The following is a 71432-nucleotide window of genomic DNA, read 5'->3' as shown; positions in this document are numbered from 1 at the left end:
ATTATTGTCACTTCGGGGTTACCGGATCATAACACATAGTAGGTGACTATTGACTTGCAAAATAGGATCAAGAACTCACATATATTCATGAAAACATAATAGGTTCAGATCTAAAATCATGGCACTCGGGCCCTAGTAACAAGCATTAAGCATAGCAAAGTCATAGCAACATCAATCTCAGAACATAATGGATACTAGGGATCAAACCCTGACAAAACTAACTCAATTACATGATAAATCTCATCCAACCCATCATCGTCCAGCAAGCCTATGATGGAATTACTCACGCACAGCGATGAGCATCATGAAATTGGTGATGGAGGAAGGTTGATGATGATGGTGGCGACGGATTCCCCTCTCCGGAGCCCCGAACGGACTCCAGATCAGCCCTCCCGAGAGAGATTAGGGCTTGGCGGCGGCTTCGTATCGTAAAACATGATGAATCCTTCTCTCTCATTTTTTTCTCCCCGAATGTGAATATATATATATAGAGAGAGTTGGAGTTGAGGTCGGTGGAGTCTCATGGGGCCCACGAGACATGGGGCGCGCCCTAGGGGGGTGGGCGCGGCCCCCACCCTCATGGACTGGGTGTGGGCCCCCTGATGTTGATTCTTTCGTCGGTATTTTTTATAAATTCCAAAAATATTCTCCATGAAGTTTCAGGTCATTCCGAGAAATTTTGTTTCTGCACAAAAATAACACCATGGTAATTCTGCTAAAAACAGCGTCAGTCCGGGTTAGTTCCATTCAAATCATGCAAGTTAGAGTCCAAAACAAGGTGAAAAGTGTTTGGAAAAGTAGATACGATGAATAGGTATCAGGGGGCCCACCAGGTGGGCACAACCCACCTGGGCGCGCCAGGGAGCCCAGGCGCGCCCTGGTGGGTTGTGCTCACCCAGGCCCACCTCTGGTGCCCATCTTCTGGTATATAAGTCATTTTGACCTAGAAAAAATAAGGAGAGGATGATTTCGGTTGAAGCTACGTCGGTATTCCCCCAAAGAGGAAGGGATGATGCAACACAGCGGCGGTAGGTATTTCCCTCAGATGTGAAACCAAGGTTATCGAACCAGTAGAGAACCAAGCAACACAACATAAACATCACCTGCACACAAATAACAACTTCTCGCAACCCGACGTGTTAAAGGGGTTGTCAATCCCTTCCGGGGTACGACGCCTCAAGATAGGCAAACAGACGTGAGGTAATTTTGTAGTAGATTGATAGATTGAATGCCAAATAAAATAAATAAGAATAAATTGTAGCAAGGTGTTTTTGTATTTTTTGGTTTAGTAGATCTGAAAATAAATGCAAAGGAAAAGTAGATCGCAAAGGCAAATAATATGAGAAAGAGACCCGGGGGGCGTAGATTTCACTAGTGGCTTCTCTTGAGAAAAAATAGCAAATGGTGGGTAAACGAATTATTTTTGGGCAATTGATAAACCTTCTAATAATCATGACGATATCCAGGCAATGATCATTATATAGGCATCACGTCCAAGATCAGTAGGCCGACTCCTGCCTGTATCTACTACTATTACTCCACACATCGACCGCTATCCAGCATGCATCTAGTGTATTAAGTTCATGGAGAAACGGAGTAATGCAATAAGAATGATGACATGATGTAGACAAGATCTATTTATGTAGAAATAAACCCCATCGTTTTATCCTTAATAGCAACGATGCATATGTGTCGGTTCCCCTTCTGTCACTGGGATCAAGCACCGTAAGATCGAACCCACTACAAAGCACCTCTTCCCAATGCAAGATAAATAGATCAAGTTGGCCAAACAAAACCCAAATATTGGAGAATAAATATGAGGCTATAAGAAATCATGCATAAAAGAGATCAAAGAAACTCAAATACTTTCATGGATATAAAAAGATAGATCTGATCTTAAACTCAAAGTTCATCGGATCCCAACAAACACACCGCAAAAGAGTTACATCATATGGATCTCCAAGAGACCAGTGTATTGAGAATCAAGATAGAGGAGAGGAAGCCATCTAGCTACTAACTACGGACCCGAAGGACTACAAAGAACTACCCACGCATCATCGGAGAGGCACCAATGGAGGTGGTGAACCCCATCCGAGATGGTGTTTAGATTAGATCTGGTGGTTCTGGACTATGCGGCGGCTGGATCAATATTTCATCCACTCCCCTAGGGTTTCTGGAATATTGGGGTATTTATAGAGCAAAGAGGCGGTCCAGGGAGTACCCGAGGTGGGCACAACCCACCAGGGCGCGCCTGGGCCTCCTAGCGCGCCCTGGTGGGTTGTGCTCTCCTCGGAGCACCCCCAGGCACAGCCATGGCCCGTTATGTCCCTTTTGGTCCATAAAAAATCTCTGTAGAGTTTCGTGGCATTTGAATTCCATTTGATATTGATTTTCTGTGATGTAAAAAACATGAAAAAAAACAACAACTGGCACTTGGCACTATGTCAATAGGTTTGTACCAAAAAATGATATAAAATGACTATAAAACATCCAAGATTGATAAATATAACAGCATGGAACAATCAAAAATTATAGATACGTTGGAGACATATCAGAGGACTTTCAGGACGGAGCGCCGCCGTCTCGAGGCGGAACTTGGGCAGGAGCACTTTTGCCCTCCGGCGGAGTGATTCCGCCGGGGGAAGTTCCCTCCCGGAGGGGGAAATCATCGTCATCATCATCACCAACAACTCTCCCATCTTGCGGAGGGCAATCTCCATCAACATCTTCAACAGCACCATCTCATCTCAAACCCTAGTTCATCTCTTGTGTTCAATCTTCTTACCGGAACTATAGATTGGTGCTTGTGGGTGACTGGTAGTGTTGATTACATCTTGTAGTTGATTACTATATGGTTTATTTGGTGGAAGATTATATGTTCAGATCCAATATGCTATTTAATACCCCTTTGATCTTGAGCATGATTATCATTTGTGAGTAGTTACTTTTGTTCTTGAGGTCACAGGAGAAATCATGTTGCAAGTAATCATGTGAACTTGATATGTATTCGATATTTTGATAGTATGTATGTTGTGTTTCCCTTAGTTGTTTCATGTGAACGTCGACTACATGACACCTCACCATATTTGGGCCTAAGGGAATGCATTGTGGAGTAGCAATTAGATGATGGGTTGCGAGAGTGACAGAAGCTTAAACCCCAGTTTATGTGCTATTCCGTAAGGGACCGATTGGATCCAAAAGTTCAATGCTATGGTTAGAATTTATTCTTAATACTTTTTCTCGTAGTTGCGTATGCTTGCGGGAGGGTTGGTCATACGTAGGAGGTTTGTAAAAGTAAGAACAACACCTAAGCAACAGTCCACCCACATATCAAATTATCAAAGTAGCGAACACAAATCGAACCAACATGGGGAAAGTGACTAGATGAAATTCCCGTGTACCCTCAAGAGCGCTTTTCTTATCATAAGAGACCTTTTTGGCCTGTCCTTTGCCTCAAAAGGATTGGGCTACCTTGCTGCACTTTTGTTACTACTATCGTTACTTGCTCGTTACAAATTACCTTGCTATCAAACTACTCCGCTACTTATAATTTCAGCACTTGCAGACATTACCATGCTGAAAACCACTTGTCATTTCCTTCTGCTCCTTGTTGGGTTTTACACTCTTACTTATCGAAAAGAGATACAATTGATCCCCTATACTTGTGGGTCATTAATGCCCAAAACACTATACGAGCTGTGGACAGGAAGAGTACCCTCTCTACAGCACTTGAGAGTTTGGGGGAGCCCAGCTAAGGAGAAAGTGTTTAATCCAAATATTGTGAAGTTAGATCCCAAAACAATCAGCTGTCACTTCATTGGCTATCCTGGTAGATCAAAAGGTTGTCGTTTCTACTGTTCAGACAGATACACAAAGTTTGAAGAAGCAAGACATGCAGCCTTCTTAGAGGATGAAATGATGAGGGGGAGCATGGCAGCTCGGAAAACTGATCTTGAGGAGAAGAGGGTGCATGCAACTAATTCGATGATTCAAGAGCCATATTTCTCACTACCTACTATAACTACACCATCAATCCCTGAGGTTGCGGTGCAAGCACCTGTTGCAACTCCACCCATGACAACTATGGGAGAAGATCCGGAAGCTGTCCATCAGGAGCCGACTGAATCCGTTGTTGGGCATGAAAGGGGGGAGCAGCAACCACTTTTAGAAGATGTGCCGGAAGTTGAGACCCTTAGACAGTCTACAAGACACAAAAAGTCAGCTATTTCTACTGATTATAAAGTTTATAACACATAATAGTTCGTACGGAAAAAGATCCCACGTCATGTGAAGAAGCCATGAGAAGCCCTCACTCATCAACGTGGCTGGAGGCAATGGAAAACGAGATGAAGTCGATGAGTTCCAAAGATGTTTGGGACTTATAGAATATTCCTAAAGGAGCCAGAACAGTAGGCTATAAATGGGTCTACAAAACCAAGTATGACTCTAAAGGAAATGTAGAAAAGTATAAAGCACGACTTGTGGCAAAAGGATTTACACAAAGAGAAGGGATAGATTACAATGAGACATTTCCCCCAGTCTCATGTAAGGATTCCTTCAGAATCATAATGTCATTAGTTGCACATTTTGATTTAGAGTTACATAAAATGGATGTAAAGACGACATTTCTGAATGAGGATTTAAAAGAAAAGGTTTACATGAAACAACCCAAGGGTTTTAACATGGAAGGCAAGGAAGATATGGGATGCCGCCTGAAGAAATCCATTTATGGATTAAGACAAGCCTCTAGACAGTGGTATCTAAAGTTTAATGAAACAAATAAATTTTTTGGATTTAAAGATAATATTGAGGACAAATGCATTTATGCAAAGTTTAAAAATGGGAAATATATTTTCCTAATCTTGTATGTGGATGATATCTTGCTTGCTAGCAGTGATGTTAGTCTTCTACAAGAAACAAAGAAATTCTTGTCCTCAAATTTTGATATAACAGATCTTGGTGAAGCATCATATGTTTTGGGCATAGAAATTCACCGAGATAGGAAAAATGGAGTTTTAGGACTATCGCAGAAGGCATATTTAGAAAAGGTTCTTAAAAAGTATAATATGTGTGCGAGTAAAGCCACACCTGCTCCTATAGTCAAGGGCGAGAGTTTTGTGAAATTCCAATGTCCCAAGAACTAGTACGAGATCGATCAAATGAAAGCAGTACCATATGCTTCGGCTATTGGAAGCTTACGGTATGCACAAGTGTGCACTCGCCCCTGACTTAGCTTTTATCACCACCAAGACAATCCAGACATAGAGCACTGGAAGATGGTAAAGAAAGCTTTGCGTTATGCGCAAGGCACGAAGGACCTCATGCTAACATACAGAAGATCGGATTCCCTAGAGATAAGAGGGTATTCAGACGCAGATTTTGCGGGGGACAGAGATGATAGAAAATCCACGTCAAAATATGTGTTCACTCTCGCTGGAGGGGCTATTTCATGGAGAAGCTCCAAATAGTCAATAGTTGCATCGTCCATGATGTATGCAGAATTCATAGCATGTTATGAGGCCATGGGGCAGGCGATATGGTTAAAGAAATTTATACCCGACTTGAAAATGGTAGATTGCATTCACGAACCACTAAAGATGTATTGTGACAACCAACCCGCAGTATTCTATGCTCACAACAACAAGTCGAGTAATGTTGCCAAAACAATAGAGATAAGGTATTATGTTGTGAAAGATAAAATCCAGGATCGCACTATAAGTCTCGAGCATATAAGGACAAAGGATATGCTTGCGGATCCTCTCACGAAAGGCTTACCACCTAATGTGTTCAAGGAACACTTAGCCGGCATGGGTTTAAGGGAAAGCCTATGATTCCTGGATCATGAGAGGCCCAAAAGGAATGGATTTGTTTCAAAACAGAGAGGTATGTTGTAGCTATCTGATTCTATCAGCAATTGAGTTGTGATGATGAAACATGTTCTATGTACTGATCTGTGATGAAACGAGTAAAGTAAAAATACATGGTTAAAAGTAAGGTTGAGATCAAGGGGGAGAATGTTAGGTTAATCTCCTCCCGTGTGGGCCCAACGCCCCACTAGCCCCTTAGACCTACGCCCATTATAATAGGAGACATTTTATAATTAAATAGAGCATAAAAGGGGAACAAATCTGCTTGCAAGATCCTAGCAAAAGAGAGAATGCTTTATTAATATAAGGCCATTACTTTTATTTCCCATAACATGAAACTACTAAGATATATTTCATGCCATCAGTTGATGCATCCTCTGATCATATAGCATGTGAATCACCCAACTCTTGGAACCGCAATCACCTTGGCGTTTGCATAGTCACCATTGGGTGTGGCGGCCACGAAGATCCTAACGCGATTGCAACAGTAGTCACCAGTAACAACTGCATCTTGGGGAACGTAAATCGCATCGGTGGAAGGTCTCTCTTTCTCAATCACATCTTTTGCCTCCTTGCCCTTCCTGCCCAACAACTCTGGCCAGATCAACTTGCCCGCTGTTGTGCATGCACAGTAACAATGAATTATTACAATTTGGTTTAACCTTTGAACACAAACAGTATGGTTATGTAAGACTAAAAAAATAAAGTGATGGATTTATGCGAAAGTTGAAGCATGAACACAAGAACTCTTATGGCATTGGCCAGTGACAGGGGAGCTGCAGGTCCTTTCAACATGGTATGCCATGGTTGCTAAACTTTTTTCTGTTGTGTGGAAGATGACGGACGGGTACAATCGTATTTATATGCAAAACTTGTAATTAAGTGACTCGTTAATGCATTACAAATATTGTCTCATTCATCACAATACAACCATGCAATTTCCGTTGGCCAGACACACTTACTAAATCAAATTAAGAGAGTAAATATACATAATGGGTACAATGGTGTATTAAAATTACGGAGGATTGAGGTGACTAAAAATAGGATAATGCGAGCTGATTTAGTATTGAATTATAAAATTACTTGCAATTGTTATTCATGAATTTGAAAATTAGTTAATTTTTAGTAGCATCAATCCTTGGTTATTATTTAACACGTTTTATGCCCAGGATCTATTTGTTTATTTTCTTGATTTTTTTGGTGAATACGCTTAGCAGCGTATCATTTCATTGATATGTAGAAGGGCGAACACAAGTTACAGGGATGCTCCCTCACAGACGTACACAAGCCGGCGTCTGAGAGGTTGCAAGGTGGAGCAGGGGGAAGGAGGATGCTCAGCCTCGAGACACAAGGTTTAAGTTACAGGGATAATCGCAGCAAGCCCTCGGGCACCCGCCTTAGCCCAGAGGCGGGCATCGTCTTTAATCGAACGTATAAGGTCTTCAGTGGAGGGGCACCGGTTCTCGAAGATGACCGCGTTGCGGTGCTTCCAAATGGACCAAGCGGAGAGTGCCATGATGGAGTTGAGGCCCTTCCATAGGCAGCCCGGGGATTCATCAACGGCCTTGGACCACCATGTGAAGAAGGTGGTGTCACCATCCATCGGTGGGGTAATGAGTCGGCACCACGACAGGATTTCATGCCATGTGATCCTGGAGAAGACGCACCCAGCGAGCAGGTCGCTCTCTTGCGCGCATAAGGCGCACACCGTGTCGATGGTGAGGCCATGGCGCGCCCGCCTCTCAGCCGTCCAGCACCTGTCGAGGGAGGCAAGCCAGAGAAAGATTTTGTTGTTCATGGGCGCCCAATTCTTCCAAAGAAGACGCCACCATGGGGATGAAGTGGAACCGTGGAAGAGAGCTTTGTAGCACGAGCTAGCGGAGTAGACGCCATTGGAAGTCCATCGCCATATGATGCGGTCTGGCTCGGAGGTGAGGGTAGTGGCTTACAATGCACGCCAAACACTGACATACTCGAGCACCTCCTGGGGTCCGAGGCTACCATGGATGTCGGCAATCCAGGATTGATGTGCGAGGCCCGCGCAAACCGTAGTGTGGCAGCGCCAGCGGCAAGGAACTAGCCGGAGGAGGGAGGGAGAAAGCTCATTGATCGACTGCCCGCCGAGCCAGTGGTCGGTCCAGAATAAGCATGTCGTGCCATTCCCGAGCTGCCAGGAAGTGGAGGCGTGGAAGAACTGGGCGGTGACCTCGTCGCTGGGGAGATGAAGGTGGTGCCATGGGCGAGAGGGATCGGTGGCCCTGAGCCAGAGCCAACGGCAATGCAGGGAGATGCCCACACGATGCAGGTCACGCACGCCAAGACCGCCAAGCTCGAGAGGGCGACAGACGCGGGGCCAGTTGACCAGGCAGCTGCCAGTGCGGGCATCCTTGCGCCCATGCCAAAGGAAGTCGCGGATGACGTGCGTGATCTTCCGAAGAATCGTTGGGGTGATAGCGATTGCCATAAGGATGTGGACGGGCATGGCGGAGAGCACATGCCGGACCAGAGCCAGCCGTTCGCCGCGGGAAAGAAGCGTCGCCTTCCAAGTTGCGAGCTTCCGCACGAGTTTATCCATCAGGGGGAGCAAGGCAGAGGCTGGCATCTTATGGATAGATAGAGGAAGGCCCAAGTAGATGATGGGGAATGAGGTGACCATGCAGGCCAGCGTGGAGGCGACGGCCAGGTTCACGTCGTCATCGCACCGGATCGGGGTGGCCGAGCACTTAAGGAAGTTGGTGTGGAGCCTGGAGGCCTCGCCAAAGATCTGAAGGAGTGCCCGGATGGTGGCGAACTCGGTGGTGGTCGGGTGGCAGAAGATCACGACGTCATTGACAAAGAGAGAAATGCTCGATGTCGCGTGTCGAGCTGTGAGTCGATGCAACATGCCAGCATTGAGCGCATGCTGCATAAGGGAGTAGAGAGTGTCGATCACAATGGCAAAAAGGAGGGGGAGACAGGGTCGCCCTGCCGCAGGCCACACGCGTGATCGACTGGCGGTCCGGGGTTGCCGTTGATGAGGACGCGTGTGGTCGCCGTGGAGACGAGGATGCTGATCCACTCACACCACCGGCGCCCAAAACCAAGGTGGCAGAGAACTTGGAGAAGGAAGGCCCAGGAAATGGTGTCGAAGGCCTTGGCGATGTCAAGCTTAAGCATGATTCCGGGGCCTTGAGATTATGCAGTAAGCGCGCAGTTTGCTGCACCAAGAGGAAATTGTCATGCACGCTGCGCCCGGCAATGAACGCGCTTTGGTTGACCGAGACAAGCTGGCCCATCTGGGGCGCCAAGCGGAGATAGAGAACTTTCGCAAAGGCTTGCCCATGATGTGAATCAGACTGATGGTTCTATAATCAGAGAGCGTTGCGGCATCGGGCTTCTTGGGGAGTAAGGTGATCAGGGCTTCATTAAGCTTGTGGAATCCGCGACCATTCATAGCATAGAGCTTGTCGAATGCAGCACAAATGTCGACCTTGATAACCGGCTAGCAGGAGCGCAAGAACTCAGCCGTGAACCCATCGGGGCCAGGCGCCTTTCCTGTGGGCAGCAGCTTGAAGGCGCGCCAGATTTCGTCCTCGGTAAAAGGCCGCTCGAGATCCATGAGGTCAAAGTGGCGATGATCGACACCATCGAGGTCGATGGAGTGATCACGGTGAGTGGAAGAGCTTGGGATAGACGTGAAGTGCTCAAAGGCTGCCTTGGACATGGCCGCCTCGTCAGAGACGGTCTCAAAGCCGACCTTGATGCTCACCATATGGTTCTTTTGGGCGCGGTGGGCAGTGTGGATCTTGAAGAATGCGGAATTGGTGTCTCCCTCCCTGAGCCAGCCGAGGCGCACAGGCTGGTGAAGGATGGAGTGCTGCAGAGACGCGATGCCGAGGTAGGCACGTTTAAGCTCATGGCGCAGCCAACCTTCGGCAGTCGAGAGGGACCTGGTGTCCTGCGCGACGTCTAGGCAGTAGATGATCTCGCGCGCGATCTGCAACTGCAAAGAGATGTTGCCCATGGTGTGCGTCCCCCAGCTCTGGAGACGGCAAGCGGTGGCTTTCAACCTGCTGAATGAGCGCCGAAATGGGTCTGGGTCTGGCGGGATAGAGCACCAAGCCTCCTGAACCATGGAGATGAAGCCATCAAGTTTCGGCTAGAATCGTTCGAAGTGGAATCTGCGCTTACCCAGGCTCCGGGGAGCACAATCGATCAGCAGGGGGCAATGTTCCGAGGTGGCAGTGGCCATGCAGCGAAGGAGGTGGTGAGGGTGCAAGGTCTCCCAGGAAGGGGTGCAGAGAACTCGATCGTTACGGACAAGCGTGGGGATGGCCTGCTCGTTAGACCATGTGTATCGTCTCCCGTGTAGGTAGATGTCACGGAGGCCATGATCGGCAATGAATCTCCAGAATCGGCCAGAGGTGCGCTGGTTGATGTTGCCATTGCTCTTATCAGCGCTCGAGGTGACCAGGTTGAAATCGCCGCCAATGAGCCATGGACCAGCAATGATGTCCCGCGGCTCGTGGAGCTCAGACACGAAGGCGAGCTTGTCGGCCACGGCCTGTGGCCCGTAAACAGACGTGAGCCACCAGGGGGTGGAATCAGGACCACGAGAGACGGTGGCCGAGATGTGGTAGACCCCAACGATGGGGTTAGCGAGGGAGACGCGGTCGCTGCGCCAGGCCAAGAGAACACCGCCACGGGTGTCAGTGGCCGGGAGAAAAAAGAAATCCACAAAGGAAGCACCCAGGGTTTCCATCAAAGCCGACGACGAAACGGAACTGAGCTTAGTTTCAGAGAGACACACAATACATGGGTCTGCCGAAGAGACAACCGAACGGACGGCAGTGCGCTTGGCACGGCAGTTAAGCTCGCGCACGTTCCAAAACTCTATGAGAAGTTTGTGATCCATAAAAACAGGGGGCGTTGGGCAGGGAGGCATGGCCACCTCAGACCTTGATGAGGCGAGGCGTGGCCGGAGTCAGGCTATCCAGTAGGCCGGGGGGACGCACCAACCGAGGAAGTCCGCGAACGCCAGAACGATGTCGCCGGCGAGCGGCTTAGCAAAGAGCTTGTGGTATCTGCCAAGGATCGCATTAGAAACGGGCTCATCCTCGCCGAGGAGCCCAAGGCACCGCAGCAGAACACGTTTCGCCTTCGTCTTCGAATCAAGGCCTTGATCATTCTTGGCGAGTCGTCCACTGCGGCGCGGCGTGAAGTTCGGGGGCACTTCACCACGCTTGCGACGAGTAGATGGCGTGTCGAGGATGGGGGTGGAACGCATCCTGATAGAGTTCAGGTAACCCAGCACGTGATCCAGAACGGGGCAAGATGCTAGACCGTTCGACGTGAAGGGAGGGAGCTGGGAGGGTAGCTGCATGGACGCAGAGGGAGGCGGGCAATCAGCGCGTTCGAGTGGGCCCGAGCCATGCATGGGAGAGGGTTGGTCAGCATGGGTGGGTGCGGGTCCCGCTAGATTCGTCGGGCTGGCACCCCAGAGTTGTCGGACAGCGCCTCGGGAAGCCCCGCGACAGGGGGATCAGGCATGGGGTCGCGCACCGTACTAGCTGCAGGAGAAAGCGCAGCTTCTAATTGGCATGATGGGGTCAGGGCAGCAGATGTTGCAAGAGGATCAAGCATTGGGTGTGGCATCTCGCTGCCAAAAGCATGCATGGGTTTGCCGAGAGGGTCCATAGGGCGGGAGGAAGGAATGGAATCCAATGCACGCAACCCACAAGAGACTGGGGGCGGGCATGCATCACGGTTGGGCGGCGGGCCCAGACTGGCGGGGCGGTCGAGAAGGCGTGGGGTGCCGACCAATGGCGGGACGCGGGGGGGCAAAGGGGATGGGGCTGTGGTTTGAATAACAGCCAATTGCAGGCCCACGGGGGTGCCCAGGTCAACAGCCAGGTCGGACAGCCTTTGACGGGCAGGGGGTCTGCGGAAAGCAGCACAGACGGCGGGGTGGGCTCCGAGGACACCATGCGAGCCACGGAAAGGTGGCGCGGCACGCCTTCGACGGTGCTGGCCGCCGGAGTTTTGGCCGGCACGGCCACATGGCCGGCAAGCACCAGAAGGCGGCGGGAAATCCTGACGGCAAGGCCAGGCATCGGGGCAGGGCGGCGAGGGCGCACGTAACCATCATCGGGCCCAGCAGGCGGAGGCGAAACGGGCAGCCGGAAATCGGCAGAGCGATGCACGTGAATGGACACTAGAAAACGCAGCATCTCCATGGCGAAGCGATCGACGAGGTTGTTGGGGAACGTAGCAGAAATTCAAAATTTTCTACGCATCACCAAGATCAATCTATGGAGTAATCTAGCAACAAGGGGAAGGAGAGTGCATCTACATACCCTTGTAGATCACTAAGCGGAAGCGTTCAAGTGAACGGGGTTGATGGAGTCGTACTCGTCGTGATCCAAATCACCGATGATCCTAGTGCCGAACGGACGGCACCTCCGTGTTCAACACACGTACAGCCCGGTGACGTCTCCTACGCCTTGATCCAGCAAGGGGAGAAGGAGAGGTTGGGGAAGACTCCATCCAGCAGCAGCACGACGGCGTGGTGGTGGTGGAGGAGCGCGGGACTCCAGCAGGGCTTCGCCAAGCACTACGAGAGACGAGGAGGGAGAGGGGTAGGGCTGCGCCAACAGGGAGAGCAAATCACATGTGTTGGGCAGCCCCAAACCTCAAGTATATATAGGGGGAGGGGAGGGGCTGAGCCCCCACCTAGGGTTCCCTCCCTAGGGGTGGCGGCAGCCCCCAGATCCCATCTGGGAGGCGGCTAAGGGGGAGAGAGGGGGCGCACCTAGGGTGGGCCTTAGGGCCCATCTGCGCCTAGGGTTTGCCCCCTCTCCTCTTGAGGACGCCTTGGGCCTTGGTGGGAGGCGCCCCAGCCCACCTAGGGGGTGGTCCCTTCCCACTATTGGCCCATGTAAGCCTCCGGGGCTGGTGGCCCCACCTGGTGGACCCTCGGACCCCTCCGGTGGTCCCGGTACACTACCGGTGATGCCCGGAACACTTCCGGTGGCCAAAACCATACTTCCTATATATCAATCTTTACCTCCGGACCATTCCGGAACTCCTCGTGACGTCCGGGATCTCATCCGAGACTCCGAACAACATTCGGTAACCGCGTACATACTTTCCCTATAACCCTAGCGTCATCGAACCTTAAGTGTGTAGACCCTACGGGTTCGGGAACCATGCAGACATGACCGAGACAACTCTCCGGCCAATAACCAATAGCAGGATCTGGATAGCCATGTTGGCTCCCACATGTTCCACGATGATCTCATCGGACGAACCACGATGTCAAGGACTTAATCAATCCCGTATACAATTCCCTTTGTCTAGCGGTACGATACTTGCCCGAGATTCGATCATCGGTATCCCGATACCTTGTTCAATCTCGTTACCGGCAAGTCTCTTTACTCATTCTGTAACACATCATCCCGTGATCAACTCCTTGGTCACACTGTGCACATTATGATGTCCTACCGAGTGGGCCCAGAGATACCTCTCCGTTTACACGGAGTGACAAATCCCAGTCTCGATTCGTGCCAACCCAGCAGACACTTTCAGAGATACCTGTAGTGTACCTTTATAGCCACCCAGTTACGTTGTGACGTTTGGCACACCCAAAGCACTCCTACGGTATCCGGGAGTTGCACAATCTCATGGTCTAAGGAAATGATACTTGACATTAGAAAAGCTTTAGCATACGAACTACACGATCTTTGTGCTAGGCTTAGGATTGGGTCTAGTCCATCACATCATTCTCCTAATGATGTGATCCCGTTATCAACGACATCCAATGTCCATGGTCAGGAAACCGTAACCATCTATTGATCAACGACCTAGTCAACTAGAGGCTTACTAGGGACATGGTGTTGTCTATGTATCCACACATGTATCTGAGTTTCCTATCAATACAATTCTAGCATGGATAATAAACGATTATCATGAACAAGGAAATATAATAATAACCAATTTATTATTGCCTCTAGGGCATATTTCCAACAGTCTCCCACTTGCACTAGAGTCAATAATCCAGTTCACATCGATATGTGATTAACACTCAAGGTCACATCACCATGTGACTACACCCAAAGAGTTCTGGGTTTGATCATGTTATGCTTGTGAGAGAGGTTTCACTCAACGGGTCTGCAGCATTCAGATCCGTATGTACTTCGCAAATTTCTATGTCATCTTGTAGATGCAACTACTATGCTACATTTGGAGCTATTCCAAATTATTGCTCCATTATACGTATCCGGTATCTCTACTCAGAGCTATCCGGATAGGTGTTAAGCTTGCATCGACGTAACTCTTTATGTCGAACTCTTTATCACCTCCATAACCGAGAAACATTTCATTATTCCTCTAAGGATAATTTTTGACCGCTATCTAGTGATCCAGTCCTAGATCACCTTTGTACCCTCTTGCCAGACATGTGGCAAGGCACACATCAGGTGCGGTACTCAGCATGGCATACCGTATAGAGCCTATGACAAGAGTATAGGGGACGACCTTCGTCCTTCCTCTTTCTTCTGTCGTGGTCAACTTCACACCTTACAACTTAGGTAAGAACCCCTTCTTTGACTGATCTATTTTGAACTCCTTCAAAAACATGTCAAGGTGTGTGTTCTTTGAAAGTATCATCAGGCGTTTTGATCTATCTCTATAGATCTTGATGCCCAATATGTAAGCAGCTTTATCCAGGTCTTCCTTTGAAAATCACTCTTCAAACAACCGTTTATGCTTTCCAGAAATTCTACATTATTTCAGATCAACAATATGTCATCCACATATACTTATCAGAAATATTGTAGTGCTCCCACTCACTTTCTTGTAAATACAAGTTTCTAGCAAACATTGTATAAACCTAAAAGCTTTGATCACTCCATCAAAACATATATTCCGATCCGAGATGCCTGCTCTAGTCCATAGAAGGATTGCTGGAGCTTTGCATACTTGTTAGCATCTTTCAGGGTTGACAAAACCTTTCGGTTGTATCACATACAACCTTTCCTCAAGAAAATCGTCGTGGAAACAATGTTTTGACATCCTATCTGCAAGATTTCATAAATAATGCAGTAATCGCTAATATAATTCCAACAGACTCTTAGCTTCGCCACGAGTGAGAAAGTCTCATCGTAGTCAACTCTTGAACTTGTCGGAAAACATCTTAACGACAAGTCGAGCTTTCTTAATGGTGATACTTACCATCATTGTCCGTCTTCCTTTTAAAATCCATATGTACCTAACAGCCTTACGACCATCAAGTAGTTCTTCCAAAGTCTACACTTTGTTTTCATATATGGATCCTCTCTCGGATTATATGGCCTCGAGCCATTTTGGAATCCAGGCCCACCATCGCTTCTCCATAGCTCGTAGGTTCATTGTTGTCTAGCAACATGACTTCCAAGACAGGATTACGTACCATTCTGAAGTAGTACGCATCCTTGTCATCCCACGAGGTTTGGTAGTGACTTGATCTGAAGTTTCATGATCACTATCATAAGCTTCCACTTCAATTGGTGTAGGTGCCGCAGGAACAACTCCGTGTGCCCTGCCACACACTAGTTGAAGAGACGGTTCATTAACCTCATCAAGTCTCCACCATCCTCCCACTCAATTCTTTCGAGAGAAACTTTTCCTCGGGAAAGGACCCGATTCTAGAAATAATCCCTTATTGCTTTCGGATCTGAGACAGGAGGTACACCCAACTATTTTGGGTGTCCTATGAAGATGCATTTATCCGCTTTGGGTTCGAGCTTGTCAGCCTAAAACTTTTCACATAAGCGTCGCAGCCCCAATCCTTTTAACAAATGACAGCTTAGGTTTCTCTAAACCATAGTTCATACGGTGTCATCTCATCGGAATTACGTGGTGCCCTATTTAAAGTGAATGTGGTTGTCTCTAATGCCTGACCCATAAACTATCGTGGTAATTCGATAAGAGACATCATGGTATGCATCATATCCAATAGGGTGCAGTTATGATGTTCGGACACACCATCATACTATGGTGTTTCAGGCTGTATTAGTTGTGAAACAATTTCCACAGTGTCTTAATTCTGTGCCAAACTCGTAATTCAGATATTCATCTCTATGATCATATCATAGATATTTTATCCTCTTGTCACGACGATCTCTCACCTTCACCCTGAAATTACTTGAACCTTTCAATAATCCAGACTCGTGATTCATCAAGTAAATATACTCAACATCTACTCAAATCATCTATGAAGTAAGAACATAACGATATCCACTACACGCCTCAGCACTCATTGGACTGCACACATCAAAATGTATTACTTCCAACAAGTTGCTTTCTAGTTCCATTTTACTGAAAACAAGGCTTTCAGTCATCTTGCCCATGTGGTATGATTTGCATGTCTCAAGTGATTCAAAATCAAGTGAGTCCAAATGGTCCATTTGCATGGAGTTTCTTCATGCATATACACCAATAGACATGGTTCGCATGTCTCAAACTTTTCAAAAACGAGTGAGCCCAAAGATCCATCAACATGGAGCTTCTTCATGCGTTTTATACCGATATGACTTACGTGGCAGTACCACAAGTAGGTGGTACTATCATTACTATCTTATATCTTTTGGCATGAACATGTGTATCACTACGATCGAGATTCAATAAACCATTCATTTTAGGTGCAAGACCATTGAAGGTATTATTCAAATAAACAGAGTAACCATTATTCTCCTTAAATGAATAACCGTATTGCGATAGACATAATCCAATCATGTCTATGCTCAATGCAAACACCAATCTCGATGGTAGAGGGAGCGTGCAATGCTTGATCACATCAAGCTTGGGAAAAACTTCCAACACATATCGCCAGCTCACCTTTAGCTAGTCTCCGTTTACTCCGCAGCCTTTTATTTTGAGTTTACTAACACTTAGCAACCGAACCGGTATCCAATACCATGGTGCTACTAGGAGTACTAGTAAAGTACACATTAACACAATGTATATCCAATATACTTCTATCGACCTTGCCAGCCTTCTCATCTACCAAGTATCTAGCGTAATTCTGCTCCAGTGGCTGTTCCCCTTATTACAGAAGCACTTAGTCTCGGGTTTGGGTTCAACCTTGGGTTTCTTCACTAAAGCAGCAGCTGATTTGCCGTTTCATGAAGTATCCCTTCTTGCCCTTGCCCTTCTTGAAACTAGTGGTTCAACCATCAACAATTGATGCTCCTTCTTGATTTCTACTTTTATGGTGTCAAACATCGCGAATATCTCAAGGATCATCATATATGTCCCTGATATATTGTAGTTCATCACGAAGCTCTAGCAGCTTGGTGGTAATGAGTTCGTAGAAACATCACTATCTCATCTGGAAGATCAACTCCCACTCGATTCAAATGATTGTTGTACTCAGACAATCTGAGCACAAGCTCAACAATTGAGCTTTTCTCCCTTAGTTTGCAGGCTAAGAAAATCGTCGGAGGTCTTATACCTCTTGACGTGGGCACGAGCCTGAAATCCCAATTTCAGCCCTCGAAACATCTCATATGTTTTGCGACGTTTCAAAACGTCTTCGGTGCCTCAACTCTAAACCGTTTAACTGAACTATCACGTAGTTATCAAAATGTGTATGTCAGATGTTCGCAACATCCACAGACGACGTTTGAGGTTCAGCACACTGAGCAGTGCATTAAGGACACAAGACTTCTATGAAGCAATGAGGACAATCCTCAGTTTACGGACCTAGTCCGCATAATTGCTACTATCAACTTTCAACTAAATTTTCTCCAGGAACATATCTAAAAAGTAGTACTGAAGCGCGAGCCACGACATAATTTGCGAAGACCTTTTGACTATGTTCAGGATAATTAAGTTCATCTTATGAACTCCCACTCAGATAGACATCCCTCTAGTCATCTAAGTGATTACATGATCCGAGTCAACTAGGCCGTGTCCGATCATCACGTGAGACGGACTAGTCAACATCGGTGAACATCTTCATGTTGACCGTATCTTCTATACGACTCATGCTCGACCTTTCGGTCTTCTGTGTTCCGAGGCCATGTCTGTACATGCTAGGCTCGTCAAGTCAACCTAAGTATTTGCATGTGTAAATCTGTCTTACACCCGTTGTATGTGAACGTTGGAATCTATCACACCCGATCATCACGTGGTGCTTCGAAACAAGGAACTGTCGCAACGGTGCACAGTTAGGGGGAACACTTTCTTGAAATTATTATGAGGGATCATCTTATTTACTACCGTCGTTCTAAGTAAACAAGATGCAAAAACATGATAAACATCACATGCAATCAAATAATAGTGACATGATATGGCCAATATCATATAGCTCCTTTGATCTCCATCTTGGGGCTCCATGATCATCTTGTCACCGGCATGACACCATGATCTCCATCATCATGATCTCCATCATCGTGTCTCCATGAACTTGCTCGCCAACTATTACTTCTACTACTATGGCTAACACGTTTAGCAATAAAGTAAAGTAATTTACATGGCGTTTCTCAATGACACACAGGTCATACAAAAATAAAGACAACTCCTATGGCTCCTGCCGGTTGTCATACTCATCGACATGCAAGTCGTGATTCCTATTACAAGAACATGATCTCATACATCACATATATATCATTCATCACATCATTTGGCCATATCACATCACAAAACACTTGCTGCAAAAACAAGTTAGACGTCCTCTAATTGTTGTTGCAAGTTTTTATGTGGCTGCTATAGGTTTCTAGCAAGAACGTTTCTTACCTACGCCAAGACCACAACGTGAATTGCCAATTTCTATTTACCCTTCATAAGGACCCTGTTCATTGAATCCGATCCGACTAAAGTGGGAGAGACAAACACCTGCCAGCCACCTTATGCAACTAGTGCATGTCAGTCGGTGGAACCAGTCTCACGTAAGCGTACGTGTAAGGTTGGTCCGGGCCGCTTCATCCCACGATGCCGCCGAATCAAGATAAGACTAGTAACGGCAAGATAATTGACAATATCGATGCCCACAACTACTTTGTGTTCTACTCGTGCATAGTAACTACGCATAGACCTAGCTCATGATGCCACTGTTGGGGAACGTAGCAGAAATTCAAAATTTTCTACGCATCACCAAGATCAATCTATGGAGTAATCTAGCAACGAGGGGAAGGAGAGTGCATCTACATACCCTTGTAGATCGCTAAGCGGAAGCGTTCAAGTGAACGGGGTTGATGGAGTCGTACTCGTCGTGATCCAAATCACCGATGATCCTAGTGCCGAACGGACGGCACCTCCGTGTTCAACACACGTACAGCCCGGTGACGTCTCCTACGCCTTGATCCAGCAAGGTGAGAAGGAGAGGTTGGGGAAGACTCCATCCAGCAGCAGCACGACGGCATGGTGGTGGTGGAGGAGCGCGGGACTCCAGCAGGGCTTCGCCAAGCACTACGAGAGACGAGGAGGGAGAGGGGTAGGGTTGCGCCAACAGGGAGAGCAAATCACATGTGTTGGGCAGCCCCAAACCTCAAGTATATATAGGGGGAGGGGAGGGGCTGCGCCCCCACATAGGGTTCCCTCCCTAGGGGTGGCGGCAGCCCCCAGATCCCATCTGGGAGGCGGCCAAGGGGGAGAGAGAGGGGGGCGCACCTAGGGTGGGCCTTAGGGCCCATCTGCGCCTAGGGTTTGCCCCCTCTCCTCTTGAGGACGCCTTGGGCCTTGGTGGGAGGCGCCCCGGCCCACCTAGGGGGTGGTCCCTTCCCACTATTGGCCCATGTAAGCCTCCGGGGCTGGTGGCCCCACCTGGTGGACCCCCGGACCCCTCCGGTGGTCCCGGTACACTACCGGTGATGCCCGGAACACTTCCGGTGGCCAAAACCATACTTCCTATATATCAATCTTTACCTCCGGACCATTCCGTAACTCCTCGTGACGTCCGGGATCTCATCCGAGACTCCGAACAACATTCGGTAACCGCGTACGTACTTTCCCTATAACCCTAGCGTCATCGAACCTTAAGTGTGTAGACCCTACGGGTTCGGGAACCATGCAGACATGACCGAGACAACTCTCCGGCCAATAACCAACAACGGGATCTGGATACCCATGTTGGCTCCCACATGTTCCACGATGATCTCATCGGACGAACCACGATGTCAAGGACTTAATCAATCCCGTATACAATTCCCTTTGTCTAGCGGTACGATACTTGCCCGAGATTCGATCGTCGGTATCCCGATACCTTGTTCAATCTCGTTACCGGAAAGTCTCTTTACTTGTTCCGTAACACATCATCCCGTGATCAACTCCTTGGTCACACTGTGCACATTATGATGATGTCCTACCGAGTGGGCCCAGAGATACCTCTCCGTTTACACGGAGTGACAAATCCCAGTCTCGATTCGTGCCAACCCAACAGACACTTTTGGAGATACCTGTAGTGTACCTTTATAGCCACCCAGTTACGTTGTGACGTTTGGCACACCCAAAGCACTCCTACAGTATCCGGGAGTTGCACAATCTCATGGTCTAAGGAAATGATACTTGCCATTAGAAAAGCTTTAGCATACGAACTACACGATCTTTGTGCTAGGCTTAGGATTGGGTCTAGTCCATCACATCATTCTCCTAATGATGTGATCCCGTTATCAACGACATCCAATGTCCATGGTCAGGAAACCGTAACCATCTATTGATCAACAAGCTAGTCAACTAGAGGCTTACTAGGGACATGGTGTTGTCTATGTATCCACACATGTATCTGAGTTTCCTATCAATACAATTCTAGCATGGATAATAAATGATTATCATGAACAAGGAAATATAATAATAACCAATTTATTATTGCCTCTAGGGCATATTTCCAACAGAGGTCGGGGTTGGCATTGGCGTGCTCGTCGGTCTCGGCAAGCAGCAGCTCGGTGGAGCGCGTGATCCTGTCAGGATCAGTCGTCCAAGCCGACAGGCGAAAGACAGACATGTCGCTGTCGTCCAGCGTCTCCGGAGCGAGCTGGTTGACGAGGCAGAAGGGGGAAAGCAGCTGGATGGCGGAGAAGATGTCCCAGCCATGGTCGGGGATGCATGTGATCTCGATGTCGACAGCGATGCGGAGGGAGATCGGCTCAGCACCGGCTAGACGGCTCCACGGATGCATGATGAGCCGAAACCTGGTCGTGCGCACGGTGGCGGCGACAGCAGTGGCACGGGAGGCCATGTTTCAGAAGCGCAGGAGGAACTCGTCGTCCCGACGGCGATGTACTGAGAAAACCGAAGGGTCGAGTCGGAGACGCTCACAGAGAGCACGCGACACGTCTGCAGCGGAGACACCCGAGCGACAGCCGGCCATGATGGCGACCAGGGCAAGATCCAGAGCGCGCTCAGCAGCATCCAGGCGTGCAGAGCGCGGCAGGAAGCAAACTGCGCCTGGAGGGCGCAAGTCAGGGTGCCCGGACATCGGCGACGGCGCGGCGGGCGCGGCGGTGGATGCAGAACCACGGGGCGCGGGAACCGCCGAGGAAGAGGGGGAGGAAGATGGTGTGGCAGCAGCGAAGGAGGAGGAGGAGGCCGTGGCAGCCGAGGACAGGCGCAGCCCCGACCCGGAGGACGTGGTGGGCATGGACCTACGACACTTGGGGCCAAGGAACCCGTCGAGCGCGGGGAAGAAGGGCGCGGGTGCTTGGCCGCGGGCGCGCCGGAAGGGGAGGAGGGCCGCGGCGTGGTGCAGTAGCGGGCGATGTGGCCGAAGAACCGGCACCGACGGCAACGCACATCCCGACGACACTCCGACCGCGGGTGGTCACCGAAGCAGCGGGGGCACTCCCCAGGGCTCGGCAGGGACGGAGGACGGCGCGGGTGGCGCGCGGGCCCGTCACAACGGCGACGACGCAGACCGCGCGGGCTGGAGCGGCGCCGACCAGAGGCCACCAACCACCCACCATCGTCAGGAGCAGCCGCGGTCTCGTGCACGACCCGATGCACCTCGGACCGGGGGCCCGGGTGCACGGCGAGCGGCGAGGAGCGGGGCGCAGGCGAGGCAGGAGGCTGGGCGGCCGGAGAAGAGCACAGAACCTGGCGGTAGGAGCAAACGTCGCAGCCAGATCCGGCGGAGGAGGGGCTAGACTCAAGCCAGCGCATCTCACGGGGGCGACCCACCGCGGGGGGGGGGGGGGAGGGGGAAGGAGAGGCCATGAGGGTGGGCGACAGTGCCGGAGCAGCAGCCGGCGCGAGCGGGTGGCCGACGGGGGCCGGCGTGGCCGCCGGCGGGGCTAGGGGACCGGGGAGCGGGGCCTGCAAGGTGTTTCTATGTTGTCTCAGTGCATTTGCATACCCTTTGGGCAATCATGGATCTCGCGCTCACAATGTATCATCATGGATTTGAAGCATACTCTGATGCAAGAAGGGGGCAGGATTGAAGTAATTTTGTAGCCGAGCTTCTCAAAAACTTTGGATGTGTTATAGGGATAAATGAAAATGAATTTTAAGGTTTATGGCGCATTATCAGCGTGATTTCTTTTTAGTCTCTTTTTACTTCAAAATCATTGATACGTCTCCAACGTATCTATAATTTTTGATTGCTCCATGCTATATTATCTACTGTTTTGGACATTATTGGGCTTTATTATCCACTTTTATATTATTCTTGGGACTAACCTATTAACCGGAGGCCCAGCCCAGAATTGCTGTTTTTTTTCCTATTTTAGGGTTTCGAAGAAAAGGAATATCAAACGGAGTCCAAATGGAATGAAACCTTCGGGAACGTGATTTTCTCACCGAACATGATCCAGGAGACTTGGGCCCTACGTCAAGAAATAAAGGAGGAAGCCACGAGGTAGGGGGCGCGCCTACCCCCTCCCAGGCGCGCCCTCCACCCTCATGGGCCCCCTGTTGCTCCACCGACGTACTCCTTCCTCCTATATATACCTACGTACCCCCAAATGATCAGAGACGGAGCCAAAAACCTAATTCCACCGCCGCAACCTTCTGTATCCACGAGATCCCATCTTGGGGCCTGTTTCGGAGCTCCGCCGGAGGGGGCATCCATCACGAAGGGCTTCTACATCAACACCATAGCCTCTCCGATGAAATGTGAGTAGTTTACCTCAGACCTTCAGGTCCATAGTTATTAGCTAGATGGCTTCTTCTCTCTTTTTGGATCTCAATACAATGTTCTCCCCCTCTCTTGTGGAGATCTATTCGATGTAATCTTCTTTTTGCGGTGTGTTTGTTGAGACCGATGAATTGTGGGTTTATGATCAAGATTATCTATGAACAATATTTGAATCTTCTCTGAATTCTTTTATGCATGATTGGTTATCTTTGCAAGTCTCTTCGAATTATCAGTTTGGTTTGGCCTACTAGATTGATCTTTCTTGCAATGGGAGAAGTGCTTAGCTTTAGGTTCAATCTTGCGGTGTCCTTTCCTAGTGATAGTAGGGGCAGCAAGGCACGTATTGTATTGTTGCCATCAAGGATAAAAAGATGGTTTTTTTATCATATTGCATGAATTTATCCCTCTACATCATGTCATCTTGCTTAAGGCGTTACTCTATTTTCATGAACTTAATACTCTAGATGCATGCTGGATAGCGGTCGATGAGTGGAGTAATAGTAGTAGATGCAGGCAGGAGTCGGTCTACTTGTCTCGGACGTGATGCCTATATACATGATCATACCTAGATATTCTCATAACTATGCTCAATTCTGTCAATTGCTCAACAGTAATTCGTTCACCCACCGTAAAATACTTATGCTCTTGAGAGAAGCCACTAGTGAAACCTATGGCCCCGGGTCTATCTTCATCATATTAATCTTCCAATACTTAATTATTTCCTTTGCTTTTTTACTTTGCTTTTATTTTACTTTGCATCTTTATCACAAAAATACCAAAAATATTATCTTATCATATCTATCAGATCTCACTCTCGTAAGTGACCGTGAAGGGATTGACAACCCCTTATCGCGTTGGTTGCGAGGAGTTATTTGTTTTGTGCAGGTACGAGGGACTCGCGTGCAGCCTCCTACTAGATTGATACCTTGGTTCTCAAAAACTGAGGGAAATACTTACGCTACTTTGCTCCATCATCCTTTCCTCTTCAAGGAAATCCAACGCAGTGCTCAAGAGGTAGCAATCATCATTTCCTATTTTGTACCCACGTTTATGGCCATGATTTATTTACTTATTATCTTGATCCTTTTTGTTTTGTTTTTGTGAATGATTTTTCCTCTTGATCTGACTCAGTGTGTATGCATACCCTTCCATAGTGTGGCTCAAACTAGATCTTTGTGTCTATCATGGGACTCTGGTACACAATGTCCGGCAGCGAGCACGATTATGAGAGTAAGCATGGATTGGCCGGGATTGATGATCGTTGATGGTGGGCATGGACCGCCTCGCTTGATGATGTCAAAATCCATCGATTAGCACCATGGACTTGAAGCATACTCTAATGAGAGACTTAGAAAGTAAAATCGAAGGGTGTTGTAGCCTAGTTTCTTAAAACTTGTAGGGGCCAGAAAAGCCACATGACATTTTTTTGTAAAATCAACATAGAATTAGTTAATCCCAGACAACTCCTAGCCCCAAATTCACCGGTCATGGTGTACATCGGGGAGCATAACTACAACCGTCTTTGCATCACAACTAAGAACCTATTGCGCGGCGGCGATCGAAGCATCCATGGCCGATGGTGACTTGAGGTTGGACGGTGGTGGTGGCGGTGGCGGCGCTCCATTCAGCGAGGGTGGCGGTTGCGTGTAGATGGGTGGCATCGAGGGTTGTGGATCTAGCGTCCTGCCCAGATCTATCACGGTATGGCCTTGGCCGGTCGGTGGCACGAGGATGACCGGTGAGGGGCAGCTGGAGGCTCCCTGCCAGCATGTTGATGGCGGCCCTCGTCTCCACGGCAAGGCTCCGTTCGGTTTCACCCGACCGCGAGATCGGGGGGACGCGACTTTCGGTGAAAATCACGCCGACTTCGGCCATGGCGGACGATGGCGACATCTATGACGTCGTTCCCTTCTCGAGGCATTGTTGTTGTAGGTCACGCCACCCCACTTGTGATGCTCCGTGGGAAACCCTAGACCTGGATCTACCGGTCAGACGATGATGGCACCTTTGATGCCATTGTCCCTCCCGGGGGCATCATTTTGGAGCAAGTGTTGGTTGGACGAGACAAGAGGAGGAGCGGTGTTACATCTACCACATGGTTGACGTGGATCCCGGCGGCATGGCGTTGCGGAGGTTCGGCGATGGGCACGTGTGGACGGATACGTGCAGGATGATGGCGTTGTCTGGCGCCGTGGTGGTGTCGACAGCAGGCAGGCAAGGTTGATGTGTCTGTTCCTGCTCTGAAGATGGACCGGTGGAGGATGACGGCGGCAGCCTTTGAGAGTGCGCCAGACCGGTGTGGGACCCAGTCCCGGTGTGTGGCTGGGCTGGGGCATTTGGTTATAGATGTTAGGGTTTGGTGCGATGTCTGTTTGATATTTGGCCCGGATATTCAACACACCTTCATCAAGGGATAGGAGTAGCAACAAGTGTTGCCTAGATGATGGCTTCAATGTATTACTTTGTATGGTCTTTGTGAATAATTAATAAAATGACTGCATGCAAAGGCCGGGGTATATCCTTCTTCTATTTTTTTTGCTTTGGCCTCCTCTGCGGAGACTTAACCAACCTACCTGCGCACCTTTGCATGATCAAAGGAAGCCATGGAGGAGATTCTGAAAGGGGTGTGCAGAGAAGAAGCTTGAGCATCGCTACCCTGTGGACTTTGACGGCAAGAAAGAAGCTTCGCATGGAAAAACAACCAATGAACAATGAACAAATTATGTGGCAGATCAAGCAGACAGCGTGGGAATGCAAGAATTCTTCGGTGCGAAGAAGGCGACACCGCAAAAGGCTGATATCATGTGTGGGAAAAACCAGCACCGGGTGTGCTCAAAATCAACTCTGATGGGTGTTTTAATCCCGAATCTTCTGATGGTGGATGGGAGTTCGTAATTCGTGATGCGAAGGGACATGTGGTAGAGTGGTGGGGTCTGGAGCTGGTCGTATTAACCATGCACAAGATCGGTGGCGGAGCCAGAAACTCAATATAGAGGGGGCCAAACATGTTATATAATGCTAGACAGGGCCAAATCATCTAAATCTTGCCAATTTTGTTTGACAAATGGAGGATTAAAATCACATATAGTTCTATTTCTGAGAGCATAGGAGGGCCTTGGCCCCTGCCAACACCCCTGCCTCCGCCACTGCACAAGATGCCTACAGACTGAAGCAGAGGCATGCATCCATGCTATGGAGAGAGCCCAAGAGTTGGGCATCAGAAACTGACGCTGCACAATTTGGTTACTGCAATCAACAACTCAGAATCTGATCTTACCCCAAATGGTGTGATGTTTCGAGAGACAACAGCTTTTGCTTTCTGAACTTTAGTTCTTTTCATATTTCCCTTTGCCCACGGGCTTGTAACAAGGTGGTAGATGTTCTAGCGCTGTTCTTTGGTTGCCAACGATATTTCTCGGCACCTTGTCAGGCCAACTCTAACCGATTCCTTATCCCATCACAAGGAGTGTATTTGACTTTTTTTTCTCCTCTAAATCGTACCTAGCCGATCTCTTATAATCGTTACTGGTGTAAAAAAATTCTCCATCCCCAATCCTCTTCTTATATTTACTCCAACGCTTGACAACTGAGTAAAAAAATCCCCACTCTCTCTTCCTCTCCCCCGCCTCCTCTTCTCCCTCTCGCCCCGCCTCTGGCATGACCCCCGCCCCAATCCGCCATCCTCCCTCCTCCTAATAGCCGGACGTGGTGGTCGCCGGTCCCCTCCGCCGATCCACAGCGTGGATCCGCGCTGCCAGCTCGCGGGTCGTCGTCCACGAACGCTTCCTCGAGCCGCCGCCGCTCGACGATCCACTCGCCGTCGCTCCCCCACATGTTTTGCGGACTTCCCCGACCTCCCTCCGCCGCGACCGCCGACGAGGACGTACCTGGGCGTCCGGTAGCGGTCGTGTGGGACATGGGTGGCCGAAATCACCAACCGCGAGATCCACACGTGGAAGTGGATGGACTCCTTCCACACCGCCGAGCTCGCGACCATGGAATACGACCGGGGGCAGGTTTGGTTCCACAGCAGCAATGCGAGGCTCAACTTTCCCATCGATGAGCATCCTTTCGACCTCCTCCCACCAGAGCCGAGGTTGGTGACCGCACGGATGTGAGGGAGAACCGGGAGGTGAGAGAGCGCCTTGAGGCCGAGGCCGCCGCCGAGGCGTAAATGGATGACCTCCGTCGGCGGTACCCGGAGCTAGTGGAGGCGGAGCAGACAATCTTTGCCGTCAATGATGGCGAAGTTATCGTTATCTGCGACGACGTGGGTGGCAACGCAGGCGGTGAGGAGGGCGACAACAAGAAGATCGACGTCAAGGAGTGGCGGAGCGTCTTCACCGAAGACGACGGCCCAGACCCAGCTCTCTTCGACGGTGGCCTCACCTGGAAGAATTGGCTCGATCTCCACTTCGGCCACAAGTAGTTTAAGTTTAGTTTTAGTTTAAATTTATGTTTAATGTCGAGTCGCAAGAACTTTATGTGTTGAACTTATGTTTAAATGCATCATCTTCCGGTTCAATTTTGATTGAATTTGTGCTTATACTCCGCTAATTTTAGCTGATCGGCTAGGTACGGCGAAAAGTGAAGTATATATGCTCCACTAAGAGTTTTACTCCGCTAACTTATAAAGGATCGGTTAGAGTTGCTCTTAATGGAATGAGAATTTCCAAGCTCAAAAACAAGGACACGTCTAGAGAGCGGCCGGCTGCTCCCTAGCTGTTTAGAGTGGCCTACTTATTTGTCCTAATGTGATCCTAAAAAGGAAAGTAGTATCTTTCATGTGAACCAGAAGTGCTAAAAAGGACGCTACTAATTAATCATTCCACGTGATCTCTTGTCATATGATGGATCTCTGCATGCCTCCTGCTTACCTTGTCTTTTGTGTAATAATTTTGGGTTTCCGAAATTTTAAAAAGCCATATCTTTCAAACCCCGTGTCAGAATTCAGATCTGTTTTCACCATTGGAACCCCCGTGACGTGCTCTTCGAAACTAGATCCCGCATGGGTATGTTTCGATGAATTTTTTTGGTGCCAACTAAGTCCCTCGTTTTGTGCAACTGCCTAACAGTCGATGTACAACTACCTGACATTGGATGTGCAACTTTTCGTCTACCCCATGGAAGTATAGTTTTCATTGATGGCACATCTACTCCCAAACTACCTCCTCCTAGTGAAATGTTCAAATTCATGTTTTGCCCAGGCCAACTGCCTAGTAGTTCATGTGCAACTTTTCTCCTACCCGTGGTTGTGCTTTCACTGTTTGCTGCATCAGCCAATTGTCTAGCAGTGGATGTGCAACTTCGGATATTGTCACCGCCAACTGTCTACCAGTGATGTGCAACTATCCCTCATGCCTCATGGATGTGTAATTTTCTTACTAGAACTCGAAAACACCCGTCTAGTGGGATGTGCAGCTTTAGCGCCCCGTTTATATGCAACTTTTACTACCCTCATGAGTATGTAACTTTTCACTACCCTCGTGAATATGGAATTTTCACCATCCAACTATCCATGCTTGTGAGATGTGCAACTTTATATGTTGCTCCGGCCAACTGCCTAGCAACTTTGTGCAACTCCATTTGTTGCCCCCACCAACTGAAACTACATATCCGCAAGTAGGAAGGGGAAGGAGTTGCACATTTAGTAGGAGGTTGGCTTGAACAACAGACTAAGTTGCACATATCATTGGTAGGGAAGGTGGGGCAGGGTGTGTCAACTGTAAAAAAAACTACACATCCACGAGTAGGACAATCGTTGTACATCGACTACTACATAGTTGGTCGGGACAGTAGATTAGTTACACATCAAATTTTCATGGTTGCTAGGTTGTAACCTCATGTGAAGTTAGATCATGCAGCTCAAAAAACTGGTTTAAAAAAAATTGCACCATGTAGTATTAAAGTTGCACAATGCAATACTGAAGTTGCACAATATAGCGTCAAAGTTGGCATAAAAAATTGTCGAAATATACCCATGTGGGATCTAGTTTCAAAGATCTCGGCGCGAAGAATTCAAGGGTGAAGACAGACCTGAATTCAGACGCGCAATTTAAAAAATATGACTTTTTAAAAATTCGGAAAACCGAAATAATTGCACGTGAACCTGTTTATTCCAAATCGAAATAACCAGTGTGAATGCATTTAATACTAATAATGGCATGCATTAGGGCATCTTCAACAGGTTGTATGTTAGTCTTGTTGGTAAAATGTCCATGTCATCAACCAACAAGCTATCATACAACTACTCCAATGAGTTGTATGTAAGCTATCCAATAGATGGTGAGACAATAAATGTAATTGCTCTCTATTTCATCTTGGAGCTTGTGCAAAGGTTGTTGGTTAATCTACATACAACTTTGCTCTCTTTTCACATTTAATACATGACACATCATCACTATGTCCTAGGTGACAAATTTACCAACACCTATCTCACAACTGTTGGAGATGCCCTTAGCAGACAAAAAACAACTCATGTATGACTGTGAAGACCGGCCGCTTGTTTCCTCCAAAAAGTGCGTGTGCACTTTAAAGAATTTGGGCAAAAACAAAAACATGAAGGACCGATCTAGTGAGCGGCTGGCTGCTCGCTAATCGTCCCGAGTGGCCGGTCTAAAACAGATAATGTTGATCCCTAATCCAAAAAGGTAATAATTAGTCCCTTCCAATTGATAAAACAATTCTAATTAGAAAAAGTACCATGTACTAGAAAAGTACTGCAAAAGCATACATGTGAATAGATATGAACGCATCTAATTTGAGTTTTCAAATTTTAAAAAGTCATAATTTTAAATCGCGCATCGAAATTAAGATCCGTTTTTACAGTTAGAACCCTCGCGACGTGCTCTTCAAAAATACATCCCGCATGGATATGTTTCGATGAACTAGTCTTCCAGCCAACTAAACATCAATGTGTGTGCAACTAGACTGCATTATCACGCCAACTGAGCATATGTGTGTGCCAATAGTCATGTCAACTAAACATTAATGTGTGTACAATTAGACTATATTGCCGTGACAACTGAGCATATATGTGTATAACTAGTCCTGCCAACTAAATATCAATGTGTGTGCAACGAGACTACATTGACGCGTCAATTGAGCATATATGTGTGCAACTAGTGTTCTGCCAACTAAACATCAACATGTGTGCAACTAGACTATATTACAAGTCAACTGAGCATATGTGTGTGCAATTAGTCTTCCTGCCAACTAAATATCAATGTGTGTGCAACTAGATTATATTACAAGCCAACTGAGCATATGTGTGTGCAACTAGTCTTCCTGCCAACTAAATATCAATGTGTGTGCAACTAGACTAGTCTTCCTGCCAACTAAACATCAATGTGTGTGCAACTAGACAATACTACAAGCCAACTGAGCATATGCGTGTGCAATTAGTCTTCCTGCCAACTAAACATTAATGTGTGTGCAACTAGATTATATTACAAGCCAACTAAGCATATGTGTGTGCAGCTAGTCTTCTTGTCAACTAAATATCAATATGTGTGCAATTAGATTAGTCTTCCTGCCAACTAAACATCAATGTGTGTGCAACTAGACTATATTACAAGCCAACTGAGCATATATATGTGCAATTAGTCTTCCTGCCAACTAAATATCAATGTGTGTGCAACTAAACTATATTACAAGCCAACTAAATATCAATGCGTGCGTGGGCGATGCTTACACAATCGAATCATAGCCCCGGCCAACTATTTGGCAGTCGATGTGCAACTCCAAAAGTATAGTTGTGCAACTCTTTCATGGTCAGACGGCTGGGCATGCGGCTTCACATTCCAACAAACTCTCTCTAGTGAAAAAGCATTCTAACTCTCTCCCCCGCTCCCCCGCCGACGGCCACCCCTCCGCGCCCCGGCGCCGGCCACCCCGACCTCGCCATCCACCGCATGGAGTCCACCCCCCAGCCACCGGCGGCCGCAACCGCGTGCGACGCTGGCTCGACGACAGCCCGTCCTCCGCGGACTCTTCCCGCCGGCCCTCCCAGCCCAGCTCCTACCGCCGCGCGCTATGTGCGGCGACCACCTCGTGTCCTCTGAGGCCGGTTCCCCGCTCCCTGCCCCGCTGGCGTCCGTCCCTCGCGCCGCCCCAAGATCCGAGATCCATCGCGTGTGCGGCGCCCTGGACGCGCGCGACGCCCTCCCGGAGCCGTGGGTGCAGGTCCGCGGCGCCAAGCGGCCTCGCAGCCCCTGTCTCCGGTGTCCTCCGGCCGGGTCTTCGCGCCGCCTCCCCAGGCTCCCGGGTGCGACAGTATTTCAGTGTGCAGCAATAGTTGATCGAGCTTACAATGTCGCTCGTCTAGCTATACTTGAATAAGCAATGCAAACGCGAGACATCATCTAACCATCCTTGTATTGTCGTGTTGTGCAACTTTTTAACAATCGTATCCAACTGCGAACTACTATGTGTGCAACTACAACTACTGTGGATGCCAACTATGCTGACAAAAATGTGCAACTACCATAATCATGCATGAGCTATTATGTCGACAAGAGTGCGCAACTCCTTCACCATCTCTCGTTACAGCAGGTCATGAGCAGAAGATATTCTAATCGGTAATCATGAGGGTTGAGACTTGAGAGCAAAGTTTATGTTCATCCAAAGAATTCATGCACGCAACACCGTACAGTAAAATCAATTCCAAAATGCACGAACTGGGGTTGCAAGACTTGTTCCTCATTGGGCTAATCACCGTCAGGCGCTATTGTCATCTGGTCTAGAGCCAAGAACCCAGGACCCAGTAGGGTGTTGAGGAGGAGGCCCTCATCGAATCCCCAAGGAATGAATCGCAGGATGTTCAGGAAGGGCTGGAGCTGCTGTCGCACCGTCACTTCTGGACTTGTGGCCGGTGACAGATCGACGTATTCCGGGAAAACCTCATATGGCGCGGGCTAGTGTGCTGAAAAGGTAAATAACGCGGGCACTGACAAGGAGAAGACGGCGGCGCCGCTGCTCAGGTTCTCAGTCGGCCTGCTTGCATGGATCCTAGGTGAGTTGCCAGACGGGAGATCAACGGGAGGCGGGGCGGGCTGCATCGGCCGGTGCGTGGTGTGGCGGCGGCGGCTGACGCGAGGGGATGGAAACATAAGACGCTGGAGGATAGCGACAGTTCTGTGTGCTCTTTTGTCTTCTAGCGTGAGCGCTCGATCGTGCCCGCACAGACGCTTCGAATCGAACGGCTCGTGTTCGGCCGCTCCAGAACGACAAATAGTGCGCGTGCACTTTCTAGCTTTTAGGAAACATGAAAGCAGGAATAACATTCACCAACGTTGATTATCACCAACTAGGTATGGCAGTAGACATTGAGTTCAAGTGTTCCCCTGTTTTATTTGGTTCATGGCTCAAGCTGACTGGTTAGAAGAACAGCACGACTTCAGATAGCTAACATCTGCCGCCAAAGCAAAAGCATTCTATTGGCACTTGGATTAAGCAGACGATACTGGCGGTCAGCACATAATAATTCACCACTCAATTGAGCAGGGCATCGATCTTGTCCCCGACGTTGGCCTCGTCGTCCTCGAGGCGGCCGGCGGCGGCGCCCTTGTCCCACCGCAGCAGCGTCGGCACGCCCTTGAGCGCGAACCGCGGGTCCACCCTCCACGGGTGGGCCGGGTCCCTCCACGTGGGCTTGTCGCCGACGAACGCGCGCAGGAGCACCACGTCCTTGCCCAGCGACTCCAGCTTCTCGTAGATCACCGGCTCCGCCACGTTGCAATCTGCACGCACGCACGCCGCCCAAATCCGCTTTGGATCAGCCAGCAGGGGTTGGGTTTCATAATTTGATACTTAAGGAAAAGTAGCAGATGGGTTACCGGGGCACCAGGTGAGGGAGGAGGAGGGCTCGCGGTCGGCGAGGAAGAGCAGCAGCTTCAGCTTGCCGCCGTCGTCGCCGGCGAAGAGCCTCTCGAAGTGGCCGTCGAAGTCGGCCACCGTCGCGTCGATCTTCTCCACCGTCATCTCGGCAGCGGCAGGCGAGAGGGAAGATCGGAAGCTTGGAGGGGAAGATGGGGATTGCTGGGGAGTCCGAGGAAAGAAGACGGCCGACTCTTTATTACCCGTGCTCTACGGGATGGCGTGCCCTGAATATTTATTTCTTCGGATTCTCCTTTGTCTCTGTCTCACTGACGGGGGGGGCCCACCCCTGCCCCGCGTGCCGTCTACGCGAACCGGAATCCTGTCCTCCGGCCGGCCCAGCAGCAGCCCATCAGAATAAGCAGAAGAGACCCAAGACCACTAATCTGGCCCACTAGCTTCCCGTAAACCAAAATCTGCAAGGCTGCAAACCAGACTCGCCCCACTAAAAAAAAATCAGACTCGCAGTCCATACTTTCTTCCCCATCTTCCCGAAAAGCTCCGGCCGGCGTCCCGCCCCCTCCCCCGCCGTCGATCCGCCGACCCGGTGCCCGCCATGCGCGACCCGGCGGAGATCCGCAGCCTCCCCATCGACATCGCCTTCGCCCGCCTGCAGGAGTGGCTGGTCGACCGCAAGCGGGTGCCGCAGGACTGGCGGAAGCGCCTCGCCGCCATCCGCGCCCGCCTCGCCGCCGCCTTCTCCTCCCTCCCGCGGGACATCCACCCCTACCTCCAAACCCTTGAGCTCGAAGGTAACTCCTCCCTCTCAGGCTTAGCTCTCGGTTCGGTTGCGCAGCGTCTGTGTAAGTTTGGCGAAATCCCCACGGCAAAACCCTCGTCCACTTGCTTCTACAACAGTCCTCCTTAGTCCCGCAGTCTGCTGGTAATAATTATGTGAGCGTGGAATCTAATTCTGTACCTGTGTTCTTTCGTTCTGTAGAAATTGGGTACCTTGAAGCGAAGAAGATATACAGCATACTCCTGGAATCCAACACCGATAGCAGGAACATTTTTGGCCGCCTGACAGGCTCCGCGGTACGATTTACTACTTTTTGTTGTTTAGATAAATGTATCTGCGAGTGCGGGGACTCACATATGTTTTGATGCAAATGTGATGTTTAGGGCGAATGGGAGTCGATCGTTAAAGCTTATGAGAAGGACCATGTTTTTCTTGGAGAGGCAGCTCAGATCATGGTCCAGAATGTGAACTATGACATGTACTAAGCCTTTCCTTGGTCTCTCGTTTTTATTCTTCTGCTTAACCTAGCATCTTCATATTCAATTTCAAATCCATTCTTTGGCTACCTCAAGACCATATCAGAGGAAACAGATGCAGAAGACTCAGCAGCAGCTAGCAGAACTGGACCGCAGGGAGGCTGACATTAAGCGACTTGCTGCCCTTTCAGCAACTAGGTATGCGGAAGCTTGCCAGGAGCTTGGTCTGCAGGTTAGCTTCTCTATCTGAGAGAAACTCTTTTGGCCTTTTGGGTTTATGGGTGTTGGTATTGTTGCTTACTGTGTTGTATTCATGTGCTGCTTGCTTTGACTTTTATGTGTAGGGGATAGATGTGCGGCAAGAACTGATAGAATCTGCAAAAACACTTCCATCAACATTTAGCAAAATCTTGGAAGTCCTGAACAGTGATACTGTCTCACAGGCCATGGACTACTATACAACTTTTGTTAGGGACTGCCATACTGAGGATAAGGTATAGCCAGTATTACGAGGAACATAACAAATATTGGTTCTGGAAATTGCTATACAACTCCTGTGAATTTTAACCCTGTGTTTATTGATTTAGGAGAACTACAAGTCTGTGGTACACAATCTGAAACAGTTGCAAGCTAATCCTCCTTCCCTGCATGTCTCAGTATGTAAAGAGGTGCAGAATTCACTTGGAACAGCAATGGACGGAGGAGAACCCATCGACTCTAATGTTCCTGCAGATGATATTGATTGGGACATTTCAGTGGATAATAATGGTATTGACTGGGACATTGGTGCGGTGGAACAACCTGTGGAAGAATCTGGCAATGGTTTTGGGTCTTATGAAATTATTGATGCCAATATAGAGTTGGCAGGCTCTGAAATTTACGGTGTTGGTGCTTCAGCCTATCCATCTGCAGACAAAGAAGGCCTTACGTGCGATACATCCGAGAATCAGATTTGCTGGGACATCTCAACTGATAATCCTGAAGAAAGTGCTATTGTCGAGAATGCCCCAACTGAATCAGGGCAATATGAATGTTTAACTGAGGAAAGAAGTCAGTTGCTGGAGAAGGAGTACAGAAATAATATCCTGGATGATTTACTTGAGGTATTTGACATTTTTAATGCCCCCTTCTAGACAAGTGTAAATGCTTTAGATGCATGTCATATAATTACAACAATTATCCATTCTAAGGTCTTATGTTTTGTATATCAAAGGTCTCTCTTTAAGTAATCACGATGATAGTATTGTTATTGCACTTGTACAAGGCTGCTTTGCCAACCTGCCCCTTTTTAGTAATAAGCAAAATAACCAATATTGTAGCTTCTTTTTTTAGTCCGAGGTTAGCTCATGATTTCTGACACTTGAAACAGGTAAAATCATTTTTGATCCTGCGCTCAGCGGAGATGAGAAATGCTGATACATCATCTCTACAGCATCAGGTGCAAGCAGTCTCACCTTTCGTTCTCCAACAGTATACTCCTGAACGTTTGGAGAATATGCTTGTGGAAGTTTCCTCAGCAATCTCTCTGCTCACCAACCAGAAAACTCTTGACCTTATAATGATCCTCAACTCTAAAAGGTAAGAAGGTTTACCTTGAAAGTTTACACTCTTGCTTATCCTATATACCTAAACAAATGATACTGACTTGTGTCTTCCATTGTTGCTACAGTAGTGCACTTATTATTCCTCGTAGCGTTGTCTCGAAGGCTCAAATTAACACAGTTGTCCCTAACAAATACATATTCCTTCTAACATTTCCTTTACTGACATTGCTTCCTTTGCTGTTCCAAGGTTTTTGGACAGATTAGTGTCAACCTTAGAGGAAAAGAAACATCATGAGGTGAAACTGCGAGAAGGCTTAGGTGATTTATCAGTTAAGCGTATGGAGCTGCAAAATGCACTATCATCATCCTGGCCGAAGCAAGTATGTGATTTTTTTTTCTATCATAGCGTTTGATTACATGTATATTATTGTTCTCAGTGGTCCGCACTTACGTCACTTACCCTAAAAGCTCTCCATCCAAAGTGGTCTTGTGAACAACTGCATTCTTACTTCTAATTTAAATTTGCTGAAGGACTAGTTTTTGGTCCATCGTGGGCTAATAAATCCAAACACTATTATTTTCCTTGTGCTTTCTGTACTCAACCTGTTGTTAACAATTTTACTTTTCTAATGTTAGGAGGCAGCAATTACAAAAACAAGGGAACTAAAGAAGCTCTCTGAGGCAACGCTTTCATCTATGTTTGATAGCAGACCAGTGCATATAATTGGAGAGATTAATAATTTACCGAGTTCAAGTGTTAGTCAGTTAGCTGGGTGATTTGACTGATTGTACCTTCGTCCCTGAACCAAAATAAATGATATGTAAAGCAGGTTGAATATCTTATGTTATCTACTTTTGCAACGTATAGTCCTTGTTCTTGCGATGATTTTTCTGCCATAAATCTTCTTAAACTATGTATGGCTTTAATTGCATTTTGAATATCGGACTCAGCCTTATGAATATGCTCTGCAGTCTACATAATAGGGCACTAGAAACGCAACATGAGTGCAGTATAGAATGCAGTTAAGTTGGCCTGTGAATAATGTCATGTGGTCTCAAAAAGTTCAATTTTATCAATCATTTCAATGAAGTTCCTGAAAAATGCTAAATGGTATTTGATCACTCACCCAACATAAGTATTTATATGACCTAAGTAGCAAATGATAAGGCCTGATGTCAGTGCTAAATTATTGCTATGCTGTGATTTACTGGAAGCAACTGGAACATCTATTGCTTGTTTAGTGCTTACAAATGCCATGTGTTCATCCCAATACGTTTTTAAATTGGTTTGCGATCAAGGGGGACTACATCTGTTATCCCTTACTTAATGTTATTACATTGGAAACAGTAGCATGTTCCGGAAATTACAATGAAGTTACCCATACCATATTAGGTACAAGTGAGCTACTCAGAGTATTATACTGATGAATGCTAGCTATCACAATAGGATGTATCCATTATGCTGACACTGTACTACATAAAAGAGTTAGGCTTATACAATACAATTTTTAGTGATGAAGAAACTTCTGAAACCATTGGCTTGATCGCTTTGGATATCGTTTCAGACCATCCTTGTAGTTGATGTAGTTAAGACCAAACCGAACACTATAACCATCCACCCACTCGAAGTTGTCAAATAGTGACCATGCAAAGTATCCTCGTACGTCAACTCCTTGCCTGACAACATGTCATGCAGATACTTCATTGTTTTGGCATAAATCGAGTTTAAGCATTGTGATATTACTCCCTCCGCCCATAATATATGAGTGTTTTTGACACTACACTAGTGTAAAAAACGCAACGCTCTTATATTATGGGACGGAGGGAGTAGTTATTAACGAATCTAATTATCTACATGTAGTCAATCTTCAAACTTACTTTAGGGCTCTTTGAACATAGAATATGTGTTGCTGGTAGAATTCTATTCTGGTATTGTCAATTAGGGCTTCTTGAAGAGGTAAATTTTCATTGTTAATTTCATCAACACCTGCAATATGAGTGTTTCTTCAAGTAAGCAGTGGAGCAAATTGACATTGTTTGCAGTTATGCTTTTCTACCATTTTCTGTGATGTATATAGTAGGGTTGTTATATGTCTTCTTGGTATATAGCAGTAGTTCTTCTATTCCTCTTGGATAGATATAGAGCCAAGAAGAGCCAGCCTGGAGACAAATATATTTCCGTTAAATAGTACTCCCTCCGTTCCGAATTACTTGTCGCAGATATGGATGTATCTAGATGTATTTTAGTTCTAGATACATCTATTTCTGCGACGAGTAATTTGGAACGGAGGGAGTATAAAACTAGACCTGGTTACAAATGTCCAACATGAATAAAGATGATATATGTCTGTGAGCAAGTCATACCTTTGGGCCAATATACGTTCCATTTCTTTCCACTGTTGCATGCGGAGAAACTATTAGCTCACCTGATCTATTCGAAAGCAGAATAAAGATCAGATAGCTTACATACCTCTTTGATCAGTTTGTGAATCAGTACTGTAGCTTTCTTTACTATTGCTATTGTGTTTAGTATTCTTTGCATATCTTGCTGAATAATAATTAAGGCCAATGAAATCAAATGATCCTTTTACAGCCCTTGCCTGCTCTTTTGTGAATTTTGGTAGTCTGTTACCAACCAGTGTTTTCATGCTGAGTGGATAATGTCCCTTGGTTAAGGGATCCATGAACCTGTTCAATTTATGAATGAGTTATGTGAATAAAAAAGTTACAATAATTTGCCAATTGCAGTGGCTTGAAACTTCATGGATAAACCTGAAGCACATGTTGGATTTACTGAACTCACCATCCATACATGAAGTCCAATGCACGTTTGGAAGCATCCTTGTCTTCTTTGGAATTTGTGTAGGGAATTATCCAATTACTAACTATTGTAATGCTGATCTTCCCTTTTTGCTCTATCTGTGTGATTAATGACTAATTGAATATATCACTGTAAAATAACAAGCTGGCAAAAGGTATGGATGTTTGTTAATAAAACTATTTAGACTTTCCTTGTTCCTGTTAGGAGATACCATTGTATTTTGTATGGTCGATATTTAACTAGAAGATCTGTGGCAACTGACAGTTTTGTATACATCGAAAGCTGCCAGTCCTTACTTCTGAGAGTAGATTGTGTAGGGAATGTTTCTGGTGTATTGGTTCTACTGCGAGGAACCTCATATGGCCATAAGTTAGAAGATTTATGCTAATACTGTATGTACTGTTCACATGCTAGAATGTGTTTTAATCTATTTGCCATAGTTCTTCACCTGTATTTTGTTACTGAAAATAACCACAGTGAAGAAATCCAAGTCGTACCTGGTATTTGTCTCTGTACACTTGAACTGCTGCTGCATGAGCCAGAAGTTGATTATGAGCTACTATATAAGGTTCCCTTCCCGAGTCTCCCATGCTACAACCTGGCTTTGCCGAAGACGAGCATCTACCAGGTGCGTATGTACCACTAGAATAGCCACCAATACTGAAACTCCAAGGCTCGTTGAATGTTATCCAGTACTTCACCCTGTCACCAAACTCCCTGAAGCAGATGCTGGCATAGTCCTTGAAATCTTCCCTGATAATGTTGGCACAGCTTGAATAAGTTCAGTTTTCTTTTCTTTTTCTTAGAATATCATCTTGTTTCTTGTTGTTGATCAGAGTAATGAGTTTGGATCCATGAACAAATATTCATAAGTCGATAGGTCATGTTTTACTTACACAATAAGCTGGCTTAAGAAGCCACCATACTGCTGTTCTAATGCTTCCGGGGAGTCCCAGTGAAAAAGGGTTACAAATGGTTCAATACCTGCATTGTTGGTTAAACATTATAGGATGCAAACACATAATAATACCAGAAACCAACTTTTACCTTCCGAAATGAGTTTATTGATGAGATTGTTGTAGTAATTGATTCCTTCCATGTTGACCCCTCCACTCAATTTCCCACCTGTACCCATGGTACCATTGCATGAGCTAGTTGATTGTGATCAATATCTATTTCTTGTTAATCTAGATCGATTCTCAGTTAGAAGTGTGTCAGGGTTTCGGTGCATATCAGTGGGAAAGGTTTGCAAGTTTTGGCTGTAGTAACGACTGGTTAGCTGGCTTTGTTCAAAACGTGTGGGATTAGTTGCGCACTTCACATCTGAAGTGTATTTAACTATAAGGTCATCAAGATTCTTTTACCATTAGCCGAGAATATAAGCCCTACATGTATAAGAAAACTGTAAAAGGCTATGAGAATACTTACTAGGCAGAATAAAGGTTATGAGAATACTTACTAGGCAGAATTCGTGACCAAGAAAGAGAAAATCTATAGGCATTAAAGCCCAAATCCTTCATGATGTTGACATCGTCCTACACAAACAAGGTGGATGACACCTGATAGTATTATGCATTGAGGTGGATATATATGAATGGTCACTAGTTAGCATAATCAGTATAAGCACTACCTTGTACCGGTGGTAGGAGTCTATTGCTACATCTCCATTGCTTCCATTTGCTATCTTTTCTGAATTTAGAAATTAGAGGAACTTTAATTACAAATCACCATAGCTAGTCTGAAACTCTGAACATGAATGAATTGACATTGAGATTACGGGAGCACTTCTTTCATGCATAGGTAAACCGTCTTGAGTTATGGAGCAGATGCTAAAGGTGAGACACTGGCCAGCATCAATGCTAAGGGATATGAGGATAGGCGCTAAGATCAAAATGCTTGCCGGCAGCGCTAAGCTTAGCATTCAGTACAAAGCTAAAAAGTTATTTAAATCAGTTCATGTATATCGTTTAGTGTAAATGATTTTTTGGGTCCTTAACACCTACGGGTGGTGCTAGGAGATATGGCAAATGAAGCTTAAAGATGTAACCGTAGATAGAAAACTGATGTGTCTATCTTAGCGTCCAAAGTATGGCTGCTAAGGGTGCAGATGCTCTCCAAAGCCAAAAAAATAAAATCTTTTGTTTGTTGCTATTTTCACATGAGGTAACTGAAGTATAGAGTAAGAAGAGTGATTGTTTAAACTATTAGACGTTCAAATCATTTTTTCTCTTTGCGCTTGCTTTTGTCTTTTGGCTGTGCTTGTTGGTAGGTGTCGTATGAACATTCGTGCCCCTTTACAAGCTATGAGCCTATGACCTTTCTGAATAATGAATTACCTTTGTTTCCTCACAGATCAGTTGACCAGGTGGCTGAAGACCACTTTTAAGTCCTAATTAGATGTGCTTTTGTATGAAGAGTACTTTCAAATTCTATAAATCAGGCCCGCATGTTACATCAATGTTTTTCTTTATTTAAGGTTATTCACATGTTAATATGTTATGCTCAAGAAAACACTTAACTAGTACCCCCTTCGTTCCATAATAAGTGTTGTGGTTTTAGTTTTTTAGTGAACTAAAACCACGACACTTATTAGTGGTTTTAGTTTTTTAGTGAACTAAAACCACGACACTTATTATGGAACGGGCCCGCTAAAAAAGTGGCATTATACTATGCTAGTAGAGATCACTAGATTATATGTTCTTGTTCATTCGAAAATCATCATTTTTGCTCGCTTGTTTGGAAGCCGAGTGGCAAGTACTCTTTTTGTGTGTGGGAAATTTCAAGTGATTAACCTCTCAATTTTATGCTGAGTTACTGTTCAGCTGTTCATAGTTAGTTGTCTTAGGACCGGGGCGAAGGGAGTAGAAGCTCTTCATTTTGTGTGCTAGCCCTCCTGGGAAGGAGGCTACGTCCAGAAGGCAAGCTGTGACGTTTACTTTTGTGAGTTACCAGGCATCTCATGCCATGTACCCTGGTAACTTGGTAAGTACTCCCTCCGTCCCATAATGTAAGACGTTTTTCAACACTACACTAGTGTCAAAAAGCGTCTTACATTATGAGACGGAGGGAGTAGTTGCGACGATATGGAAAATAATAGAATAGGAATGCATTAGCTTGTTTATGACAAATTAAGGACAGGTTAAAAAAAACAAAGACGAAACGCTGTGTGTGCGATCTCTCTTTTTTTTTTGGAATGGAGGCAAAAGATCTTGTGCATGAGCAGAAACAAGGACCTGGGTGATTGTGAGTGAAGGCGTCCCAGATGCTGGGTCTTCTGCCGCCTTCCCTCGCAGCACCTTCATACTGCATCAGCATCACACAAGGCGCGTCAGAGCTTTAACTCCTTCGTTCCAGTAGCTTCTCTTCCAGCAATCTCCAGATTGTGCTAGAACTTACCTGGTAAGCCGAAGAGGCTGTGCCGAAGAGGAAGTCCTTGGGGAACTGACTCCTTGCGATCTTGCCTGGGTTCACGTCGGCCTGTGCCGCCACCACCGTCGAGGAAAGCAAGAAGATCATGAGTAGAAGGGACATGGCTGTGTGTGCTCCTCTTGTTTCTTTCTCTCCGTGTGCTAATGTGCTCACCGGGGCTTGTTATATATAGTGTGTTTCTATTTCTGGAGATGGAGAGCAACTGGGTGGTGGAAGAAGCGGAAATCATTGTGCAGTGGCTGCTTTATGATCCGCGCCAGTGTTGCCACCGAGCCAACAGTCACCAGCGAAATCTTTGCCGCGTTGAATCGCCGGTCGAGCACACAGTGTTCGGTGGTTCAGGTACTATAACGTGTCACCTGATTGTCATAAAGTTTATACTAGATTTTTCAGATTTTTTTTCTAATGATGCTGAAAAATACTCCCTCTTTATAGAAAAATACAAATATAAACGTCTTATATTTGTTTATTTATAGAAGGGGTATATTTTAAGTATGCCTTTTCCCTAAAAGAAAGGTATGTTCTAAATAAAGGGTCCATGAGAGCTACTCCTTGTGTACTCAAATGTAAGCTGTTTTTTAAGACGTTAAGCCGCAAAAACGTACTACATTTGTTTACAGAGAGTAAGCCGTTTTTGAAGACGTTAAGCCGCAAAAACGTACTACATTTGTTTACAGGTAAAACACGTAAACGTTTGAGCCGAAGCTTGTTTTTCTTTTTCCGAAACAGGGTTCTTATGTGTCTTCTTATGTAGTATACTCTCTCCGTAAAGAAATGGTCTAAATGTTTTTATATTTCTTTACAGAAGGAGTATATACTCAAATAACTTCTTGCGCAAAGAACATTGTATAGGTTTGATTGAAAAATTAGTCTTGAGCATCGAAGGAACAAGAGAAAGGCATCACATTCCTGGTCCCATGCACGACCAGCCGTTCCCAGGCATAGGGGTCACCGGTCTAGGGGAGGCAGAAAGTGCCACCTTCCGATCCTAGCAGCAGCACCCAAGCACGACCTCCTCCCACAGATTAATAATCACGCATATCCAAATCTTAAACAGTGCCGGCACCCATGATCTAATAAATTGCTATTTTTTGCTCTAGAGTAGGGCACCGCCACCACGGTTTGCCGGAGCAGAGCAACGCACAAGTTTTTCTTTTTAGCAGGCAGAGCAACGCCCAAGTGAGCTCATACATTCCATCCACGGAAATCACCTTTCGGAGCCCCCAAATTTCGACGGTCCGGACGAGCTCGAGGCCCATGGTACTTGCCAAATCAGGCCATGGATGGTGCGCTGCAATTTGGACTCGATGTGACAGGTTAAAGTTGAGCCCTCCATCCATCCACTCCTGCGGTTAGGCCAACTTCAGCGCATGACCCCAAACAGACGTTCGTTTGGTCCGGATTCTATCCGTTTGGGCGGGTAATGAGACCGTATCCGGGCCATTTCTAGGATGCGGTGGTCGTGTGGCCAAGGCGCGGACTCATCCTTTGATCGCATCTTGTCTGCCTCTCTTTTCAAACTCAAATTTTGGAATAAACCACGCCCTAGTTCATGCCAGCGGCCCTAGTTCACGCTGGCAACACAACCGACTTCACGTCCTCGTCGGCAACAGAGCCATCCTACATATGAATAGTTTTGTCGCCGGCAACACAGCCAATGGCCGACAATACATCTAGCCTCCAAAATGAATAGGTTTCTCGCCGGCACACAGCCAGCGACTGCCACCCATGCCAGCCTCCAAAAAGAACGGCCACGGCCGAACAGACCACCTAGTTCAGGTCGTCGGCGTCGAACATCTCCTTCTGCCTGGCCTCAAACCAGCTCCTCGTCTTCTCGCTCATCTTGATCAAGTCCACGCTCATGATCGTTAGGGCCACCTCATTTGTTTTGGTTGCGGCATTGGTGGCCTCGATGTCGAGCTGCCTCTGCTTGGCCGTGACTTGGCGGCCTCGATGTCGAGCTGCCTTTGCCGGGATGCCTCCTCCATGTCAATCTTTCTCTTCTTGGCCGCCAAGCTTCTTCCTTTGAAGCTCTAGGTATTGCTTCATTTGCTCGTTCTTGCTTTGTCGCTTTTTCTTGTCCCTCGCATCCTTTTGAGACATCATATGCCATGCAAAGTCTCATGCAAAGCCACGGATGACGCATCACATATGTCATCAATCTTGGAGTTGGTCTTGCCCCTCGGCCTCTTTGACGCCTCACTATCTCCACCTCCGGCCAACGCGACCGTCTTCTTGCCTCTCTTCCTTTGAAGTTCACGGTATTGATCTTTGAACTTAGGGCAATTGTTTATGAGCGTCCAACAATACGTAAGAGTGAATGGCTTGTCATTGTGCCGGGCCTTGAATGCTTCCAAAGATTGAAATGCCTACACGATCAACAACAATTGAACATGCAAACATATAGAAGGCTGGAGTCTCATGGCCGTAGAAACGAAAGATAAGAGAGCATACCATGTCCCCAATGCTGAGACCACTCACGGGCTATGTTTCAACGCTCTCAAGTGCGGCATAATACTTGTTGCATTCTTGTTGGATGAACAACCACCTCTTTTGAATCAAGGTGATGCCACGGTCGCTTGCAAATTGGTAGGGCGCAAACAACTTTCTTTCATGGAATGTTTTATGAACTCTTGTCCAAAAAACAAGTCCCTTTTGTTGCGCACCGGTCCTCAGATCTTTGCCAATCTCCATCCAACTTTGGCAAATCAACTTGTCCTCCTCATGTGAGTGTGATCCCGTACGAATGCTCTTCTTCCTCTTTTGTGCTTCCGCTCTTTGGGTGAGCTCGTCGATTAACAATGGCTCGCCCCCAATATCAATGCCTTCCTCTGCTTCATCATCATCACCTTCGCAATAGATGTCATCATCTTCATGCCACGAGTCACCATGGTCGTAGTCAGCATGGTCGTGGGTCTCATTGTCTTCATCGGCAACGTACTGGCCGCCGCCATCCTGACTTTGGGTCTCGTAGGGATCATAGGTGTTGGAAATATGCCCTAGAGGCAATAATAAATTGATTATTATTATATTTCCTTGTTCGTGATAATCGTTTATTATCCATGCTAGAATTGTATTGATAGGAAACTCAGATACATGTGTGGATACATAGACAACACCATGTCCCTAGTAAGCCTCTAGTTGACTAGCTCGTTGATCAATAGATGGTTACGGTTTCCTGGCCATGGACATTGGATGTCGTTGATAACGGGATCACATCATTAGGAGAATGATGTGATGGACAAGACCCAATCCTAAGCATAGCACAAGATCGTGTAGTTCGTATGCTAAAGCTTTTCTAATGTCAAGTATCATTTCCTTAGACCATGAGATCGTGCAACTCCCGGATACCGTAGGAGTGCTTTGGGTGTACCAAACGTCACAACGTAACTGGGTGGCTATAAAGGTACACTACGGGTATCTCCGAAAGTGTCTGTTGGGTTGGCACGAATCGAGACTGGGATTTGTCACTCCGTGTGACGGAGAGGTATCTCTGGGCCCACTAGGTAGGACATCATCATAATGTGCACAATGTGATCAAGGAGTTGATCACGGGATGATGTGTTACAGAACGAGTAAAGAGACTTGCCGGTAACGAGATTGAACAAGGTATCGGGATACCGACGATCGAATCTCGGGCAAGTATCGTACCGCTAGACAAAGGGAATTGTATACGGGATTGATTAAGTCCTTGACATCGTGGTTCATCCGATGAGATCATCGTGGAACATGTGGGAGCCAACATGGGTATCCAGATCCCGCTGTTGGTTATTGACCGGAGAGTCATCTCGGTCATGTCTGCATGTCTCCCGAACCCGTAGGGTCTACACACTTAAGGTTCGATGACACTAGGGTTATAAAGGAAGTTTGTATGTGGTTACCGAATGTTATTCGGAGTCCCGGATGAGATCCCGGACGTCACGAGGAGTTCCGGAATGGTCCGGAGGTAAAGATTTATATATAGGAAATCCTGTTTCGGCCATCGGGACAAGTTTCGCGGTCATCGGTATTGTACCGGGACCACCGGAAGGGTCCCGGGGGTCCACCGGGTGGGGCCACCTATCCCGGAGGGTCCCATGGGCTGAAGTGGGAAGGGATCCAGCCCAAAGTGGGCTGGGGCGCCACTTCCCCCTAGGGCCCATGCGCCTAGGGTGGGGGAAACCCTAAAGGAAGAGTCCTAGGAGGGGAAGGCACCTCCTAGGTGCCTTGGGGGGGGGGGAGGGAATCCTCCCTTGGCCGCCACCCCAAGACCCATCTAGGGCTGCCGCCCCTCTAGGGGTGGGGAACCCTAGAGGGGGCGCACCCTCCTCCCTCTCCCCTATATATAGTGAGGCCTAGGGGCTGCCCATAACACGTGATCTGATCTCTGCCTGTTGGTGCAGCCCTCCCTCTCTTCCTCCTCTCCCGCGGTGCTTGGCGAAGCCCTGCGGGATAGCCACGCTCCTCCATCACCACCACGCCGTTGTGCTGCTGCTGGATGGAGTCTCCCTCAACCTCTTCCTCTCTCCTTGCTGGATCAAGGTATGGGAGACGTCACCGGGCTGTACTTGTGTTGAACGCGGAGGTGCCGTCCGTTCGGCACTAGGATCATCGGTGATTTGGATCACGACGAGTACGACTCCATCAACCCCGTTCTCTTGAACGCTTCCGCGCGCGATCTACAAGGGTATGTAGATCCACTCCTCCCTCGTTGCTAGATGACTCCATAGATAGATCTTGGTGACACGTAGGAAAATTTCGAATTTATGCTACGTTACCCAACAGTGGCATCATGAGCTAGGTCTATGCGTAGTTACTATGCACGAGTAGAACACAAAGTAGTTGTGGGCATTGATTTTGTTCAATATGCTTACCGTTACTAGTCCAATCTTGATTCGGTGGCATTGTGTGATGAAGCGGCCCGGACCGACCTTACACGTACTCTTACGTGAGACTGGTTCCACCGACTGACATGCACTAGTTGCATAAGGTGGCTAGCGGGTGTCTGTCTCTCCCACTTTAGTCGGATCGGATTCGATGAAAAGGGTCCTTATGAAGGGTAAATAGCAATTGGCATATCACGTTGTGGTTTTTGCGTAGGTAAGAAACGTTCTTGCTAGAAACCCATAGCAGCCACGTAAAACATGCAAACAACAATTAGAGGACGTCTAACTTGTTTTTGCAGGGTATGCTATGTGATGTGATATGGCCAAAAGGATGTGATGAATGATATATGTGATGTATGAGATTGATCATGTTCTTGTAATAGGAATCACGACTTGCATGTCGATGAGTATGACAACCGGCAGGAGCCATAGGAGTTGTCTTAATTTATTTATGACCTGCGTGTCAACATAAACGTCATGTAATTACTTTACTTTATTGCTAACCGTTAGCTATAGTAGTAGAAGTAATAGATGACGTGACAACTTCATGGAGACACGATGATGGAGATCATGATGATGGAGATCATGGTGTCATGCCGGTGACAAGATGATCATGGAGCCCCAAGATGGAGATCAAAGGAGCTATATGATATTGGCCATATCATGTCACTATTATTTGATTGCATGTGATGTTTATCATGTTTATACATCTTGTTTACTTAGAACGACGGTAGTAAATAAGATGATCCCTCATTAAAATTTCAAGAAAGTGTTCCCCCTAATTGTGCACCGTTGTGACAGTTCGTTCGTTTCTAAGCACCACGTGATGATCGGGTGTGATAGATTCCAAACGTTCACATACAACGGGTGTAAGACAGATTTACACACGCGAAACACTTAGGTTGACTTGACGAGCCTAGCATGTGTACAGACATGGCCTCGGAACACAGAAGACCGAAAGGTCGAGCATGAGTCGTATAGAAGATACGATCAACATGAAGATGTTTACCGATGTTGACTAGTCCGTCTCACGTGATGATCGGACACGGCCTAGTTGACTCGGATCATGTAATCACTTAGATGACTAGAGGGATGTCTATCTGAGTGGGAGTTCATAAGATGAACTTAATTATCCTGAACATAGTCAGAAGGTCTTCGCAAATTATGTTGTAGCTCGCGCTTCAGTTCTACTGTTTAGTTATGTTCCTAGAGAAAATTTAGTTGAAAGTTGATAGTAGCAATTATGCGGACTAGGTCCGTAAACTGAGGATTGTCCTTATTGCTTCATAGAAGGCTTATCTCCTTAATGCACCGCCCAGTGTGCTGAACCTCGAACGTTGTCTGTGGATGTTGCGAACATCTGACATACACATTTTGATAACTACGTGATAGTTCAGTTAAATGGTTTAGAGTTGAGGCACCGAAGACGGTTTTTGAAACGTCGCAAAACATATGAGATGTTTTGAGGGCTGAAATTGGGATTTCAGCCTCGTGCCCACGTCAAAAGGTATAAGACCTCCGACGATTTTCTTAGCCTACAAACTATGGAGAAAAGCTCAATTGTTGTGCTTGTGCTCAGATTGTCTGAGTACAACAATCGCTTGAATCGAGTGGGAGTTGATCTTCCAGATAAAATAGTGATGGTTCTCCGAAGTCATTACCACCAAGCTGCTTGAGCTTCGTGATGAACTATAATATATCAGGGACATATGTGATGATCCTTGAAATATTTGCGATGTTTGACACCGCGAAAGTAGAAATCAAGAAGGAGCATCGATTGTTGATGGTTGGTGAAACCACTAGTTTCAAGAAGGGCAAGGGCAAGAAGGGATACTTCATGAAACGGCAATTCAGCTGCTGCTCTAGTGAAGAAACCCAAGGTTGAACCCAAACCCGAGACTAAGTGCTTCTGTAATAAAGGGAACAGCCACTGGAGCAGAATTACCCTAGATACTTGGTAGATGAGAAGGCTGGCAAAGTCGATAGAAGTATATTGGATATACATTGTGTTGATGTGTACTTTACTAGTACTCCTAGTAGCACCAGGGTATTAGATACCGGTTCGGTTGCTAAGTGTTAGTAACTCGAAACAAAAGGCTATGGAATAAACGGAGACTAGCTAAAGATGAGCTGACGATATGTGTTGGAAGTGTTTCCAATGTTGATATGATCAAGCATCGCACGCTCCCTCTACCATCGAGTTTGGTGTTTGCGTTGAGCATAGACATGATTGGATTATGTCTATTGTGATACGGTTATTCATTTAAGGAGAATAATGGTTACTCTGTTTATTTGAATAATACCTTCAATGGTCTTACACCTAAAATGAATGGTTTATTGAATCTCGATCTAGTGATACACATGTTCATGCCAAAAGATAGTAATGATAGTACCACCTACTTGTGGCACTGCCATGTAAGTCATATCGGTATAAAACGCATGAAGAAGCTCCATGTTGATGGATCTTTGGGCTCACTCGTTTTTGAAAAGTTTGAGACATGCGAACCATGTCTATTGGTGTATATGCATGAAGAAACTCCATGCAAATGGACCGTTTTGACTCACTTGATTTTGAATCACTTGGGACATGCAAATCATACCACATGGGCAAGATGACTGAAAGCCTCAATTTCAGTAAAATGGAACTAGAAAGCAACTTGTTGGAAGTAATACATTTTGATGTGTGCAGTCCAATGAGTGCTGAGGCATGTAGTGGATATCGTTATGTTCTTACTTCACAGATGACTTGAGTAGATGTTGAGTATATTTACTTGATGAATCACGAGTCTGAATTATTGAAAGGTTCAAGTAATTTCAGGGTGAAGTTGAAAGATCGTCGTGACAAGAGGATAAAAGATCTATGATATGCTCATAGAGATGAATATCTGAATTACGAGTTTGGCACAGAATTAAGACATTGTGGAAATTGTTTCACAACTAATACATCCTGGAACACCATAGTGTGATGGTGTGTTCGAACATCATAACTGCACCCTATTGGATATGATGCATACCATGATGTCTCTTATCGAATTACCATGATAGTTTATGGGTTAGGCATTAGAGACAACCACATTCACTTTAAATAGGGCACCACGTAATTCCGATGAGATGACACCGTATGAACTATGGTTTAGAGAAACCTAAGCTGTCATTTCTTAAAAGTTTGGGGCTGCGACGCTTATGTGAAAAAGTTTCAGGCTGATAAGCTCGAACCCAAAGCGGATAAATGCATCTTCATAGGACACCCAAAACAGTTGGGTATACCTCCTGTCTCAGATCCGAAAGCAATAAGGGATTGTTTCTAGAATCGGGTCCTTTCTCGAGGAAAAGTTTCTCTCAAAAGAATTGAGTGGGAGGATGGTGGAGACTTGATGAGGTTATTGAACCGTCACTTCAACTAGTGTATAGCAGGGCACAAAGAGTTGTTCCTGTGGCACCTACACCAATTGAAGTGGAAGCTTATGACAGTGATCATGAAACTTCAGATCAAGTCACTACCAAACCTCGTGGGATGACAAGGATGCGTACTACTTCAGAGTGGTACGTAATCCTGTCTTGGAAGTCATGTTGCTAGACAACAATGAACCTACGAGCCATGGAGAAGCGATGGTGGGCCCGGATTCCGATAAATGGCTCGAGGCCATAAAATCCGAGAGAGGATCCATGTATGGAAACAAAGTGTGGACTTTGACAGAACAGCTCAATGGTCGTGAGGCTGTTGAGTATAGATGGATTCTAAAAGGAAGACGGACAATGATGGTAAATGTCACCATCAAGAAAGCTCGACTTGTCGTTAAGATGTTTTCCGACAAGTTCAAGGAGTTGACTACGGTGAGACTTTCTCACTCGTAGCGATGCTAAAAGTCTGTTGAATTTATTTAGCGATTACTGCATTATTTATGAAATCTTGTAGATAGGATGTCAAAACATTGTTTTCTCGACGATTTTCTTGAGGAAAGGTTGTATGTGATACAACCGGAAGGTTTTGTCAATCCTGAAAGATGCTAACAAGTATGCAAAGCTCCAGCAATCCTTCTAAGGACTGGAGTGAACATCTCGGAGTTGGAATGTATGCTTTGATGAGATGATCAAAGATTTTGGGTGTATACAAGGTTTATGAGAAACTTGTATTTCCAAAGAAGTGAGTGGGAGCACTATAGAATTTCTGATAGATATATGTTGACATATTGTTGATCATAAATGACGTAGAATTTCTGGAAAGCATATAGGGTTATTTGGAAAGTGTTTTTCAATGGAAAGCCTGGATTAAGCTACTTGAACATTGAGCATCAAGATCTATAAGAATAGATCAAAACGCTTAATGGTACTTTCAAATGAGCACATACCTTGACAAGATTTTGAAGGAGTTCAAGATGGATCAATCAAAGAAGGAGTTCTTGCCTGAGTTGTAAGGTATGAAGTTAAGACTTAAAGCTCGACCACGGCAGAATAGAGAGAAAGGACGAAGGTCGTCCCCTATGCTTAAGACATAGGCTCTACAGTATGCTATGCTGTGTACCGCACCTGAAATGTGCCTTGCCATGAGTCAGTCAAGGGGTACAAGAGTGATCTAAGAATGGATCACAGGACAACGGTCAAAGTTATCCTTAGTAACTAGTGGACTAAGGAATTTTCTCGATTATGGAGGTGATAAAGAGTTCGACGTAAAGAGTTACGTCGATGCAAGCTTAACACCTATCCGGATAGCTCTGAGTAGAGATACCGGATATGTATAATGGAGCAACAATTTAGAATAGCTCCAAGTAGAACAGTTATTTGAAATGGCTCCAAATGTAGCGTAGTAGTTGCATCTACAAGATGACATAGAAATTTGCGAAGTACATACGGATCTGAAAGATTCAGACCCGTTGACTATAACATCTCTCACAAGCATAACATGATCAAACCCAGAACTCATCGAGTGTTAATCACATGGTAATGTGAACTAGATTATTGACTCTAGTAAACTCTTTGGGTGTTAGTCACATGGGGATGTGACCTTGAGTGTTAGTCACATAGCGATGTGAACTGGATTATTGACTCTAGTGCAAGTGGGAGACTGTTGGAAATATGCCCTAGAGGCAATAATAAATTGATTATTATTATATTTCCTTGTTCGTGATAATCGTTTATTATCCATGCTAGAATTGTATCGATAGGAAACTCAGATACATGTGTGGATACATAGACAACACCATGTCCCTAGTAAGCCTCTAGTTGACTAACTCGTTGATCAATAGATGGTTACGGTTTCCTGGCCATGGACATTGGATGTCGTTGATAAAGGGATCACATCATTAGGAATGATGTGATGGACAAGACCCAATCCTAAGCATAGCACAAGATCGTGTAGTTCGTATGCTAAAGCTTTTCTAATGTCAAGTATCATTTCCTTAGACCATGAGATCGTGCAACTCCCGGATACCGTAGGAGTGCTTTGGGTGTACCAAACGTCACAACGTAATTGGGTGGCTATAAAGGTACACTACAGGTATCTCCGAAAGTGTCTGTTGGGTTGGCACGAATCGAGACTGGGATTTGTCACTGAGGTATCTCTGGGCCCACTCGGTAGGACATCATCATAATGTGCACAATGTGATCAAGGAGTTGATCACGGGATGATGTGTTACGGAACGAGTAAAGAGACTTGCCGGTAACGAGATTGAACAAGGTATCGGGATACCGACGATCGAATCTCGGGCAAGTATCATACCGCTAGACAAAGGGAATTGTATACGGGATTGATTAAGTCCTTGACATCGTGGTTCATCCGATGAGATCATCGTGGAACATGTGGGAGCCAACATGGGTATCCAGATCCCGCTGTTGGTTATTGACCGGAGAGTCATCTCGGTCATGTCTGCATGTCTCCCGAACCCGTAGGGTCTACACACTTAAGGTTCGATGACGCTAGGGTTATAAAGGAAGTTTGTATGTGGTTACCGAATGTTATTTGGAGTCCCGGATGAGATCCCGGACGTCACGAGGAGTTCCGGAATGGTCCGGAGGTAAAGATTTATATATAGGAAATCCTGTTTCTGCCATCGGGACAAGTTTCGGGGTCATCGTATTGTACCGGGACCACCGGAAGGGTCCCGGGGGTCCACCGGGTGGGGCCACCTATCCCGGAGGGTCCCATGGGCTGAAGTGGGAAGGGATCCAGCCCAAAGTGGGCTGGGGCGCCACTTCCCCCTAGGGCCCATGCGCCTAGGGTGGGGGAAACCCTAAAGGAAGAGTCCTAGGAGGGGAAGGCACCTCCTAGGTGCCTTGGGGGGGAGGGAATCCTCCCTTGGCCGCCACCCCAAGACCCATCTAGGGCTGCCGCCCCTCTAGGGGTGGGGAACCCTAGAGGGGGCGCACCCTCCTCCCTCTCCCCTATATATAGTGAGGTCTAGGGGCGGCCCATAACACGTGATCTGATCTCTGCCTGTTAGTGCAGCCCTCCCTCTCTTCCTCCTCTCCCGCGGTGCTTGGCGAAGCCCTACGGGATAGCCACGCTCCTCCATCACCACCACGCCGTTGTGCTGCTGCTGGATGGAGTCTTCCTCAACCTCTCCCTCTCTCCTTGCTGGATCAAGGTATGAGAGACGTCACCGGGCTGTACGTGTGTTGAACGCGGAGGTGCCGTCCGTTCGGCACTAGGATCATCGGTGATTTGGATCACGACGAGTACGACTCCATCAACCCCGTTCTCTTGAACGCTTCCGCGCGCGATCTACAAGGGTATGTAGATCCACTCCTCCCTCGTTGCTAGATGACTCCATAGATAGATCTTGGTGACACGTAGGAAAATTTTGAATTTATGCTACGTTACCCAACAATAGGCACCGCCATGCCCACCCTTGTAGATGACATTCTTCATGAATTGGTTGTAGAAGGGGTCGTCGACTGTTGGCTTTGGCGTTGACATTTCGTCGAACAGGACGTGGTGCGTCGGCATGGTGCACGTAGACGGTGGCTGTGCTTGCTTTCTTTGCATCTCGATGGACGGCCGGCCGCCGCTGCTGAACCCCGGCGTGACATTGAGGTCGATGACGGTCGACGGGCGCGGGGTGGACGACGCGATCACGCTAATGTCCGGCGACCCCGAGAAACGGGTCTGTCCTTCATGCCTTGGCGGAGAAAAACCGGGCGACAAAGGCGTGGTCCGCGACGTCGGCGAGGGGTAGTGCGGAGGCTAGCGACTGACGAGCCTGTGCTCACCGGGCCGACAGCCGTTGCCGAGAAACCCGCCAGACGGCAAATCCCAAGCATGAGGAGGGCGTGCGCTTTGTTGACGATGCCCTCCTTCTCCTCGACGTCGGTCTTGCGTCGCGCGGCCTCCAACGCATCGCGCTCAACGGCAAACTTGGCCGCGGCGTTCTGTTCCTCCTCTTGGCTGATTCCGCGTCCAGCTTTGCGAGCTCGGTCGGCGTGAGTTCCGACCATAGCTTCTTCTTGGCCGCCTTCTTCATTTTCTTCACCTTTCCGGGCGGGTCGACGGCTTGGCCGTCGGATTTCGGCGGGGCATCGGCCATGGACGGGGAGGGTGATGGGCGGGACGTGGGAGGGTTTGGGGGGAAATGGCGCGAAATGGGACGACGGGATGATGCTTTGTGCCACCGACGAGCGGGCCAGGGAAGGACAAGCCCGCGCGTCCCGCCTGTCCGCGTGCTGCCTGTTTCACTTTAAAAATGGCCTAAATTTGGACCGAGGATGGGTCGAAAGCGGACAAAAAATGGACAAAAACCCGTTTACGTCCGTGCGCTGGGCTGTCTGGTTTGTCCGTTTTAGTCTAAACAGGCATATCCGGACAGGATGGGGTCGCGCGCTGAAGTTGGCCCTTAAACGCATTCATTCACGCAGAATCATGAAGGCCACGCCTGGCTCTGTGGAGAGGACATGATGGTGTCTGGATCGTTTTTTTGCTGGTTGCTGCGACTGTGTTGAGTTGATTCAGATGGGACACTAATGATGTTATCAATTGCTCAAGGAACAGTGATCAAATTGAATGGAACGTCACATTCTTCCCTTTTCTCTAACCAAAAGGTCTCAGATCTATGGATCAAACCAGCAGTGCACGCATCCTTAAATAAAAATAAATAAAGAAAATACATCAAGGTCTTTGGAGGGCTGATCGCCTACTTCGTTATATAAGAGCTGATGGCCGCCGCCTCTTCATCACCGGAGCGCAGTCCTGCTGGACTATCACCCTGGAGAACAAACTGTTGAGGTGGCGGATTACCGCCCCGGAGAACAAACCCTTGAAGCTGTCGCCGCCCGAAGATCACCGGATCCAAGATTCTAACATCCAAAAAAAAAAACTTACATGCCTCACGCCGGCATCAGAGGCTGCACCAACGCGACGAAGAGGGGCCATAGGACTAAATTGCCAATGAAAGCTGCCGCCAACACCACACTAATAAACTCTGCAAAGGCTAACCTCACCGGGTATAGAGGCTGACATGAATCTACACCAAACGAGCCATCAACAGCCATGTAGCTGACGAAGTTGAGATGAGGAGGCTCGAAAAAACTTTATTTGCCAGATCGACACTGCTGCCACCACCACCAACAACAAAAACATTGTGTAACCCTACTAAAAACCCTAAAGTGGGGGAAAAACTTGAGCTCTATCATGTAGATCGTGCTCTCCCCGCACTCCCACATCAAGAGAGCTGGTGCAGGAGGAGGCGGGGCGACGACCTAACGGCGTAGGAGGGTGTGGCGACATGGTGCACCAATTTTTTTATCCTCCCTACGGTTTGGAGAGGAGAGAGATGTCCCGAGTGTAGAATGTCACATTCTTCGACAAGGTCATCAGTGCTGAATCGATACTCCCTCCGTTCCATAAATTTTCTCGTTTTGAACTAAAACCGACAAAAAATATGCAATGGAGGGAGTATCTTGCAATGTCGCGCATCCAAGAGTATGTATCCCGAGCCGGCACAAGGCACAGTGGTTGTTGTACACAGAGATCATCTGAATCCAGCATGTCCGTATTTCACCAATGGGTAGAATGAACTTGGGTGATTTAATTTATCTTACATTCTTATCACACCACATGTAAATACTCACTCCATTCGGAAATAAGTGTAGTACTAAAACCACGCCACTTATTTCCAAATGGAAGTAATAGATAATATCTAAGCCAACAGTCTTGGTATCTTGGTTTAGTAGGAACCATGATTACTTGCCAATACCACCAAGGAGGATTAGCCGTGGTGAATTGGCAAACAAAAATGTGCACAAGACGGACCAAAGTTGCCAAGAGATGATGCTGATGTGATGAAACAGCACACCATATCAACTGATGTGATGTAGTAAAACAGTAGTAGCCTAGAGCAGCTAATTGTGAACTTCAAGCGCGCCACACTCCTCATCACCATAAGCAAAACTTCAATAGTTTGCAATGAGTATATGTTTACATCCACCCATGTAGCTAGAGCCATGTAAACATGAAGAAGATGAAGGTTGCTACTAAATTATAAAGTTGACAAAACTGAAGAGCAGCTGCATGCCTAACAGATATCCATCCAAGAGCGCGTGTTGCCGCTGCTCCATTAATTCCTCAGGCAGCTACAGGCCCGCCTCCGCGGCTCGCCGGGGCGTGCTCTTCCGGCGGCTCCCGTTCTGCCGGAAGCCGCTGGACCTGGTCGTCGTCGTCGACTCGTCGTTGCTGGACCGGGTGCTCGAGCTGTTCTCCTCCATGTCGAGGTTCGAGCTCTCCTCCTTGGGCGCCCTGTTCCTCTTGTTGCCATTGCCTTCAGGGTCGTCGTTCTCCTTGAGCTTTGCGTCGCCTCCTTCTGCATCGCCATGAACGCCCGCTGCCGAGTTCTTGGGTTCTGCTGGTATATCGACTTTGTCCGGGGCGCGCTGCTTTTGGGGCCTTCCTCTCCTCTTCCTGGCAGGCACGACCTCTTCGCCGCTGCTCATCTTGTCTTCATGGCTCCTGCCATTGGCGATGGGCTTCCTTCCCCTGCCTCTTCCCCTGCCCATTGATCCAATCCAGCAGTGCCTTTTCTATAGCTGTATTGGGAAATTACTTGGGAAAAAAAAATCGAAGCTCAACTGCTTGATGCAGCTGCTTCTGCTCGTCTGGTAGCTTATTGGAAGCAAGATTTTTGACCGCTAAAACCTCGATCTAGAAATCTGCAAGAAAAAGGACCGATAACTTACAATTTAATCCGGGGTTGGATTTAACCAGTATATCATTTCCACCACAATAACAATAATAATAATCAGTATCTCAGTGGTGGAATGAGATCCGTAGGGATCAAGAAGTTGAAGCAACAAATATCTCCATCAAATCTCAGATTGAAACACATCCATAGATAGAAGTAGAACACGCGAAAGAAGGAAAACAGGGTAACCTAATCAGGAAAAAGGAAGCATCCAATACAACACATGAGGGACTAGGGAGGATGGTGGAGCTGACCTTGCATCAAAGAAGCATCTGGCTCAGGAAGCGTCTCTTGCACCGCATCCCATTTCTCCAGGCCCAGCAGAGGTGAAGAGCGCCGGATGGGAAAAGGCAAATGGATTGGCAGCGATCTCCGGATTCAGAGCAGAGGCCGGCGGATCAGGAGGCCGTATGGGAGTTTGGGGAAAGCTAGGAGATTCTTGAATGAGTAGGCCTGTAGGTGGTAGTGGTAGCAGCAGCAGCAGGCAGTGGTCTAGTGCTACCACTGGGCGCTCGGCTGCTCGAGCTCCTCCAGACAGCGGCTGTAGCCGCAGCAGGGACAGCGTACACACTGCGCGCACCACGCGCAGGAGAGAGAGGGGGAAGATGGGGGAGGGGGGCTCGCTTGCTTTGCTGGGCCGCTTTCCCGTGGCTCGCTCGGCTCTCACTCGCTTTGTTTACGGTTTACCAACCGTTGAAAACGAGCTGCGGCTGCTCCGCCGTGGTGCAGTGCAGTGCAACTGGCCTGACAAAGCGCCAAATGTTTATTGGCGCGGGCTGCCGTAGCACGGCGCGGTTACCGCTGCGTGATGGCCGGGCTACTGTTCCATTGGTGTTTGGTGCATATGTGCTCTCGAGGGATTCAAAAACGGTGGCGACGGACGGGAGGACGGACGGACAGGACAGGAGGGATCCCAAGACTGACAGCCGAGAAAACCAGGGGCTACGGCCAAGGCCAGTGTGGAGCTCCTCTCCTGTCCTCGCTCTGCCCCATAACGGATGTGTTGTTCATTTCTTTGCTGGATCTAGTTGATTTTTCTGCCAAACTATCAGAGCATCTACATCCAGATTTGGCACATCATTTACCGAGCACCCCTCAAATGTTACGTCGCACATTCATATATCATAAATTTCGATTCTCAAATCCATGCAATCCATGGGCGTCAATTATACAATACAAACTGTTCGAATGTCCAAGTTCAAAACAAAGCAAAGCAAATCATACTTCAACAAACCGGACATGGCAAAATGAAATCAATGTCCGAGCGTGACGGATGGCCTCGGATCACTGGCTGGGCGCGTGCTTCGAGTAGAATGCGTTCTGGTCGTCCTGCTCCGCCTGCATCCGGGCCTCGTCGCCTCGTACTTTCTACGGTCGTTAATCTCCTTCTCCTTGTCCACAAGTCAGTTATTCGAATGCTCATCATAGAGGGTCTCGTCCGCCAACATGATCCTCGCATCTTCCACGTCCCCTACGAGTTGCAACCTCCTTCTGAAGCTCTATGTCGCCAAATGTCTTGGCCTTCTCGAGCTCCCATTTGATCGCCGTTTGTTGATTCTCCAACTCGATCTTCTCCTTCTCAATTTCCAACTTCTTCTCAGCTTTCTTCCGGTCCCACTCCATCCTTTCCTTTTGCGCATCAAACATGAGCTTGTACCTCTCCTCCTTCTTACTCTCCCTCACCGGAAAAATGCCCGTCCATGTTGACGACATTTTGGTAGCCACGGGATCACGGACGTCATGTGCCTTCTCCCACTTGTTTTCCATGACTTGGCGGTTGTCCTTTGGCATGGTGGCTTTCCCATTCTCCATGACAACATCGTCCTCTTCATCGTCCAACCCAATTGATTGGTTGGAGCTTGAGACATCATTTATCTTCTTGCCGGACTTGAGGCCGGCCACAACTTGGTTTCACTTCGGCTTGCCATTTAATATGACCCAACAATGGCTAAAAGCAAATGGCTTCTTCTCCAACTCGTGATACATAGTGGCCGCCACCACCGTTTAGCAAACAACATATGTATGAGCATGAGAATGCAAACACAAGAAGCATATGCAATGGACGACAACATGAGGCAATCGAGCTTACGTGAGTTGTGACTCCCATCCTACTTTGAGAGTGTTTGGTTACTTGTGAGTAGTAGCTGACGTGCTTGTTCACTTCCCCTTGAATGATCCCCAACGATGTTGGAGAGATGCCACATTGCAAGTGGTCACGATAGGTGCTGGGTAACGTAGCAATTTCAAAAAAGTTCCTACGCACACGCAAGATCATAGTGATGCATAGCAACGAGAGGGGAGAGTGTAGTCCATGTACCCTCGTAGACCGAAAGCGGAAGCGTTAGCACAACGCGGTTGATGTAGTCGTACGTCTTCACGATCCGACTGATCCAAGTACCGAACGTACGGCACCTCCGAGTTCAGCACATGTTCAGCTCGATGACGTCCCGCGAACTCCGATCCAGCAGAGCTTCACGGGAGAGTTCCGTTAGCACGACGGCGTGGTGACGGTGATGATGTTGCTACCGACGCAGGGCTTCGCCTAAGCATCGCTACGATATGAACGAGGTGGAATATGGTGGAGGGGGGCACCGCACACGGCTAAGAGACGATCAACTTGTGTCTATGGGGTGCCCCCTGCCCCCGTATATAAAGGAGCAAGGGAGGGAGGCGGCCGGCCTAGGAGGAGGGCGCGCCAAGGGGGGAGTCCTACTTCCACCGGGAGTAGGACTCCTCCTTCCCTTGTTGGAGTAGGAGAGAAGGAAAGAGGGGGAGAGGAACAAGGAAAAGTGGGCTGCACCCCTTGTCCAATTCGGACCAGAGGGGGGGGGGGCGCCTCCTTCCTTTGGGCCACTCTCCTCTATTCCCGTATGGCCCAATAAGGCCCATATACTCCCCGGCGAATTCCCGTAACTCTCCGGTACTCCGAAAAATACCCGAATCATTCGGAACCTTTCCAATATCCGAATATAGTCGTCCAATATATCGATCTTTACGTCTCGACCATTTCGAGACTCCTCGTCATGTCCCCGATCTCATCCAGGACTCCGAACTCCTTCGATACATCAAAACTCATAAACTCATAATATAACTGTCATCGAAACCTTAAGCGTGCGGACCCTACGGGTTCGAGAACTATGTAGACATGACCGAGACACGTCTCCGGTCAATAACCAATAACAGAACTTGGATGCTCATATTGGCTCCCACATATTCTACGAAGATCTTTATCGGTCAGACCGCATAACAACATACGTTGTTCCCTTTGTCATCGGTATGTTACTTGCCCGAGATTTGATCATCGGTATCTCAATACCTAGTTCAATCTCGTTACCGGCAAGTCTCTTTTACTCATTCCGTAATACATCATCCCGCAACTAACTTATTAGTTGCAATGCTTGCAAGGCTTAAGTGATGTGCATTACCGAGAGGGCCCAGAGATACCTCTCCGACAATCGGAGTGACAAATCCTAATCTCAAAATACGCCAACCCAACAAGTACCTTCGGAGACACCTGTAGAGCACCTTTATAATCACCCAGTTACGTTGTGACGTTTGGTAGCACACAAAGTGTTCCTCCGGTAAACGGGAGTTGCATAATCTCATAGTCATAGGAACATGTATAGGTCATGAAGAAAGGAATAGGAACAAACTAAACGATCAAGTGCTATGCTAACGGAATGGGTCAAGTCAATCACATCATTCTCCTAATGATGTGATCCCGTTAATCAAATGACAACTCATGTCTATGGTTAGGAAACATAACCATCTTTGATCAACGAGCTAGTCAAGTAGAGGCATACTAGTGACACTCTGTTTGTCTATGTATTCACACATGTATTACATTTCCGGTTAATACAATTCTAGCATGAATAATAAAAATTTATCATGATATAAGGAAATAAATAATAACTTTATTATTGCTTCTAGGGCATATTTCCTTCAATAGGATGCGGCTCCACATACTCCTTTTGCTCGTGATACTCCTTCCAAATCTTTGTCCAATAGGGTGTCCCCCCTTTGCTTGGTGCCGCATATTGGATCCATCATTGTGGACAACCAAGCTTTGACTAACCAGATGTCCTAAAATCTTGAGAATGTCGGACCTCTTGCCTTCGGCGTCTTAGTCTTCTTCTTCTTGCTCGGATTGGGATCGGATGTTGTCCCAACTTCAAATGCGGTGGTGGCCTTCAATTCATACTCCATTTCAGGCGGATCTTCATTGGTACGACAAGAATGCCTCCTACATGATTATAGTTTACAAGATTGGTCATGAGCGAAATGAACTAGTCGTCTATGCTAAAATCTGATCCAACAAGAGCAAAGAAAATGCACCGACTCTTGTTCGGTCATTCTGTCGAACATGTCGAGGGCAGCCCGAGCACCGTCGGAGCCTGCACTACTAGGAAAAGGGCTATAGATGGAATGGACACTAATGGCGCACCTGTCATGTGGTGCGCCACTACTATATAGCAGTGGCGCATCATGTGCTGGTGCGCCATTAGTGTGGAAGACACTAATGGCGCACCTGGCACATGGTGCGCCACTAGTAACAAAATGTTTTTTTTTCATTTTTTCAAACATACTAATGGCGCATCCGGGCGGAGTGCGCCATTAGTAGTTAGAACTACTAATGGCGCACCAGCCGTAGAGTGCGCCACTATTGTATTTTTTTACTTCTTTGCAAAACTACTAATGGCGCACCATTGAATAGTGCGCCATTACTAGTTTAAACTAGTAATGGCGCACTGTGCCACGGTGCGCCATTAGTATAAAAATTATTTGATGATATTTTCAATTAAAAATAAAAAAACAAATTTGATGATATTTTAATTTTTTTTTGATGATATTTGATGATATCTTCTGTTCTAGTCCTCATGAAAATAACAAATTTGATAAAAAAACAAATTATTAGATGCAACAAGAAATAATGAAAAAAATATTACTAATGGCGCACCAGAGGAGGGTGCGCCATTGCTGTCAGAAAAAAAGTTACTAATGGCACACCAGTGGAGGGTGCGCCATTGCTATCAGAAAAAAAACTACTAATGGCGCACCAGAGGGTGGTGCGCCATTGCTATAGTGTCTAGCTGGATACCCCTTCGCCCGATCCCCCCTTCCCTCTCCCTCGCCAGATCCCCCTTCCCTTCCCCGCCGCGCCCGCTCCGACGACCCCCGGCCCGCTCCAACGACCCCCGCGCCCGCTCCACACCCGCTCCAGCTCCCCCGCCTACCGCCACGACTGCCAGCCCGACGCCGCGGCGCACCCAGCCGTCCGAAGCCTCCGCTGCCCCGCTGCCGGCACAGGAGCCCAGCAGCGCCTCCCTCCACCGCCCCTACTACGCCGCTGCCTGTCCTCCTCCGCCCGTAAGCCCCCCTCCTCCTCCGCCCATAAGCCCCCCTCCACTCCAAACCCCTGACCCCTTCTTGTCTCGTCTCTACAGGTAGACCGCGCCGGCAAGTGACCAGGACGACGCTCGGAGAGGAGAGGAGGGCCTTCTCCTCACCGTGTAGCCGCCGACCTTGTCCTGCTCGAGGAGGAGGAGCAGGAGGGGCGCACCCAACCACCACAGTCACTGCAATCAAGGGCTTCTTCCACCTAGATCTCTAAATCCACGGCGCCGTCGTTCAGCCACCCAAGGTGAAGGTGCCCCCAACTCCCCTCCGTCCCCTCTCCCCTCCTTGTTTCATTTGATCTAGCAGCCATGGATTTGGGTTCCTCAAGGCTGCCTAATTACTCTACCATGTGTTCCTACTACTAGCTCTAGCCATGGATTAGGGGCTAGTGTAGATGCAAAATAATGTCAAATCCCTCTCGAATTTAGGTCAAATTAGGTTCAAATCCCTCTGAAATTAGTATGTAAAGCTCACTGTTCTGAAGTTCCGATCAGTTCAGTACCTTAGTAAGCAATAACACAAGCTTGCTGCTAGTTCAGTACCTTTTGCTGCTAGTTCCTCAAGGAGTTCTGCTCAAAATTATCTCAACAAGTTGCATCTGGCTTTTAGAAAGTTGTTTTGGCTTAAGAGGATAAGTTGTTGTATATACTGTCATAAAGTTCAGCAAGAACAGGGCATCAACAGTGCTACTCTAGTATCTAGTTGGGGAGGGACAAAATGGACAGGGCATCACTGTAGCTGTACTGCACAACAAACTATTAGTCTTAGGATTAACACTCCTCATATGAGATGAGAGGATTTTTTTAAATGGCTTTTCCCTCTAGCTAGCTTTAAATGGCATCACTGTAGCTGCCAATTCAGATAAACCTGAATTGACTTTTCCAGTGCTGTATTTGTCCCCTCGGATTATTGTAAATTATATATAGTGAAGCATGCAAATTGGATTTGCTATAGTCAACCTATTAATATTTGTCAGTTTTGAAAATTCAGTTTATTCGGTTACTGAAAATTTAGTTAATTCAGTTAGGCACACAAATTTCAGAACTTTTGTGCCCTAGTACTTGGTGTTTGTAGAATATTCAGTTAATCCATCGAGGTGAGCACTGATGCTACAAAAATAGAAGACATGTATGAGTTTGGAGAAAGTGCCAATTTGATTTTCAGTTGCTAGCTACCTGTGATTTATTGTTTCAATTTAGATTCCAGAAATGTTACTGTGTTACTATGACCCAATTTTATCTGTACCATAGCATGCTACTATCAGTTATTTTTGAACATCAAATTCAGTCTGTATCTTGCGTTCTTTTTTTGTTCAAAATTTCTCAAACTCTGAATAAATAAAATTATTTGGAAAGAAGCACATGAGTATCAACAATAATTGTTTCTTTCTGCTTGAATGAATGGAGTGAAATACAAGTTCAGGAACAAGGGACATTTTTTGCAATTGTGAACTCTCAATGCTCAAGTCTGGAAGTGTTTACAAATTCAAAGAGTTCACATGACTACTGGTCAAATACTCTAGTGTATTTAGTGTAAATCTAGTCTGAAACTAGTAGAGCTCTTGTTGATTTGCAAATTCAGTTTGAATAAAAATTTGGTACATGACTACTGATCATGTATGAAAGATGTTGCTACTGGATGAGCACAAGAACTAATTAGTAGATTTTGATTTTGAATGATTTTGAATTTTTATGACTAGTGATCAGGTTTCAAATGATTTTGAATTTTTATGATTTTTATGCACATAGGTGAAGCCACTGACTACACTTTAGGTTCTACTCCTGGAACACTTCAGGAATTTTACTTCATAACTGGAGTATTTTGATGATATTGGGGGTTTTTGTCTCCGACCATCGTGTCGTGATGATATTGTGGGGTGTTGTGGGGTTGCAGCTGGGTGGGGGTGGGGTAATGAATTTGTAGGTACCCCGAGAGGCCCTTGAGTTTGCCGGAATGTCGATTAACTTCCGTTCCAGCAAATTCGGGTACTCCATATGTCCTATTTTCAGCAAAGGTCATGCTGAAATTTTCCGTGAATTTTAGCATGACTTTGCTAAAAATAGGACATATGGGGTACTTGCGACTAATGCATGGGCCGGGGTATCTTACTACTTAGTTAAGTAGGATCAACTGCCCCGCCATTCTTGCTGCATTAAACCATAGGTGGCAATAGAGCCAAGTGATTAGGCCCAACTTAGAATTCTCCTTAGCATCGATAAACCCTAGATGATAAACCCAACATAGGTGGCAATAGAGCCAAGTGATTAGTGCCAAGTGATTACGCCCAACCTAGGGTGCCTCGGCATTGATAAACCCTAAATGATGAAAACTTAACTTGGCTTCTATAGGGTGCCTTGGTGTCGATGAGAACCTAAATGATGTACGCTTAGGCTTTTAGGGTGCCTCGGCGTCGACAAACCCTAAATGATAAAAGCTTAGCTTTTAGGATGCCTCGGTGTCGACAAACCCTAAATGATGAGACCATGATCTTGTTCCTTGACAATAACCAACTTTTTGACCAAACTTTTTTCCTATTTAGAGCGAAACATGGCCCACAACGATGAGGCCGGCGGTTTGGGCGGCAAGCAATTATGGGAGCTGTCCCAGGAGTTGGAGGAAGAACCTCACCGCTATGAGGACGCCGCGGAAGACACCGATCCTGACTACACAACCCCTAGTGGCATCGGGGATGACATCACTGATGATGGCGCCGCGGATGCCACCACTGATGATGGCGGCGCACGCATAGATGGCAGCCAACCGAAGAGGCAACAGAAGGACCGGCGCCCGAACATGCTCGGCACCGTCAGGGAGGAATTTACTGAAGTGAACTCCGACGGGCATCCGACGGCGCCCAAACACGTAGTCAAGGGGTACTTGGTTCAGCTCGGGTGCATTCTCCGGAGCACCACCTCGATCAACACCGAGAACCTAAGGCATAAGGACCGAGGGAATTTGCGCAGCCTCCTCTTCACGAAGCTGCACGAACGATACAAGTTCCCCGATGAGTTCGCAAACACACGCCTCTCGGGGAATAAAGTGAACGGTGCCGCCCTCACGAGGATGAGCACGGCCCTGTCTACTTGGAAAAGCACGGTGAAGGCAATGATTGACAAAGGTGATAGTTATGAGAAGATCAAGGCGAAATATCCTTTGATTAGCGAAGATGACTACAAGGAGTTCAAGATCAAGTGCAAGAGCCCCGCAACCTCCGAATCAAGTCAGTGGGGGAAAGATATGCGGCAGTTGAACTTAGGGGTCCACTAACTCGGTGTTGGAAATATGCCCTAGAGGCAATAATAAAATGGTTATTATTATATTTCTTTGTTCATGATAATTGTCTATTGTTCATGCTATAATTGTGTTATCCGGAAATCGTAATACATGTGTGAATACATAGACCACAACACGTCCCTAGTGAGCCTCTAGTTGACTAGCTCGTTGATCAAAGGATAGTCATGGTTTCCTGACTATGGACATTAGATGTCATTGATAACGGGACCACATCATTAGGAGAATGATGTGATGGACAAGACCCAATCCTAAGCTTAGCTCAAAGATCGTGTAGTTCGTTTGCTGTAGCTTTTCTGAATGTCAAGTATCATTTCCTTAGACCATGAGATTGTGCAACTCCCGGATACCGCAGGAGTGCGTTGGGTGTGCCAAACGTCACAACGTAACTGGGTGACTATAAAGGTACATTACAGGTATCTTCGAAAGTGTCTTTTGGGTTGGCACGAATCAAGACTGGGATTTGTCACTCCGTATGACGGAGAGGTATCTCTGGGCCCACTCGATAATGCATCATCATAATGAGCTCAAAGTGATCAAGTGATTGATCACGGGATCATGCATTATGATACGAGTAAAGTGACTTGCCGGTAACGAGACTGAACAAGGTATTGGGATACCGATGATCGAGTCTCGGGCAAGTAACGTACCGATTGACAAAGGGAATTGTATACGGATTGATTGAATCCTCGACATCGTGGTTCATTCGATGAGATCATCCTGGAGCTTGTGGGAGCCAACATGGGTATCCAAATCCCGCTGTTGGTTATTGACCGGAGAGGCTTCTCGGTCATGTCTGCATGTCTCCCGAACCCGTAGGGTCTACAAACTTAAGGTTCGATGACGCTAGGGTTGTAGAGATATTAGCACACGGTAACCTGAAAGTTGTCCGGAGTCCCGTATGAGATCCCGGACGTCACGAGGAGTTCCGGAATGGCCCGGAGGTAAAGATTTATATATAGGAAGTCCAGTTTCGGCCATCGGGAAGGTTTCGGGGTCACCGGTATTGTACCGGGACCACCGGAAGGGTCCCGGGGGTCCACCGGGTGGGGCCACCTATCCCGGAGGGCCCCATGGGCTGAAGTGGGAGGGGAACCAGCCCCTAATGGGCTGGTGCGCCCCCCTTGGGCCTCCCCCTGCGCCTAGGGTTAGAAACCCTAGGGGTGGGGGCGCCACCCTTGCCTTGGGGGGCAAGGCACCCCCTTAGCCGCCGCCCCCCTAGGAGATTGGATCTCCTAGGGACGGTGCCCCCCCTAGGCACCCTATATATAGTGGGGGGGGGGAGGGAGGGCTGCGCACCCAAGCCCCTGGCCTCTCCCTCTCCCTCCCGTGACACTCCTCCATCTCCCAGCGCTTGGCGAAGCCCTGCCAAGATCACCGTTGCTTCCACCACCACGCCGTCGTGCTGCTGGATCTTCATCAACCTCTCCTTCCCCATTGCTGGATCAAGAAGGAGGATACGTCTCCCAACCGTACGTGTGTTGAACGCGGAGGTGCCGTCCGTTCAGCACTAGGTCATCGATGATTTGAATCACGTCGAGTACGACTCCATCAACCCCGTTCTCTTGAACGCTTCCGCTCATGATCTACAAGGGTATGTAGGTGCACTCCTCTCTCCCTCGTTGCTAGATGACTCCATAGATTGATCTTGGTGATGCGTAGAAAATTTTAAAATTCTGCTACGTTCCCCAACAGTGGTATCAGAGCTAGGTCTATGCGTAGTTACTATGCACGAGTAGAACACAAAGTAGTTGTGGGCGTTGATACTGTCAATTTGCTTGCCGTTACTAGTCTTATCTTGATTCGGCGGCATCGTGGGATTAAGCGGCCCAGGCCAACCTTACACATACGCTTACATGAGACCGGTTCCACCGACTGACATGCACTAGTTGCATAAGGTGGCTGGCGGGTGTCTGTCTCTCCCACTTTAGTCGGATCAGATTCGATGAACATGGTCCTTATGAAGGGTAAATAGAAATTGGCAATTCACGTTGTGGTTTTGGCGTAGGTAAGAAACGTTCTTGCTAGAAACCTATAGCAGCCACGTAAAAACTTGCAACAACAATTAGAGGACGTCTAACTTGTTTTTGCAGCAAGTGTTTTGTGATGTGATATGGCCAAAGGTTATGTTGAATGATGAATGATATATGTGATGTATGAGATTGATCATGTTCTTGTAATAGGAATCACGACTTGCATGTCGATGAGTATGACAACCGGCAGGAGCCATAGGAGTTGTCTTTATTTATTTATGACCTGCGTGTCAACATAAACGTCATGTAATTACTTTACTTTATTGCTAAAGCGTTAGCCATAGTAGTAGAAGTAATAGATGACGAGACAACTTCAAGAAGACACGATGATGGAGATCATGGTGTCATGCCGGTGACAACGATGATCATGGAGCCCCGAAGATGGAGATCAAAGGAGCAAATGATATTGGCCATATCATGTCACTATTTGATTGCATGTGATGTTTATCATGTTTTACATCTTATTTGCTTAGAACGACGGTAGCTTAAATAAGATGATCCCTCGTAATAATTTCAAGAAAGTGTTCCCCCTAACTGTGCACCGTTGCGAAGGTTCATTGTTTCGAAGCACCACGTGATGATCGGGTGTGATAGATTCTAACGTTCGAATACAACGGGTGTAAGACAGATTTACACATGCAATACACTTAGGTTGACTTGACAAGCCTAGCATGTACAGACATGGCCTCGGAACACATAAGACCGAAAGGTCGAGCATGAGTTGTATAGAAGATACGATCAACATGAAGATGTTCACCGATGTTGACTAGTCCGTCTCACGTGATGATCGGACACGACCTAGTTAACTCGGATCATGTTATACTTAGATGACTGGAGGGATGTCTATCTGAGTGGGAGTTCATTTAATAATTTGATTAGATGAACTTAATTATCATGAACTTAGTCTAAAATCTTTACAATATGTCTTGTAGATCAAAGGGCCCACATTGTCCTCAACTTCAACGCGTTCCTAGAGAAAACCAAGCTGAAAGATGATGGCAGCAACTATACGGACTGGGTCCGGAACCTGAGGATCATCCTCATAGCTGCCAAGAAAGATTATGTCCTAGAAGCACCGCTAGGTGACGCACCCGTCCCACAGAACCAAGACGTTATGAACGCTTGGCAGACACGTGCTGATGATTACTCCCTCGTTCAGTGCGGCATGCTTTACAGCTTAGAACCGGGGCTCCAAAAGCGTTTTGAGAGACACAGAGCATATGAGATGTTCGAAGAGCTGAAAATGGTTTTTCAAGCTCATGCCCGGGTCGAGAGATATGAAGTCTCCGACAAGTTCTTCAGCTGTAAGATGGAGGAAAATAGTTCTGTCAGCGAGCACATACTCAAAATGTCTGGGTTGCATAACCGCTTGACTCAGCTGGGAGTTAATCTCCCGGATGACGCGGTCATTGACAGAATCCTTCAGTCGCTTCCACCGAGCTACAAGAGCTTTGTGATGAACTTCAATATGCAGGGGATGGAAAAGACCATTCCTGAAGTATTTGCAATGCTGAAATCAGCAGAGGTAGAAGTCAAAAAGGAACATCAAGTGTTGATGGTGAATAAAACCACTAAGTTCAAGAAAGGCAAGGGTAAGAAGAACTTCAAGAAGGACGGCAAGGGAGTTGCCGCACCCGATAAGCAAGCTGCCGGGAAGAAGCCAAAGAATGGACCCAAGCCCGAGACTGAGTGTTTTTATTGCAAGGGAAGTGGTCACTGGAAGCGGAACTGCCCCAAATACTTAGCGGACAAGAAGGCCGGCATCACGAAAGGTATATGTGATATACATGTAATTGATGTGTACCTTACCAGTGCTCGTAGTAGCTCCTGGGTATTTGATACCGGTGCGGTTGCTCACATTTGTAACTCAAAGCAGGAGCTACGGAATAAGCGGAGACTGGCGAAGGACTAGGTGACGATGCGCGTCGGGAATGGTTCCAAGGTTGATGTGATCGCCGTTGGCACGCTACCTCTACATTTACCTACGGGATTAGTTTTAAACCTCAATAATTGTTATTTAGTGCCAGCTTTGAGCATGAACATTGTATCAGGATCTCGTTTAATTCGAGATGGCTACTCATTTAAATCCGAGAATAATGGTTGTTCTATTTATATGAGAGATATGTTTTATGGTCATGCTCCGATGGTGAATGGTTTATTCTTAATGAATCTCGAGCGTAGTGCTACACAAATTCATAGTGTGAATACCAAAAGATGTAAGGTTGATAATGATAGTCCCACATACTTGTGGCACTGCTGCCTTGGTCACATAGGTGTCAAACGCATGAAGAAGCTCCATGCAGATGGACTTTTAGAGTCTCTTGATTACGAATCATTTGACACGTGCGAACCATGCCTCATGGGTAAAATGACCAAGACTCCATTCTCAGGAACAATGGAGCGAGCAACCAACTTATTGGAAATCATACATACTGATGTGTGCGGTCCAATGAGTGTTGAGGCTCGCGGTGGCTATCGTTATGTTCTCACCCTCACTGATGACTTGAGTAGATATGGGTATGCCTACTTAATGAAACACAAGTCTGAGACCTTTGAAAAGTTCAAGGAATTTCAGAGTGAGGTTGAGAATCAACGTGACAGGAAAATCAAGTTCTGGCGATCAGATCGTGGGGGAGAATACTTGAGTCACGAATTTGGCACACACTTAAGAAAATGTGGAATAGTTTCACAACTAACGCCGCCTGGAACACCTCAGCGTAATGGTGTGTCCGAACGTCGTAATCGCACTCTATTAGATATGGTGCGATCTATGATGTCTCTTACCGATTTGCCGCTATCATTTTGGGGCTATTCTTTAGAGACTGCCGCATTCACTTTAAATAGGGCTCCGTCGAAATCTGTTGAGACGACACCGTATGAATTATGGTTTGGGAAGAAACCTAAGCTGTCGTTTCTAAAAGTTTGGGGATGCGATGCTTATGTCAAGAAACTTCAACCTGAAAAGCTCGAACCCAAGTCGGAAAAATGCGTCTTCATAGGATACCCTAAAGAAACTGTTGGGTATACCTTCTACCTCAGATCCGAAGGCAAGATCTTTGTTGACAAGAATGGGTCCTTTCTAGAGAAAGAGTTTCTCTCGAAAGATATAAGTGGGAGGAAGGTAGAACTTGATGAAGTATTACCTCTTGAACTGGTAAGTGGCGCAACTCAAGAAAATGTTCCTGAGGTGCCTGCACCGACTAGAGAGGAAGTTGATGATGATGATCATGAAACTTCAGATCAAGTTGCTACTGAACTTCGTAGGTCCACAAGAACATGTTCCGCACCAGAGTGGTACGGCAACCCTGTCTTGGAAATCATGTTGTTAGACAACGGTGAACCTTCGAACTATGAAGAAGCGATGGCGGGCCCGGATTCTGACAAATGGCTGGAAGCCATGAAAACCGAGATAGGATCCATGTATGAAAATGAAGTATGGACTTTGACTGACTTGCCCGTTGATCGGCGAGCCATAGAAAATAAATGGATCTTTAAGAAGAAGACAGACGCAGATGGTAATGTGACCATCTATAAAGCTCGGCTTGTCGCTAAGGGTTATCGACAAGTTCAAGGGGTTGACTACGATGAGACTTTCTCACTCGTAGCGAAGCTGAAGTCCGTCCGAATCATGTTAGCAATTGCCGCATTCTATGATTATGAGATATGGCAAATGGACGTGAAAACGACATTCCCTAATGGTTTCCTTAAGGAAGAATTGTATATGATGCAGCTGGAAGGTTTTGTCGATCCTAAGAATGCTGACAAGGTGTGCAAGCTCCAACGCTCGATTTATGGGCTGGTGCAAGCATCTCGGAGTTGGAACATTCGCTTTGATGAGATGA

General features: G+C 47.1%; 4 protein-coding genes across 7 annotated transcripts; 1 reads left to right on the top strand and 3 right to left on the bottom strand.

Moving 5' to 3' along the window:
- Nucleotides 1–32279: 32279 nt before the first annotated feature.
- On the bottom strand, nt 32280–33047 carry LOC125520446 (Thioredoxin superfamily protein). Its single transcript, XM_048685374.2, has 2 exons — nt 32790–33047; nt 32280–32693 (listed from the first exon to the last, which is right to left on the bottom strand). Exons 1-2 carry the CDS (start codon nt 32932–32934, stop codon nt 32446–32448), a joined length of 393 nt encoding a protein of 130 aa, XP_048541331.1. The 5' UTR covers nt 32935–33047; the 3' UTR covers nt 32280–32445.
- A 218-nt stretch (nt 33048–33265) lies between these two features.
- On the top strand, nt 33266–36474 carry LOC125519849 (CDK5RAP3 protein homolog). Its single transcript, XM_048684627.2, has 9 exons — nt 33266–33581; nt 33770–33864; nt 33952–34046; nt 34141–34276; nt 34389–34538; nt 34632–35147; nt 35414–35622; nt 35836–35968; nt 36225–36474. The coding sequence occupies exons 1-9, from the start codon at nt 33386–33388 to the stop codon at nt 36363–36365; spliced, it is 1671 nt and encodes a 556-aa protein (XP_048540584.2). The 5' UTR covers nt 33266–33385; the 3' UTR covers nt 36366–36474.
- Nucleotides 36475–37039: 565 nt separating this feature from the next.
- On the bottom strand, nt 37040–42536 carry LOC125519850 (beta-glucosidase 24). 4 transcript variants are annotated; one of them, XM_087535624.1, is made up of 13 exons: nt 41806–42536; nt 41643–41712; nt 40040–40098; nt 39869–39944; nt 39457–39534; nt 39306–39393; nt 38907–39162; nt 38392–38507; nt 38059–38276; nt 37953–37984; nt 37646–37748; nt 37467–37575; nt 37040–37287 (listed from the first exon to the last, which is right to left on the bottom strand). In XM_087535624.1, exons 1-13 carry the CDS (start codon nt 41938–41940, stop codon nt 37254–37256), a joined length of 1374 nt encoding a protein of 457 aa, XP_087391750.1. In that variant the 5' UTR covers nt 41941–42536; the 3' UTR covers nt 37040–37253. The 4 variants fall into 4 exon arrangements, with proteins under 4 accessions (XP_087391750.1, XP_048540585.2, XP_087391752.1 ...); XM_048684628.2 differs by having other exon boundaries at nt 37040–37265; nt 41806–42531; XM_087535626.1 differs by lacking the exon at nt 41643–41712 and having other exon boundaries at nt 37040–37265.
- Nucleotides 42537–56067: 13531 nt separating this feature from the next.
- LOC125520083 (uncharacterized) lies at nt 56068–57533 on the bottom strand. Its single transcript, XM_048684889.2, has 2 exons — nt 57124–57533; nt 56068–56837 (listed from the first exon to the last, which is right to left on the bottom strand). The coding sequence occupies exon 2, from the start codon at nt 56682–56684 to the stop codon at nt 56265–56267; it is 420 nt and encodes a 139-aa protein (XP_048540846.1). The 5' UTR covers nt 56685–56837; nt 57124–57533; the 3' UTR covers nt 56068–56264.
- Between the last annotated feature and the right edge of the window lie 13899 nt (nt 57534–71432).

This window comes from Triticum urartu, chromosome 7A (genome assembly GCF_056163025.1).
Source record: "Triticum urartu cultivar PI428250 chromosome 7A, HENAU_Tu73, whole genome shotgun sequence".
Classification (NCBI taxonomy): domain Eukaryota; kingdom Viridiplantae; phylum Streptophyta; class Magnoliopsida; order Poales; family Poaceae; genus Triticum; species Triticum urartu.
Note: the sequence above shows the minus strand (reverse complement) of the source record. Positions and strands in the feature narration are given on the sequence as shown.

What these genes read in the sequence shown, in the direction of transcription:
- LOC125519849 (XM_048684627.2), top strand. Translation starts at nt 33,386, where the DNA reads ATGCGCGACCCGGCGGAGATCCGCAGCCTCCCCATCGACATCGCCTTC. An exon ending in ATGATCCTCAACTCTAAAAG is followed by an intron (nt 35,623 to 35,835) that starts GTAAGAAGGTTT and finishes TGCTGTTCCAAG; the next exon opens with GTTTTTGGACAGATTAGTGT. An exon ending in CATCATCCTGGCCGAAGCAA is followed by an intron (nt 35,969 to 36,224) that starts GTATGTGATTTT and finishes TTCTAATGTTAG; the next exon opens with GAGGCAGCAATTACAAAAAC.
- LOC125520083 (XM_048684889.2), bottom strand. Translation starts at nt 56,684, where the DNA reads ATGGGCAGGGGAAGAGGCAGGGGAAGGAAGCCCATCGCCAATGGCAGG.
- LOC125519850 (XM_087535626.1), bottom strand. Translation starts at nt 42,067, where the DNA reads ATGATTTCCGCTTCTTCCACCACCCAGTTGCTCTCCATCTCCAGAAAT. An exon ending in ACTCCTACCACCGGTACAAG is followed by an intron (nt 39,945 to 40,039) that starts GTAGTGCTTATA and finishes TTGTTTGTGTAG; the next exon opens with GACGATGTCAACATCATGAA. An exon ending in TTCACAAACTGATCAAAGAG is followed by an intron (nt 37,985 to 38,058) that starts GTATGTAAGCTA and finishes CGCATGCAACAG; the next exon opens with TGGAAAGAAATGGAACGTAT.
- LOC125520446 (XM_048685374.2), bottom strand. Translation starts at nt 32,934, where the DNA reads ATGACGGTGGAGAAGATCGACGCGACGGTGGCCGACTTCGACGGCCAC. An exon ending in CTCCCTCACCTGGTGCCCCG is followed by an intron (nt 32,694 to 32,789) that starts GTAACCCATCTG and finishes GCGTGCGTGCAG; the next exon opens with ATTGCAACGTGGCGGAGCCG.